The following is a 71,268-nucleotide window of genomic DNA, read 5'->3' on the forward strand; positions in this document are numbered from 1 at the left end:
GCTTGCAGAAATTTGGCAGCTAATTATTGTATTAGAATTCATTTGCTTCCATTGCAAACCAAGAGAACAGATTAAAAAAAGATGAGGCCTGGATTGAGACCACGTTAAGAACATCTCCATCTACTATGATCTAGTCCTTGTTCACATTTCAAAAGCTTTAGCCCAAGTTCTAAAACCACTCAATTTGAGGATGCCAACACAAATCTGGCAGCTATATATTGTATTATTTAAATACATTTGCTTCCATTGCAAACCAAGAGAACAGATTATAGAACAATATTTTGACTAGGTGATGTTGGAAAAAAAACATGGAGGAGCTAGAAAATAGGTCATCTAGTCAGTGTGTGATTCTTTGTAGATACAAAGTGGGAGTCGGGAAAATAACTGAGAGGAATCTTTCAAGGTGATGCCTCTTCTGAAGCTTTAGGATTGTAGTACATTCCTCTTGGCATGAACCCAGATCTATTTATGTGTGTACACTTCAAGTACAGGAAGGTGATCCAGACCCAAAGCACTTCTAGTTTTTGTGGGGCCCCATTTTGAGAGCACCACTAAGCAATCATGGGCAAAAATGACCATAACATGGCCACAACCTTACACAAGCATTGTAGGGTTGCAGGAAATGTGGATTGGATATGGTACTAACCTTAAACAGCATTTTTCTTTTTCTTTTTTTTTTTTTTTTGTTTTTAATTTTTTTATAATTTCAGGCCCAGCCCAGTGGGCCTGTTCTAAGCCTGACATATTAAAGCCTGAACCGAGCCGATTTGATTAGTCAACTTGTCTTACTCAAGCCCGACCTAGCTTCACCCCTTAATAACTAAATGAAATTCTTATTCTACCCACAAGGCCAAACCATTTTCAGTTTGACATTGAATGGTAAAGAGTGATAGTGAAAAGAAGGGAAAAAGATGGGTCAAATCAACCTTAGGTTAGCCAGATGTTTTGGGTGACAGACAATCGTTTAAGTCTTGGCCTGATCCCGTTTAGAATTAAAAAGGCATGTAACCTGTCCAAGGCTCATTAAGCCCGTTTCCAGGAAGGCTGATTAAAGTTAGTCTGACCAAATATTAACAGTACCATGCTATACAATATAAGCTTCATTGGCTAAATGGATCGGTCATTGTGCAAGGGTGAAATTGGTCAAACCCAATTAGACCCGATCAAACCTGTCTGATTAACATCCCTAGTGACACGGTGACGCTCAAAATCGATCACGCTTTAAGATTGTGTTTGCTATGCATTATTGGAATTGATTTTGGGTCTATGATTATAGATCAATGCGTTTTGGGACAAGAAAAATAGACCTTGGTGCAAAACCGAAGCAACAGGACCAACCAAATTGCTTGATTGAAACAGAAGATCAAACACAATTCAGAACCCAAAATGATAAAATATCGATATAAAACCGTTAAGAAAATGAAAATTGGATAATAGAGAAGAACCAAATTTTTGTATTACCTTTTTCTATACACGGACTGAAACCGTACCGAACAATACGAAAGACCATTAAAAGAAAACCAAATAAAAGTTGGGCCGAACTGGACCAAAGACAAACCTTGGCGAAATGGTTTGGTTTAGGTTAAAATCGGACCAAACCGATCACAGGAGGGACTTGGGAGATCCTCATAAGGTAATGTCTCATTAATTCCACAAAATTAATCACATTCATCTCATCGCTCTCTCGATGTGGCGGGAAGTCTCTGGGAGCTGAGACAACGTTCAAAGGCATTTCAGCGAACAAGCTGCACCCGCAAAGTTTCTTACGATTCTGCCGAACTAGGGATAGCAAATCTGTCCGGAATCAGCTATGGAAGAACTCATATGGCAATCAGACACGAATTCAATGCTTTCAACGAAAATCGGTCAAGTGATGAATATGCTGCTCACTTCTCGACCTCGAAAGCTTGAGGTCGCCATCACTCGTCTTGGGTCGACTTTGCAGAGAAGTTCCGGTGGTTCGTATTGATTTTTTTTTTATTTTCAGTTTCATTTATTCTTAATATTATTCTTTATGTAGTTTTGCTTCAATTGAATGCCGCAGTTTCTTTGGAGGAATCACTCAGCTTTCTTCGAACATACATCAGGGATGCCGTTGATAAAAAGGAGTCGCTGGATCAGATTCTCGTTCCCATGATTGAAAATGTAAGAAACTCAGAAACCTTATTAGATTATTATTCTAGTTAGAATGATACAAGTTATATTAATGAAGTTCCAAAAGATGTTCAGTCGGTCAACTCCCGTATCTGATCAAGCTTGGTATGCGGCAAATTGCCGTGGAAGTTAGTTGCTAGAACTTAGAAGCACCACTATTGCATGTTCGGAAGTTTTTTTTTTTTTTTTTTAAATGGGGGGTTGGGGTGGTGTTTGAATACTATGCTCAGAATTATTGTTGCCTCCAAATGAAGAATTAGTTGGGTTGAAATGCACTCCATTTTCACTTAAACTTATTAGCACAACTAGAAGTATTTATTTTTGAGAGAAAACAAGACTAAATTAGTCCGAGTACTAGTTTGGATAGTTGAAGACTTGAAGTTGGTTTCCAAATGCAATCCAACACTTCTCTTGCTATCTTATTATCTCTTCTAAAGTAGGTAAATTGTACCACAGACTCTACGGCAGTCTTGGCTGGTTTTAAAATTCAATCATTGGGGGAATGGGCTGAAGGAAACAATATGTACTCTAAAAAATTTGAGGATAGGTTAGTTTATTTTGAATACAACACACCCTTTAGTGTTGAGGATTGATGGGAATTGGGGGTGGGGGGGGGAGGTACAAATTAGAAGAAATTTATCAAGAAAGATCGAGAAACTAAGAATCATAGTTGTCAAGGTGTTTAGGTGTCTTGGACGTCTTTTCGCCTTGTTGGTGTCGAGTTGCTTCCAGGCACCTTCCAGCGCCTTATGAGTTACGTCTCCTAGACGCCATGACAACTATGCTACGGATACTTCAAGAATTAGAAAGATCTCACTATCAGCAAGGAAGCAGTTTGACAGCATAAAACAACAATAAGTACTCAAGTATAGCGAAGGATAGAGATATTTTGCAGGAATCCACAATTTCCCTAGTCAAAAATGCAAAATCCATCTTCATTTATTATCGTTAAGCCCCTTTATGTGGACCCTACTGTAAGTACTACTATTGTGACTCCATCTCGGATGTGGGAAACTTCATTGAATGATTAATCCTGTTCATAAATAAATGAGAGCATCCACCTAATGAAACAATTTGACTTGAATTTGTAATGAAATTAAACTTCTAATAATAGAAACCTTACGTCACAAAATGATTCCACTGACATGCTACTGCATCAACGGTTTTGAGTCACTGATAAAACACATGGCTCTTCTGTATGAGGAGGCTCGAACTTACTTTTTGAGAAAACCTGCGAATTTGTGAGCGTGAGTAAATTCATATATGCTCTTCTGGAGTTTGAAAGATGCTTTATTGAAGTTCTTGAGAGGGTTTTCAATGCAGACCAGTTGATGGAGGATCTGCTTGTGGTGGGAAAGAAGAGAATAACGAGAGAAGAGAGAGAATAATGGAATGGAAAATCAGGGGGGGGGGAGAGAGTGCACAACTCGCTTTTAAAAAACAAAACAACTCAATTCCATAATTCCAAATCCTGGTTGAGGTCTAGCCTCTTACAATTTAACTAACCTAAGCTTTTTACTTGACTCAAAACATTTAAATAAGAAAATAAATAAGGGAGAAAGAACGCTATCTGACAGCGTATACCTGCACCCACACACAGAGGGTACAAAAAAGACCACGCTGCCCCACGCTGAAGATGCTTGTGTGTGCCCTCCCATTGGCTGGGCCTGCTGGCTTGTACCTGCACTGTCAGGTAGCGTTCTACTGCTCAAGAAATAGTAACTTAAACAGATAAAGAACCCCTTCCACATGTAGACTATTTAGAAAGAGTCCTAAACTTACTCAAATAACCTTATCTTCTCCAAACTAAGTCCCAAATAGGTTAAATTTTATAGATAACTTCCTACTAATAGCTGAAGGCCCCTGCTACTAATACTAACTACCTAATTAAAATACTAACTTCCTACTAATAGCTAAGGACCTAAAATTTGGGCCTTATCATTGAGCTCATTACAAATAAGGACACTTAAAACAAAAGCCCATAACCATATACTATTGAAACAAGCCCAAAATAAAAGATCAAACCACATCCATTGGCGGTGATCATGTTCTTGCATTAGTTATTTTGATTCAGATTGTAATCATGTAATTACTTTTTTTGAATGTTAAGGGATTCCTTTGTTCTTGTTCATTTTATGTTGAGTTAGATTCATATTCTATTTATCTAACCTTTTTATCTTTAGGGCAGCTTGATTCAGGCAGACCTCTAACCCACCCCCCACCCAAAAAAAAAAAAAAAAGGTGATCAGGAGAACATGTCTCTGTAGTCTGTACTTAAATTACTAGTCCAGTTCCCTCATCCCCTACACACGTAGAATGCATATACTGTTTAACTAAGTACAAGTGATAACCATTGATGATGTTCAATTTGAATAATTTTCTACATATTTTTATTTTAATCTTTTCCAGTCATTGAAGTGCAAAGACTCGAACCACTGCAGCCAAGCTATGATACTTCTTAACTGGCTTTTTCAAGATGAACCTCTTTTTCAAGCTCTTGCAAGTAGTTTCGGGGAAATTATCGTGAAAATGGAGGATCATTATATTGCCCTTGGCTGGTGTACCATGATGCATGGACTTGTAGACTATGAAATTAGTATGAATAAATTTTCAAATTCTGGTAATGTGGCATTACTATCTTTTTTCTCTTTCTCTTGGAAATCTTTATATTTTGTGTAAATGGCCAGGGTAAAATCATGCTTTCTCCATCTCCCAACCTATTGCATTTTCAGATGCAAATGAAATAATTTTTATTTCATTTAATTCCTTCCTTAGATGCAATAATTTCTTTTCGTGCCTTAAGTGCTTCACTGGATGTATTTTTCTTGTTAAATGTTGTTACTGTTTAAATTAGTTGTTTACTTTAATGGACAATTGCTGCTATGATAATGGAGTTCTCTTGGCTTGCTAATTGTTGGCATGCATAATTTTCTTTGTACAGTGAAATGAGGTTAGAAGTTATCTGCAATACTGTTCCTCTAAGGACACACTATAGCGTTAGGGTGTATCTTGACTCTTAGATGCAAGTGTTTGCATTTGGACTGGGCAAGGGAGGGGGCTTATCATTGTTTCAAGACCCTAATGCCTCCTACTTCATCTATTCTCTCTTGTTTCTCTTTTTAGTTGCATTTTAAATTACAATGGCTAAAAGAGAAAGTAAAAAAGGAATCTTCTTAAGTTTCCGAAGTCTAGTAATTTATAACACGATTGGAACATGTTTTTCTTGGGAACAAATAATGAGCCCATCTCCAAAGCAAGCTTTTGCTAAATCCCTTCTTGGAATTATGTCTGTGCTTACAGAGAGTAAGAGCCTTTGGAGACAGTTGTATACATTGTTGTGGCTCCTACTTAACAGCTCAAGCTTTTGGGATAAGTGGTTTTAACATGGTATCTAAGAGGTTGGGTGTTTGATCTTTGGTGTGTGCCAGGGGTTTGTGTTGTGTTGTTGACATGTTGTGCCCCTATGCTTTGTACCCTCGGTGCTATGTGATGGTGTCACATGCAGAATCGTCTGTGTGTATGTGGGTCTTCACATGCGCCCGGGGGGGGGTCAATATACATTGTTGTGGCCCTTAACAGCTAGAGCTTTTAGGATTTGCAGTTTTAAGTTGTAACAGAGACCATATTGGATGAGGTTTTCATTACTAGGTACTCAAACTAATAGAAGATTCCTTTGTTGATTGAGTTGAAAATTTTTCCTTGAATCTTAGGGATACGGGAAAGGTGTAATATTCTATTGAAGATTCTTTGCCCATCTATGCCACGTCTTTCATCCATTTTATGTACTGAAAGGTATGTTTTCTCCCTCCTTATGTTGAACAAAACTGATAATGTTCATGTACATATATTTTTATGTAGACGGAAAGTAAAAGTTATTTATTTGTCATTCTGGTGATTATTATATCTTCCCACCTAATCCAGCTGTTTGTTTTGGGGGGGGGGGGTTTGCAGTTCTTGTTTCTTGTGGAATATATATTGAGATAATATCTACAATTATTGCTTCTTTTCAGGAGGTCCTCATCAGGAATTTTTTATGTTTAATAAGGGAACTAAGTGCCAAACTTAAAATGGGGAAAAGGTTCTCTGAGCAGTGAGGGTTGAATGGAATCTTCCACACCATCCCACATGAGCACATTATTGACCATTGAATCTCTCTCTGCATCTCAGACGTTGAATCCATCTGCTGTTGCAACACCATTCTCTCCACCGCCGCTCCACAAATACTATCTCTCCCCTGATGGAGAATCACTCTACTCTTCCTACCCAGATTCCGGTGACTCTTCTCCCCAGTCATGCGAGATCAACCTTGAGAAACCCTCTTGGGACAGGCCTCCCAATTATGAGGTGAAGAAATGCAGCTGTTTTCTGCATCTCAGCTGCTATAGGCACATTGTACTCAAATGGAACATCCTTTACTGGCCTATTCACCACCACCACTGGTGACCGTGATATTACCCCCACGTTCCACTGCTGCTGCAGTGGTGGCGATTCCTTTGGAGATTGTAGGGAGAGTGAGCAATGATGGTGGACTGTACCAAAAAAAAGAAAAAAGAAAAAAGAAAAAAAAAAAAGTAATGATGATTGAGATAGTGTGGTTGCAACAATGGACAGATTGAATGGCTGAGATACAAAGAGAGAGAGATTCGACGGCCAATAAGGAGCTGGCATGAGAAATTCCATTCTACCCTGGCAGCTCAAAGAACCTTTTTCCTTTAACATATACATGAATAATTTGGATATTTTTGTGTTTGTATGTGAGGAAGGTAATTGAGCAATAGTTGTTTCTTGAACTCTTTAGTATATATATTTTTGTTGTTTGTTTTCTTCTCAATGTAGATCTTTTCATTTTAAATTCAAAACTCTATATTAACATAGATAAAGAATTGAAACAGTGCTTAAGTGCCACCAACATTCAAAACTTTGATATTGGTGGTAATTTCTTCACCAGGAGTGATGGAAATTCTGAAAATAACTTGTAGTTTTTTTTTTTTTAAATAAATGAAAAAATTTGAATATTGGGAAATATTAGAAAATAACTTGAATTTTGAATTTGAATTGGGTTTATTTCACTAGCAAGTTTTATTTTAGCCAAGCTAAGGTTGGTTACATGGAATAGTTTTAACATTTCAAATTCAAAATCCAAGGTTATTTTGATTAGCATAGTTATCAAGGTGCCAAAGTGAGCCGAGGCACTAGCCGAGAGCCTTGGATCCTAGGAAATTATTTGAGCCTTATTGGTCAAGAAGTGCATAAAAATGGGTTTAGTTTAGGAAATTTCAGGTTAAGTACTCTCCTCTCAAAGTTTTGTCGATACTCAGTCTGCTTAATTGTAATATGACGTATACTAAAGTGGAGACATGAAGCATTCACCAATCGATCATGATCATTCAACATTCATCAAAACAAGCATTAAATGATTAAGGAAGTATTTGCTTTTCCAATTACCATTATTTTTGGGCCTAGTTATATCCGTTTTTAATTTTGACCTCTTATTTTTCCAATTTTAACCCCCTTTGAGGATATAATAAGCTGCAATAAGGTGCACCATAAAAGCATACAACCATAGTTTGACATTCCAAAATCCATTATTAGTACACTTAGGAAAGTCCAACTCGTTATAGACATGCTTGCAATATGTGCTCTAAGTGTTGAATGTAAATTTCTGGTTTTTGTTGGCGTAGAGAGTCTTCTAGATCTTCAAAGAGAGAGTTAAAATCTAGCAATTGGTATTCCTTACCCACAGAATTTTCTTCTTTATTTTCCTATTAGCTCTCTTAACTTCGGCTTTTCTTTCCTTGTGCTTTGTCTTTTTTCCTTATGTTTTATTTTGGTTTTTGGGAAAGACCTCTTTTTTTTTTTTCCTCTTTTGGTGACTACCATTTTTTTTTTTTTTTTTAATCTCAAATCAATTATTAAAGGATGTAGCTCTGCTTGATTCTGCAACTGTATATAAATCTTATCCACGATAGGTTTTATGTTTTTTTATTAGATATCAATGAATTTGTAGGTTCTATATTCTGGATGTGGACCTTTTTGTGGCTTATTCCCCCCTCTCCCAACAGAATTTTTTGTGCTTAAAGTCTTCCTGAATTTAAGAAGTTGGTGTGACATTAATTCATATCTTATGTTTAAGTTATTCCATTTGGATTTTTTGTTCAACATTTCAACAGCTAATGTTTGGGTACTTTTCTCTATAGCGGCATTCAGGATGGATTTGAGTTGCCAACCCGCCTTTCAGTAGCTGCTGCTGATTGCATTTTAGTTCTGACTATAGCATTAACGAAAAAAGCACTTATTTCTGAGGTTTCAAGCAGTGGGAAAAAATTAGCTGGTTCAGCAGATCGACTGATTACTCCTGTACATTCTACTGGTGGTGAGAAGAGAGCGAAAGCAGTTGGGAGATATCCCCAAGTCTCAGAAAACATGGAGTTGGAGTTTTTGCTTTGGGATCATTTGGATGAGCTCATTATTCTTGTGCAAAGACTCCAGGCTGTATGTTCTCATCTACGTCTGATATTATATATTTTTGGAATCTTTCGGTCTGTTTGCATTCTGTGCTGTAATAACTATCTCATCAAAATGGAACGATCAAATTCTAATTGATGGATCTTTGCTGGATGATTATGTTTTTAAGTATCTGTACTCACATTTTTATGACAACTCTATACATTGAAGCACTCATTTTCTCTCTTCTATGGAGCTTACAGTCTGTGAATTTCACACTGGAGATGAAGTTGAAGATTTTATTATAGTTGGAAACTACAGAAAAATCGAATCACACTTTAATCAACAATCTGATTTATATTTTACTAAATTCCTTAATGAGAATCTGGGTTAGACCTACCGGTTCATAATGTGTAGAGAGCCTCAAGGAATGGAACTTTAAAGCCTCTAGTGAGAAAACTTGGAAGATAAAGGTTTCTAGCTGCAAGAAGAAAGTAAAATATCGAAAATTCTCTTAAACTCAGTAATTGTATTGTGTCTACAGGGGAACTCTTAGGGTCTTATTTATAGATGGAAGTCAGGGAACCATTACCCCTTCATTCACTAATTTTCTATTCGAAACTAAGAATGAAAAATTAGGAATAAATCAAAAGAAACAAAACTAAATACTTCAGGTTGTTGCTGCATGTGTCAAATTCCTAGCTTGCTTATCTTCTTAAACTGAATCAAATCCATTCATTTCCTCCCAAAATTGAATCAGAGCTCCACCAAAGGCAAAAGTGACTTTGTCACACTTGACTTGGTTTGGAATCAAAATAAGAGGAATGGAAGAAGAAAGGCAGATGTGAAGTTGCTACTGACTGTATGTCAGAGCAGGACTTAGCCTTGCTAGATCTTCTCGAACTGGTTGATTAGGAAACTGACTTGGATAGCTAGGTAAACCAATATCAACACCTGTGATGCTGACTTGGGTGTCAGAGATCTAAACTAAGAAGAACTTATCGATAGATGCCAGATGATGCCTGGACAGTTACGGTGCCATGTCTGTTCTGTAATGCTATAAGGAACTTTTAAGTTTTGTTGTGTGTTTGAGCAGTGTTACCTTTGTTCGAGGAGCCTCTGGTCATGGTTTCTTCTTGTTGAAGAGTTTTAACATATACATATTGTTTCTTCATAAACAGATGTCTTAAATTGGAACAGGCTGATTAGAGACTAAAAAATATATGATTTATTTTTAAGTTTTGTTGTGAGAGAATTGTGGTCCATCATCCCGATTTCTTGCGAAATCGAGAGACAAAACCTGGGCTCGAAATGGTATTGGACCAGGTTTCAATGGGTTTCGATGTGTTTCGATTCAAACCTGGTTTAACCCATGCTTTAAAGTCACATGTCTCCCACAAAACCTGTCTGTTTTGACACAGATGTCGAATATCTCGCTGGAAACTTTGAGGTAGGTTTGTTTCAAAATGCCCCTTGGGTTCAGAACATTTCACTAAGCAACACCCAGGAACAACACTGATTTATGCCTAATGTCATTCAAGTAAATATTTACTTGAGATATTATTCATAAATAAGCAAACACCCCCAAATGAATCCAATAAAAATAGTTAAAAAATCAATTCTAAAAGATAAAAAATCAACCCCCCAGTTGTTCAAGAACAAAAACTGAATTTTCAGTTGTAAGGGCGATTTTCAACTTTCAAATGCTAGGGTTTTTCTCAAATCTAGAAATTCCATAAATCTTGTCACTATAGAACATCACTAAAAACAAAAAAAGTGGAAAAATAATATTTTTTTTTAATTACTAAAAATTTATTTTCATTTAGAGCGATTTACATTTGCGCCCAACAAATAAGGTTTGACTAGAACATAACTCCTTCAATGTATCATGTATGCTTGTTTTTCCATTATAATGTATGTTTTGATTGTTTCAATAGCTAAACTTATAAGGTTAAACATCATTCAACGTACGCTAACAAACTTGGGTCAAAACCACAAGTAGCATTTGAGGCTCTTTTTTTTTTTTTTTTTTAATGAAACTATTTCATGGATTAGGTTTAAGATGTCAAAAATAAGCAGTACATAAAAAACAGGACAAAAATCCACTTTTGGGCCTTGAAGCCAAGGTTTCAAGTTGGCCTAGAAAAAATACCAGGTTAACTAGGTTGAAACCTGCAATATTTGGCTGAAACCGAGATTTCGATCCTTGGAGAGAATCAACTGTGCTGGTATTACAGGATTGCTACCTCTGGAGCTTGTGATAATTATTGGTTTCATGAACTGTTAAAGCCTTTGGAAGTTGTACAGTTCTAATGTATTTCATATTTTTGTTGTTTGCATACTGCTTCGTCATGCAGTGGAGCAGAAAAGGTCGGCCTTTACATGCCAAAGGATTGGAGGGAGTGCTGAAGTGGTTGCAGGAGATAAAGGGGCATTATACTTTGGTTCAAGAAGAGGCAGGTCTTATAATCAATACTTTCTCTTAATGTGTTCAGATTTGTTGTTATGTGTATTTAATTAATCTTTAGGATTTTTTGTCCTGGAAACATTGAAAGCAGGTGCCAAAACTGTGAAGACTGGAGTATTGCTGCTCTCTTCTTGTTGGAAGCATTATGGTCTGCTTTTACAATTACAGGACCGTAGAGTTTCTCAGAATTATGGGGAATTGTTGAACCAGTACATATCTGGAATCCAGGTAAAACTTAGTATGATTACTTTCATGAAAATTCTTATTGTAATTTTTTTTTTTTTTTTTTTTTGGGTGTGGGTGAATAATAAATTCATTACTAAGGAGAAAGAACAAGGCAGAATATACAAGCCCGAGGGCAAAAAGGAAAACACTATAGACTTAAGGGGGCAATAGGCCCCTCGGGGGGATAGAGAAGAGAGACAGAGGCCCCAGGAGACGACAATGAGCCTGTTTCTAGGGGGTATTACTGTATTTACCATTGAAGTGAATATTGAGTGTGGATTTGATGGATACTTTTTTATTTTAAAAATATGTTACCACAAGCGTACAGTATATTGTAGCCAACGGGTCGATCACAAGGAGATTAGTCACTCTATCTTACCTAAGCGAGAGTGAACAAGGGATGGTTGATTTTAGATTATGGTCCTAGAAAATGCATCTAAACGAAAGAAAACGACCTACACATTCAGTATCTAAATTAAACAGTTCTAACGCCGGATTACTTTCATTAGAGAAGTAAAATAAATGCTGAAAATAACAACTAAAAAAAAATCTGCAAATAATAAAGCTAAACTAACAAATAAAGAACTGAAATAGAAAGCAAGTAAGTAAAGAAAAATTCTCAATACATCGGCCGAATTTCCGGGAGAGGCACTACTATAGGTATCACCTTCAATTATAGCACATATGTAAATAAGAACACAAGGAAAATAAATAAAAGAAAAGCATAAAAATCCTAATTCCACTACTTGTATTTAAATAAAAATCTTAATTCTACTAATAAACTTTGTCATACCTTGATTATATGTAAGCTGAATTGAAACTTGGTTGATTTGGTGTGATGGTACTGGAACAGAATTATTGATGAAGAACTTGAAAACTCTTGATTTTTGTCACTTGAACCAATTCTTTCCTAGAACTAGAAAGTTTGAAAGCTAGAAGTATGGATTGCACTAATTAAATTAAATAAACTATGAACTAGATTAACAAAGTAAACTAATAATTAAACAAACTAACAATTAAAAACTGAATTGCATTATCATTAACCACTTGAATAAAAACTTGAAGAAACATAAAGAGAGAGAGGAGAGAACTAAGCATAAACTAGAAAATAAACCGAGGGGAATTATCATTCTAGGAGGGGGAGGAAGGGGCTTTTATAGGGCTTTGGTCTTGCCTCCTTCCTTTTACAAGTCTTCTTTAAGAAAAGAAAGAAAATAAAATAAAATTCAATTTTGGTAAAATTCCTCATTTTCAGAGATATTGTGTGAGGAAAGAGAGAATCTGTTTCCAAAATTAACAGATTCTATTCCTTCCCTGCAGTATTGACCCATATCTTGCAATCTTGACTATATTAGAAAGGAATCTCTGCATAGCATCTTCAAGATCTTGTGAGATGGCAAGGAGAGAATAATCTTCAGGATTTTGTAGGAGAGAGGATGTGGAACCAATGAGTGGGGCTGCCTTTGGACAAGTTAGTTCAAGTTTGGACCGGTTCTTGGTTCACTTGAAGCACTTTCTCCTGTAGACTTGGAAACTGGAAAAAAAACAAGAAAAGCAGAAGTAGTACTATCCAAATTGGGGCAAAATGTACACTTATATCCCTAGGATTTCACACATTATTGTGCTCATCAAATTCCCCCATACTTGACTTTTGCTCGTCCTCGAGCAAAACAAATAAAATAAAGAAACGAAAGAAAAAGCCTAACTCACTTGTGTCTTGTGGGTGTTTGTAGTGAATATCCACCCAAAATTCAAATTAACTTGAAAAATTACAATTTAAAGCTTCCAATAACTACAAAACACACACCCTCTTTTAATTAGAGCACATCAACCGAGGAACCCCCACACTTGAACTTTAATACTCCATCTAGATTTATGAACAAACACACATCTCAAATAGGGACGACTCTTATATCTTTTAAAGCATGACCTATCCTAAGGCAAACCACATTGTAAGATAGAGACCATGAATTAGGGTTTTGGAGCGTTAACCAATCATAAACAACAAGGCATAATGGTATATTTTCTCTTTTCTTTTCTTTTCTTTCTTTCTGTTTTTTTTTTAGCATTTTTTTTTCGTTCTTTAGTAGAGAACTCATTCTACTCCACTACATATGGCCTGAATAACATGGTGGAGCAAACACCAGAAACCCAAGTTACTAAATAGATTCGCTTTATGCATATGTCAACAAAGATAGTGATGCTAAGTTCTTTTCGGAAATGTTCCTTCCTAAGAGGTTCGATCAAAACACCCCACTTCATGAGGCGTAGTGTTCTATCTAGCTCCTAGAAATTCTATACTTACTTTCTACTTTTTTTTTTTTTCACTTTCTTTGCATATCTATATCATATATTTTTTTACCATGCCAAGAGTATGGTCTCAACTCCTAACCTAAGAACAAAGACACCAACTAACAAATGGTCCTACACCTTAAGACAAGTATCTCTAAATCATTCAAGGGAGGTCCCACTTCAAGACATATACTCATTACCATCCTCTCAATAGGAATTATAGTACCAAGATGGGTCCTAGATCTCAATTTTATTTTTCTGTAGGTGTGTATAAAGCACAGGAAAGCTCTAAAACGTAACCTCAAGTTCTATACGGTCAAACCCTCCCCCATACTTAAATTCGGCAATGTCCTCAATGCAGAAAAAGAAAGAAATAATGAGACAAAAGAACAAGAAGGACACAGGAGAGGAAATTACCAAATGAGATCAAATATCATCATAAAGAGGCTCATGGAGAACCATGACCTCTGCATCATGCATTGAAGGTAGTTCAAGGAATGGCTTTAGACGGTGCCCATTGACTTTAAAAATTTCCCGGGTGGATGGATTCATGATCTCTATGGCACCATAGGAGAATACAGTTTGCATAAGGTAAGGACCTTCCCACCGAGAACGAAGTTTTCCTGGAAAGATATGCAATCTAGAATTGTATAACAAAATTTTATCACCAGGTATAAAAGATTTCCTAACAAGGTGCCTATTATGGAAAGCTTTAGTCTTTTCCTTGAAAAGTTTTGCACTATCATTGCCATCATTTCGCAATTCCTCCAATTTAGATAGTTGGAGACTTCTATGAGCTCCCGTGGTAGACAAATCAAAATTGAATTTCTTAATCGCCCAAAAGGCACAATGCTCTAACTCAATAGGATGGTGGCAAGCTTTCCCGTTTACTAAACAGTATGGGGATTGACCAAGTATGGTCTTGTAAGCAGTCCTATACGCCCACAAAGCATTCAATAGACGGTTAGACCAATCCTTTCGATTTGGGTTAACTGTCTTCTCTAGAAACTGCTTGATCTGTCTGTTGGACACTTCTACCTGCCCACTAGTTTGGAGGTGATATGGGGTAGCCAACTTGTGGGTAATCCCATACTTCTTCACTAAGGCCTCAAAAGGCTTATTACAAAAGTGCTTGCCTCTATCACTAATGATAGCTCTAGGGGTACCAAATCGGGAAAATAAGTTTTCCCTTTGACCACCTTGTGGTCATTGGTCTTACAAGCACAAGCCTTAATCTATTTGGACACATAGTCCACAGCCAACAAAATATATTCATATCCACATGACTTAGGGAAGGGGCCCATAAAATCTATTCCCCAAACATCAAAAACCTCCACGACGATTGGGTTGAGAGGCATCATATTTCTTCCACTAATTTTTCCCAAAGACTGACAAGAAAGACAAGCCTTACAATAAGCAAAGGCATCCTTGAAAAGACTGGGGCTAATAAAATCCACATTACAATACTTTGGCTGCAGTCTTAGTAGGCCCAAAATGGCCTCCACAAGCCTGATCATGGCAAAAGGAAAGAATAGAATGGTGCTTATGATCAGGGATACATCTTTGGATAATTTGGTCAGGGTATGACGTAAAAAGGTAAGGACCATCCCAAAAGAAATACTTAACCTGTGAGTGAAAACGGTACTTCTCTTGGGAAGACCAATGATCCAGAGTCTTGTTTCTAACTAAAAAATTTACAATATCTGCAAACCAAGGTTCACTAGATGTTGCAAAGAGTTGCTCAACGGGAAAATGCTCGTTAACTGGAGAATTCACAATCAAAGAATTGGGTAACCGGGACAAATGGTCTGCAACCAAAATTTCATTGCCTTTCTTATCCCTAATTTCTAGGTCAAATTCCTGCAAAACAAAACCATCTGATGAGACGAGCTTTGGCATCCTTTTCTGAATAAGGTATCTGATAGCTGCATGGTCAGTGTAAATAATTACATGAGAACCTATCAGATATGCACAAAACTTTTCTAATACAAATACAACGGCTAAAAATTCTTTTTTAGTTGTGGTGTAGTTCAGTTGTGCATCATTGAGAGTTCTACTAGCATAATAGATAACATGAGGAAGCTTATCAATTTTCTGCCCTAAGACGGCCCCTATAGCAAAATCAGATGCATCACACATTAATTCAAAGGGCTCAGTCCATAAGGGAGCTTGAATAATGGGGGTTGTAGTCAACACCTTCTTTAATTGTTCAAAGCACACGAGGCATTCACTAGAAAATTCGAAGGGTTGCTCTTTAGCCAAAAGATTGGCGAGAGGTCTAGCCATGTGACTGAAGTTCTTGATGAATCGACGATAGAACCTTGCATGACCCAAGAAGGAACGAACGCCCTTTACTGACTTGGGAGGTGTAAATTGGAAATTAAGTTCACCATAGCTTTATCAACCTTGATCCCTTATTTGGAAATGATATGACCTAACATATTGCCATGTGTAACCATGAAATGACATTTCTCCCAATTGAGGACTAAATTAGTCGCTTTGCATCGTTTGAGTACTAAAGAAAGATGATGCAAACAATTAGAAAATGAGGAGCCATGAATAGAAAAATCATCCATAAACACTTCCAAAAAGTGGTCCACCATAGCAGAGAAAATGCTCATCATGCATCTTTGGAATGTGGCAGGGGCATTACAAAGCCCAAAAGGCATACGCAGATAAACAGAGGTTCCATAGGGGCATGTGAAGGTGGTCTTGTGTTGGTCATCTAAGGCAATGGGAATCTGGTTATAGCCGGAATAACCATCAAGGAAACAATAATACTCATGTCCGGCTAACTGCTCTAACATTTGATCAAATAAAGGCAAAGGAAAGTGGTATTTCCAAGTTGCCGCATTTAACTTCTTGTAGTCAATGCACACACGCCATCCTGTTTGGACACAGGTAGGGATCAAGTCATTTTCAGCATTTTGGACTACTGTGACCTCTGACTTCTTTGGCACCTCGTGCACTGGACTTACCCACTCGCTATCAAAAGTAGGGTAGATGATACCATGATCCAAGCAGTTTAGGATCTCTTTCTTGATAGCTTCTTGCATCACAGGATTAGCCCTTCTTTGTGGTTCCGTAAAAGGTTTTGAATCCTCCATGAGGTGAATATGATGTTGAACGATTGAGGGACTAATTCCTTTAATGTCTGTCATGGTCCAACCTAAGGCTTCCTTGTTTTTTTTTTAAACTTTGATCAACTCTTCCTCTTGACTTGAAGTTAAATCTGAGGCGATAATAACTGGTAGAGTTTGATCTTCTCCTAAGAAGGCATACCTTAAGTTAGAGGGCAACTCTTTAAAATCAAGCTTAGGGGGCTCAACAATTGAGGGTTTAGGAAGAGAATTTGACAGAGGACCAGTGGACTCCATGGGTGTATGAAGGCTCCAAACCTTGGAGAATAAATTTTCAGTGTCATCCTCTAATTCTTCTACACACTCTTGGAACTCTGAATCAAAGTCAATGTCAAAAGTTTTAACAATATCATCAGAAAAATCCTCAAGCATATTGACCTCTTCATCAATTGTGGGTTGTTTGCCTAACCTATACATGTTGAACTCCATAGTGTGGTTGCCAAAAGATATCCTTAGTAGACCATTCTGGCAATTGATTAATGCATTGCTGGTAGCTAGGAATGGTCTTCCAAGAATGATAGGGATCTCATTCCTAGTGGTGAAGGGTTTAATGTCCGAAACAATAAAATCAACTGGGAAAATAAATTTTCCTATCTTAAGTAGGACATCTTTGACCATCTCTTTCGGAATCTTGACAGAACGGTCGGTCAACTAGAGAGTGGTCCATGTGGCTTTGAAATCTCCTAATCCAAGTTGCTGATAAACATGATAAGGTAGAAGGTTCACACTTGCACCAAGGTCAAGTAGGGCATAATCAATACGAGTGTTGCCAAACACAAGCGATGGTGGGACACCCGGGATCCTTATACTTGGCTGCTATAGGTTGTGTGATCATTGAACTGATATTAGCTGCCAAGAACACCTTTTTGGGCACACTTGTGGTGCGCTTGTGAGTGCATAAGTCTTTGAGGACTTTGGCATAGGCTTGGATTTGAGTTATGGCATCCAAAAGAGGGATGTTAACCTCTACTTTCTTGAAGACTTCTAAAATTTTTTCCATTGAAGCTGTCTTCTTCTTATTCATCAAACAGTTAGGATAGGGGACAGGAGGAATATAAACATTGTTAGAAGTTCTCTCATTAATAGAATCATTTTTGGTAACTTCTACCAAATCATCCTTAATTTCTTCATGTCCATCTGGCGAACCTGGAATGGGAGGCACAGTAGTAGCATCGATAGTCGGAGGGTCTACAGAAAGGTTAGATGATGAAGGAGTGGTACCATTCTGTAGATACTCTTGGCCACTCCGTAGGGCATATACCGCATTACACTGGTTGGAGGGCCCTTAGTGTTGTTGACTCTGTACAAAATTGAGATGAACAGATAGCCCTTGTGGAGTCAGCACCTGATGTTTAGGATTTGGCTCTGACTAGGCAATTTTCCTTTCTCCTTCTTATGCATGTGACAAGTGAGTTGCCTCTCCACATTATTGTGGCTTGTCATGAGAAGGGCCATGCTTTTCTCTAGCTCGCTAATTCTAGCCGCCTCTCTAGTGGATGTAAAACCCGGGGGTTGTTGATAAGGTGCTTGGAGAGGGGGCTTAGCAAAATTTGACTAAGGGCCTAGATTAGGCCGAGGGAAAGAATGAGGTGGTGATGCAAAATTGGGCCTTTGGGGACTAGGCTGCCCTTGGTTGTGAAAGTTGGATGGGCCTCCTTGATTCCCTTGGTTCCATGAAAAATTAAGGTGATTTCTCCACCCTGGATTGTAAGTGTTGCTAATCGGGTTGTTCGGGTAAAGAGCATTAACACTTTCATTGCCCCTAGAACTATTGGGGCATTCTTCCATTACATGTCCAGGGGAGTGACACTAATTGCACATAGAGACCTGATTTTGGACTTGGTGGACTGGGGCATGTGCTTTAGGGACAAGGGCTTCTATTCTCTTAATGAGGCTATCTAAATGGGTCTCCTTGGCTACTATCCCATCGACATAATACCCTTTACCTCCTATAGTTCTCTCACTTTCTTGAGTAGACTCCCATTCTCTTGTCTTTTTTAGTTAGGTCAACCAAAAAGTTCCAAGCTTCATTTTCGTCCGCATAAGCTGTGAAGCTTGTAGTACACATAGACTCTAACATCTGCTTGGTATGATAGTCTATCCCTTCATAAATTATTTGGCAAAGATGTCATTTGTCAATATCATGGTGGGGACACTCTTGGAGAAGGTCTTTGAACCTTTCCATGAGTCTAGAAAATGACTCTTGAGGTTTTTGTCGGAATTGCATGATCTCGCTCTTGAGTTTGTTCGTTTTATGCAAGGGAATTTTTTTTCTTAAGAACACTACCGTAAACTGATACCATGTGATAATGGAATTAGTTAGCAGCCCATATAGCCATCTTTTTGTTCCATCCTTGAGCAAAAAGGTAATGCATCTAAGTTTAACAGCATCATCACTAAGTTGTTCCCCGTGGCAGCTGGTAATATAATGCAAAAAGGTTGGGCTGCCCTGATTAGATAGAATCTATTGGGCTGCCCCGGTTAGATAGAATCTATCCTTTAAAGTAGGCTTAGGTTGTTCTGCCATTCTTAAAATAGGTACTCTTACTAAACGATTGGTAGAATCATTGGTCCACACACTCATGCACTAACCACCTAAGGTAAAATTGTGGTATCTGAAAAAAATTAATTAATTACAACTAAAATAGAGGGTGAAAGTTGGTCAATTGATATGACCCCTTAATAATTTAAAAATTGAGTCCAAAGCTATAAGGTTGCCCGTAGGTTGACAGCTAGGGATCTATATAGTCTTCGGATCCACCTACAAATGAATCCTAGGGATTCTGCAGTAGAGTGGGGACTACTGTATGTTTATGTTTCCACTCTTGGTAATAGCTTGAATTTTTAGAATGAAAGAAAAAGAAAAGGAATTATTTTATGGATTTTTTTTTTTTTGATTTTTTTTGTTAGTGATTACCGGCAGGGATCCGGGGTTTCACTCTTTTTTTGTTTTTTTTTTTTAGAAAAGCACTTCGACTAACCTAAAGTAAAAAAATAAAATGACTATATCTCCCCGGCAACGGCTCCAAAAACTTGTTTTTTATTTTAAAAATATGTTACCGCAAGCGTACGGTATATTATAGCCAACGGGTCGATCACAAGGAGATTAGTCACTCTATCTTACCTATTATTAGTACGGCGAGAGTGAACAAGGGATGGTTGATTTTAGATTATAGTCTTAGAACATGCATCTAAACGAAAGAAAAAGACCTACACATTCAACATCTAAATTAAACAGTTCTAACGCCGGATTACTTTAATTAGAGAAGTAAAATAAATGCTGAACATTACAACTAAAAAAAAATCTGCAAATAATAAAGCTAAACTAAACTAACAAATAAAGAGCTGAAATAGAAAGCAAGTACGTAAAGAAAAATTCTCAATACATCGGCCAAATTTCCGGGAGAGGCACTACTGTAGGCATCACCTTCAATTATAGCACATATATAAATAAGAACACAAGGAAAAGAAATAAAAGAAAAGCATAAAAATCCTAATTCCACTACTTGTATTTAATAAAAATCTTAATTCTACTAATAAACTTTGTCATACCTTGATTATATGTAAGCTGAATTGAAACTTGATTGATTTGGAGTGATGGTACTGGAACAGAATTATTGATGAAGAACTTGCTCTCTTGAACTTGAAAACTCTTAATTCTTGTCACTTGAACCAATTTTTTCCTAGAACTAGAAAGTTTGAAAGCTAGAAGTATGGATTGTACTAATTAAATTAAATAAACTATGAACTAGATTAACAAAGTAAACTAATAATTAAACAAACTAACAATTAAAACCTGAATTGCATTATCATTAACCACTTGAATAAAAACTTGAAGAAACATAAGGAGAGAGAGGAGAGAACTAAGCATAAACTAGAAAATAAACCAAGGGGAATTATCATTCTAGGAGGGGGAGGAAGGGGCTTTTATAGGGCTTTGGTCTTGCCTCCTTCCTTTTGCAAGTCTTCTTTAAGAAAAGAAAGAAAATAAAATAAAATTCAATCTTGGTAAAAATCCTCATTCTCAGAGATATTGTGTGAGGAAAGAGAGAATCTGTTTCCAAAATTAACAGATTCTATTCCTTCCCTGCAATATTGACCCATATCTTGCAATTTTGACTATATTAGAAAGGAATCTCTGCATAGCATCTTCAAGATCTTGTGAGGTGGCAAGGAGAGAATAATCTTCAAGATTTTGTAGGAGAGAGGATGTGGAACCAATGAGTGGGGCTGCCTTTGGACAAGTTAGTTCAAGTTTGGACCGGTTATTTGTTCTCTTTAAGCACTTTCTCTTGTAGACTTGGAAACTGGAAAAAAGAAAAAAGAAAAACAGAAGTAGTATTATCTAAAGTGGGGCAAAATGTACACTTATATCCTTAAGATTTCACACATTATTGTGCTCATCAGATCTGACTCACATCCCTTACCCATTCTCATATTGTCATATCTGGCACTGGTACATGGGATAGAATGATGGTTCCTGGTACTATATGCATTTTCTATTAGGTTGGTTTAGGATTATTTCTGGTTAAATAATCAAGGTAAATATGAAAGAATAAAAACAGTAGAAGCACCTGCAGATTTCAATCCATTTAATGCAGATCAAAAGAAGGATCAGATGTGGTGGGCTTAAGAGAGGGAACAAGAGATGAAGAAAGAGAAGATAATGGGTTGTTCCGGGGCTGCAAACAGCACCCGTGAACAGTAATGAGAGAGATAAAAAAGGATGTTAACTAAATGGAAACTGACCTAAACATTAAGACACAAAATAGTTAACTAAAATGGACTCTTTCTAGACTAAATTAAAAGCATATAGGACCCACACAATATTGTCTGTATACTTAATACCGTTTACCCCCTTAATTCCTAACTTTTGGACTAAAAGGAGGCCCATTACATTAATAAACCCAAAAATAAAAAGGCCTAAAGCCCATAGAATTGAACCATGGTTTAAAATATAATCTTACGAGGCCTGATTGGACACCATTAACTGCACTGGCATGATACCAAGAAAAATCTTGAGGATTTTCACTAGTCATAATCAATAGCTCCAAAGTAATCTTCGGTTGAATTTCGTCATCTTGTCATTTGGTTATCTTTGGTTGAATTTTGTCATCTTGTCATTAGTTTGGAATTTAGATAAGACACGCATATAAACTGAACTAAGAACCAAAGGGCAATATTACCTTATTAGACTCTAATTGGGATGAAAATTAATTACTAAAGACTAAAGTAGTCAGTAAAAGAAGACGTGGACTGCCTTAGATGGCTCACATGACCATGCTGAGACATTCCATTTTGAATAAAGATCAAAAGAGAGTTTTGCCCCCATCTGGATGAAACACCCAAGCAAATAAATGGAACAGAAATTAACTACACTATGTTGACTCAATGTTGGGCCCTTGTATGATCCCAAATTAGAAGATCATCAATTGGCCTTAATTCTCATAGTCCTGGGCTTCGTTGAAGGTTGATATCTCTCCAATAATGCTGAAGCAGCTTTGTCATCAAATATTTAAACTCTTTCAGAATTTCGCTATATAATTTTGTGAAATGACTCGCTCAATCTTGTGTATGCAATGTACCTTGGTATTGCTTCTTGTATTTCTTCCTAGTTTCTTACCCAAAAGAATTTCACAGCTTTACATGGATGAATACACGGAGGAGAATTTGAAGAATCAAGATGGTGGTGTAGAGACAAGAAAGTTTTTCCTGAATTGCATATCCCTTCTTTTGGGACGCCTTGACAGCAAGCGATTTGAAATTACAATGTCAGAATATGGATTGCCGATATCAAGTCTCCTTTTCTCACAGGTTGGTATATTAAGGTTCAATAACAAACTGATTTAGTTGGTAGTCTGGAGAAACATGTAAATGAGTGCTACTTATAAAGAGTTTAGCTTAAGAAGCCCAAGAACCCACCTGCACTCGTCTCTGTGGTCCTTGAAAAGCTTAAAATTTTAAACCCAAAGTCAACATGTACAAAGAGAGGTGTTCAAAAAGGTTTTGTAAGTAAACCCTTTGTAGTGCTAGTTTCCATACATTTAACTGGCAACCTCCTGCTTAATGCTTCTAAACTAACTTTAAGATTTAGGATTACTCATACAGAAACCCCCTCATCCATATGAGACATTTGCACTGTCTCCTGATCTTGGAGAAGTCTTCAGATATGTGCCTTCCAAATACCCCAAGAAATTGTGGAAGGATTAATCTTTCCTCAAAAAGTTCTGCGTGTTCAATTCATGAACATATTCATTACAGCTATTGGTGTTAGCCAAAGCAGATTGAAATTGATAGGAAAAGCCACCAAACAATATGCACAATATGGCAGTGAATGGAAAAATGAGTTGCTTTCTTCGTCCATGCTGCAAGGAATATTGTTTTGTGATTTGAATAACTTGATGAATGAGGTGGTCAGATGTAAGATATTGTCTAACACCACCATCCAAATGAAATGCCAACTCTATGAGGGGCATTCTACCTAGGGACACAACCATGAGTCTGCCTGATGGGTTTCTAACACAGCCATTTTGGAGTTCTATCAGCAATTTGCTTGTGTAGGTGTGGACCCGGTATTTTCTTTGTTCGAATTCAGATTTGGTTTACACCCATATGTACTGGCCACCGTATTTTTACCTTACCTGTTTTGATTGTGGTTTGGCCCCCTCCCCATTAAGTCTTGGGAAGAAAAAAAAAAAAATGGCATCATCCCTTTCAAGTTATTGTTCAAATCCGACACTCTTCCTCATATTCATTTGTTGATGCTTCTTTGGAATCCCATCATAAGAGAGGTACACTCCTCAGTCTCCCTATTTCTGTGATTCATTCTAAACCTTCAGCTCCACACAGTTATCAGATTTTTGTATTACAAGCTCATGGCCAACCACTTTGCAAACCAAAAACGAGGGTAAGAACGAAATCCTTGGCAGCATCAACCTGTAAAACTGAGACTAAATGATGAGATACCATCATGGATGTCCAGAATTACCTGTTTGGCCAGCAATTAAGTGGCTTGACCCATGCATCCCTCTACCTTGGTGCATTTGTAGCCCAGTTTGCGGAGGCATGGTGGAACTACACGATTGTCACTTGTTGCTGCTAGATCCAGTAATTTCATTCCGTCATTTGATTTGTTTGGCATAATGCCCATGCCTTTGTTCTTAGAGAAGTCAGATCTCTGTGGCTTCCCGGAAAAAAGCGTCTCTTTAAATCTAAATTCTGTAGTTTCCGTCAGGGATGTTCATCTCATCTTAAATTTGTATTTTTCTTTTGGATGAATACATCTTGAATTTGTATTTGTTTGTGCAATTGTGGAATATCAAAAGTATATCCCTCCATAATGACCACCTTTTGTTACTCTTGAAGCTTCAATCCACCGATGAAGATGTAATAGAGGGGTCTGTGTGCATCTTAAGGGAAATCATCTTAAAAGCAAAGTATTCTTCTTCAACACAGAGCAGTCTTCCTGACACACAGCATATGGAAGCAGTGCTAACCTTACTGCTGAACCTTCTGGATGAGAGAGATAGCCCAGCTAGAGCTGTTGTTTTGCTCACTGCAGAATGCTGCACCATGTATTCTTTCTACGATCTTAATGAAATATCTCTTTGCATCAATGTTCATATTCCTATCATTTCATAGTGGCGTTCAAACTTGACGTATGCAAATGTTTCACCAGAAATAGAGATGGTCAGTGCCTTAAAGACGTGTTAAAGCGCATTGCTTCTAAAAATCTCTCACAGAGGAGGAATGCTCTTAATGTTATTTCAGAACTTGTTCGCATGTCTTTGGAGTCAGAGGACCTGCTTTCTCCTCAGATGTGGTAAATTAATCTGTGACATGGTTATAGTTTCTTTATATTCTACTACTTTTTGTATGTTATGCTGTTTTACTCTTTGTGCTTCTATTTGAATCATTCACGAGGATGATGCTGCAGGCAAGATATTGCAGAACACTTGCTGGAGTGTCTTGGTGATGAAGAGTTAATGATTCATGTAGAAGCATCAAATTTATTTCCAAAGATAGGTTTGTCTTCAGAATTCTGACCTTCATGATATTTCTTTTGACCAATTATTCATTTGGTTTTTAGTCTTTTCCTTTTAACTTATTAAGTGGAACTACTGTAAGATCCAAATTCAATTTTAAGTGGATGCAGAGCAGTGTGGGTCTCAGATTTGATGTGCTTCATTTTGTGCCATATTACGTTCTGAAAAGCACTCACAAAAATTATAAAATTTCCCTATTTTGCTTTAGCAAAAGGCTAATATTGCCTTATATTTCAAACAAACAATATCATATTGGTGAATCTATGGTTCAAGTATGGCATATATGAAGCAACATGCTAGTGGGGCACTTTTTTAAAGGTAAAGTAACTCTTAGGTACAGACTTGCATATTATTTTTTGAGGCACTTTCTTAGTTAGGTTTCTGAACTTATGGTAGAAGATTGCTGGATGGGATGAGGAGACTGGGGGAAGGTCGGCAACCTGGTCAGTCTACTTGAGGTCCGTGCCCACAGGCTTGAGGGGGAGCCCTTCTCTTGGGCGAAATGGTGCCTAAATTTTGAAAGAATGTCTAGATTAGTTTGTGGTTCATGAATTTTTGTTATATGTGCCCCTACACATGCATACCCACTTACATTTCCCCAAATGTTGACAACATCTTTACATGCATTGATTAGAATTATAGAAATTTCAAAAGATGCATACAATGCAGACTAAAATTACAGATCATATTAGGAAAGAAAGAGTGATGGAGTTTCAACAGTATTGCTTTATGAGGTACACAATCATCATACTGGGGCTATTTTCACCTGGGAAAGAATTAGTTTCAGGTTATATATAAATATTTATTTATTTACTCATAATATTTTGGCTTATGATAAATTACGGATTTTTCAAAAGCATTTTTGGAGAAAACAATAGAAAGTCTTAGGCCAATAAATAGAAAACCCTATTTACCCTATTATTTACCCTATTCTTGCAGTTCTTTTAATCAGTGTAGTTCTTGCAACACCTGGTGTGTGGTATCCATGTTCTGATTATTTCATATATTTGTTATTACTCTTATAGGGTCATCTTCCTTTCAAATATCTCTAAATAAACTTTATACTTTTTTCTTTCCCCGGAAATATTCAGCCTACTGCTTTGACTGATTAATCCCTTCTTCACAGATCCTTTTCTTGTTCTGCCCACATTGGTTCGCCTTGTTTACTCACCAGATGAAAGAGTCCAATCGTCTGCTAGTAATGCAGTAGCTGCAGTGCTCAAGTATCATAACCAGAATGTGAGAGTGATAGTTATGCTGCTTGACTGCCTCAGGTTTTATTCGACCTTACTTGCAACTTACCATTGATGAAGACTACAATAAATGAGGCAGTACTCACATTACTTTCAGCATGATTACAACTTGACAGTTGCCAGAAGGCTGCTTATGGATATGTGCATCTTCATTTGCTTCTTGTGGACATGCTATTCTGCTTATATTGTGCAATCTCATATTTTATATCACGTCATGTTTTGGTTACTTATAAAATGAACATGATTGTGTAAATTCTAGTGATTATAATTTTGGTGGAATTTTATTTTTGTTTCGACTTTATTTCAAGCAAACTCTTTAGGTTTCTTATTACTGTAAGAGGTCTATGATTGATCTTTTTCTGCAAACTGAAGGTATTGTTCTTTTTGTTCCTTTTATAATCATTTGGTATATTCTATAAGCCTAAGATTACTAGGTTTGGATATTCGATGAAACCAGAATTGCAGTGACAGATTTAGAAATTAGATTATAAGAGAAATTTGATAACTGAGAAAATTCAGATGGGCTTAAAAATCTGGTTGAAGGTCAAAGTATGGCCAAGAGTAATTTCTCAAAATCTGATTGAAATCAGAATGGTCAGATCTGTAGTTTGGATTAGTCCTATTGGCAATAGGATTCTAGAATTTAGGGTTTCAGCACAACAGTGAGATCAGAAATTTAAAGATCCAATTTCATAGTCAACAAAAGAGCATGGTAATGATTAGATACTAGATTTAATAAGTGACTATAAATCTGTAGTAACAAACAAAGTCTGATATTCAAAACATGTAGTTAGAAGAATCCCACTTGAAGTAGGACTCCAAGAAATCAACACCATAATAAAATTTTGAAACCTTGGGGTATGTTTAGAATACTGTATGGTTGCCAACTCTGAAGTTTAATCTAAAAATCTGAGATGTAAACAATGAGAAACATAATTTTTCACTTTTCAGCAACTAAAACATGAAGAATAACTGAACAGAAAACCAGAAATTGCTAACCTGACTGAATCAGTGATAGATGGACTAGAAGAATGGAGGAATAGAACAAGGACATGAACCAAGCATCCCACCTGGAACTAGGCTAACATCCCATTAGCCAACCTTAACATCTCACCGAGGGTTGTTGCATTGCATAACAGAGTATTCTGAATCCCACAAAATATAGAGGCAGCAAAAGCCAACTCTGAAGTTTAATCTAAAAATCTGAGATTTAAACAATGAGAAACATAATTTTTCACTTTTCAGCAACTAAAACATGAAGAATAACTGAACAGAAAACCAGAAATTACTAACCTGACTGAATCAGTGATAGATGGACTAGAAGAATGGAGGAATGGAACAGGGATATGAACCAAGCATCCCACCTGGAACTAGGCTAACATCCCATTAGCCAACCTTAACATCTCACCAAGGGTTGTTGCATCGCATAACAGAGTATTCTGAATCCCACAAAATATAGAGGCAGCAAAAGCCAATTTTATTCAATTACAAACTCATATGGAGCTGTATGGGTCTTACATCAATATATAGGAACTAAAAGTGCACTCATAATAGGAAAGGAAAGTGTACTTGAAATAGGGAAGAAAGAAATAGGAAACTCTATCCTTAATAGGAATAGATGTCCTTTATAACAAAAAAATTTCCTTAACTAATTCGAATACAAAACTCTATTCAAAGTAGGAATTGCAGTTCTATTCAGGCGAGACTCTATCCTATACTTAACCACCGAGTAAATAACAATTACTTAATGAAATAAAACAACTCAAACTAACCTCATAAAGTAAATCCAGTTTCCCTATCTCCTACCCATAATTTAGGTTCATTAAGGTGACCTATTACAAAGAAAACTCATTGGATTAAAGGCACAAACATGTATAGAACCCAACCCAAGGCTTATTTCCATTAAAATATTCTCAATTCTGTGTTTTACCTGTGCATCATTAGTTGCTTCTCATTTCTTTTTTTTTTTTTGGGGGGGGGGGGGGGGGGGGGGGGTGGGGTGTTGAAGCATGTCCAAATTTCTAAAATTTTTTTTGTGGTTGTTCACTTGCTGTGTTGAGCACTTTTAAAACAAAATTGCCCTTGAAATGGATATTCTTGGATGTCTGAGCCTTTGAGGAATTTTTAGATGAGCTCCAGCTGTGAATTATACTGAAATAAACCATTAATCAGCCTCATATTTTTTCTTTTTTCATTTTGTAGCAACCTCTGTCAGAGTCTAAATCTTTCAAAAGCTCCAGGGGAAATGGAAGGTGCGTCTAACTATACCATGGTGTTTCAACGGATCATGATCCACATCCTCCGGTTTCATGGCTAGAGTTTTTGTTCTACATCTCAAACCAGATTTTCTTCCCTTTCTTTTTATTTATTTATTTTTTTTGGGGGGGGGGGGGGGGGGGGGTTGCAGTAGTGATGGTGTGAAATGCAATATCTTGATGCTTGGTATAAATGTCAAAGAGTTTATGGATTATGGATTTATTATTTGTTACTATTTATAGACCTCTATATATATGTTTAAGTATTATTTGTTGTGAATAGTTTTCTCTAGAAGACGTTTCTTAATGTTTTAATTAATCATTTAATAATTCACTAACATGTTTCTGTTGAGGTATCTAGGTTCACTTTTTGTCCATTCTCTTTCGTGTTGTGTAATTATTCTCTCCAGGGGGTGGTGTTTCTTTCATGGTGTGTGTTGGAAGTGGTCTTATTTTCGCCAGTTCTCCTTCTTGGATCTTGTTGCGACTTCTCCTTTGTAAATTTTTATTTCATTCTTCTTGGTGCCGACCCCATTTAGTTGGGATAAGGCTGCGTTGTGTTGTTATCTTCTTGGTGTCAATTGGGGAAAAAAAATTGTTATGTTGCTTTCCAGCATATGCTCACCTTTTGAAATAATGTTATTATAGGATCAAAGTTGGATACTGATCGAGTGCTCAGGCTGATCCCAGAATGGTCAAAAAGTGTAAGATCATTTCTATTACTGTCACCTTTTTATATGAAAGTCCAGTTGTTTCTTCTGGTGACAAATTCATATATCTACTAGCAAAAGACTCTTGAAATTACTAGTATACTGTGAAAGTTTCATATCCTGCGAAGATGTTGATGAATACAACTTTTTTTTTTTGAATCTGTGATTGTTACCCTTCTTCATGGCTTTTGATGCTTATCAATCTAGCTATGATTTTGAAGGCACTGGAAGTCTTGAACTGTGGATGGTTTTGGGGAGTTATATTTAGGTTTGGCCTTTTATTTTTTTGGGTTTCATGTAATAAGCCTAATTTGTAAGCCCATAAAGGGGGGATAAATTTAGTACACGGGATTAGTAGTTAACTGTTTGAATTAGATTAGAATACCTAATAGCTGGATAAGAGTTTTGTTTTGAGTTTCTTTACTTTATTGAGTGTATTAGCCATGAAGAGTGTTGTCTTCCCTTTTCCCAAAAGTCTTAGCAAAGGAAGAAGGTTTTCACTTACACTTTTGGTCTTACGACTTTGCGGAGACCTGTGTTTTTGGTAAACAGTCGCCCGGGCCTGGTCACTGCAACCCCCTTTGTGAGGAGGCACCCCTTCTCCCGAAGTTACGGGGCTATTTTGCCGAGTTTCTTAGAGAGAGTTGTCTCACACCCCTAGGTATTCTCTACCTACCCACCTGTGTCGGTTTCGGGTTCAACCAGTCTTGAGGAATGTTAGGCATGCTGTAGACTTTCCATCTCTTGTGAGGGAGGAAGAGGCAGCTAGCTGGAAGAATGCTCTGGTTGGCCTTTTCATTTTTTGTCGGAAATCTTTTGAATTTGTCAAGACTTTTATGCTGAGACAATGACATATTTCAAGTATTGTGGATGTGGACCTATTGAAGAACGGTTTCTTTTATCCTTCACTTTAACTTAGAAGAGGACAAGAATTGTGTCCTAGTATGTGGCCCATGGTATGTGCAAAGGAAACCCATGGTTCTCAGACCTTGGGGTTTAGAATCTTGTTTAAAGAAGATTGATTTTAGCATTGTTCTTGTTTGCGTAGTGTTGCCAATTTACCTTTTCAATATTGGTCGGACAAAGGGCTGAGTATTGTTGTAAGTGTCTTGGAAAAACCTTTATCCACTGATTATAGAACTGACAAAACTTCTATGCACTAATAGTAGAACAAAAACCAAGGAATGATTGGCTTATGCATGACTATGTGTGGAACTGTCGGTAGAGGATGATGTTGTGACTTCCAGAGAACTCCTCATTATACGAAATGTAAGGTTTTTGGTCATTCTTCTATGCAATGTGAGCCCAATGCTAAAGTTAGTGGAGACCAAAAGATTCAACTGATCAGAATGTTGGTGGGATGTCGGAAGGTGGTGTTGCTCCTCCATGCATGGTGGTGGATGGTGAATCGCTGCCGGTAGGGGTTTCTTGTCAAATTCAAATTTCAAATTTCAAAATTGGGACTTGGTATGGAAGGTGATTCGGTTATTAATGACAAAGATCATGGGTGTGGGGATATGTTTACTAAGAAAGTGGTTTCCTATTGTGTAATGGGGGATATTGGAGATAAGATTCAGAAGGGAATCAATTTGCAATCTGGCAGGTTTTAGAGAAGAAAGGAGTGTCAAGTAAATACGCGGATATTATTAAAGACATGTATGGTGATGTGGTGACTAGTGTGAGATCAGTGAGAGGCTAGGGTACTCAGTTCCAAATTACTATCGGACTACATCAAGGATCCGCATTGAGCCCCTACCTATTTATTCTTATCATGGATGATTTAACAAGGGATATTCAAGGAGAGATCCCGTGGTGTATGCTTTTTGCAGATGATATTGTTCTGGTCGGTAAAACTGTGGCAGAAATTAACGATAAGTTGGAACTATGGAGATATACTTTGGAATCAAGAGGTCTTAAAATAAGTAGAACGAAGATGGAATATATGATGTGTAACTTTAGTCGATTGAGGATCGATGGTGAGGAAGTAAAAATTGAGGGGAGATAGATCCCGCAAAGTGACTGCTTCAGATATTTGGGCTCTACCTTAAACAAGAAAGGTGAGATAGATGATGTTTCCCACAGAATTAAAGTCGGATGGATGAAATGGAGAGGGGCGTTTGGAGTGTTATGTGATCGACGGATCCCTCTAAAGCTTAAGGGAAAATTCTACAGGACTGTCATAAGACCAGCTATGATGTATGGTGCACAATGTTGGGCACTCAAGAAGCGTAATGTAGATAAGTTGAATGTGGCGGAGATGAGGATGTTGAGATGGATGTATGGCAAAACCTTGAGAGATAGGATAAGAAATGACCAGGTTAGAACTGATTTAGGAATTGCCCCAATTCAAGATAAGCTCAGAGAATGTCGGTTACGATGGTTTGAGCATGTACAAAGGAGGCCTTTGGATGCCCCTGTACGGAGGAGTGACCAGATGTAGATGGATGGAGCTAAAAGGGCTAGGGGCAGGCAAAAATGACCATTGATGAGTTAGTAAGAAGAGACTTGCAAAAGTTAAGTCTCCACCCAAGTATGGTATCAAACAGAGCTACTTGGAGGGCTGTGATCCGGGTTCCCGATTCGTGAGTGGGATGTCCAAAAGTTTTTTTTTTTTGTTTTTGCCTTTGGATCCATGTTGCCGACCCCATTCAGTTGGGATAAGGCTGAGTTGTGTTGTTGTGTTGTGATGGGATTACTAAAGAGATAATGATGATTTCTTGGGATAGAATAAGGTGGAAGGGGGGGAGTTGGTTTAGGAAGGAAAATTTCTAGGAAATTATTTTATTACAGATAAGAACCAATTGGAAGAGATGGTTGCTGAAGGAATGCATGCTGAGTTGGAGGAGCTGAATCATGATATATGAAATCCTGCTACTACTTGGAAATGGACCAAATTTTGGAGGCTGGTTTAGGGGTAAAATTGAATGCTAAGGGGGTGGGTATTGTTGGTAATTCTGTAGAATCTGGGAGTGGTTATGGGAATCAATCGTTGGTGGAGACTGCAGTTCATGCTGATGGATGGATTAGTTTGGAGAAATTTCAGGAATCGGATGATGTTATGGCAAGGAGGCATCTGGACATGATGAAAGATGGTTCGAATATGGAGAGTTGCCCAGCTGGAGACTCTATGTATGCATATAATACTTTGAGTGAGCGTTAATTTTTAATGCCAAGCCATGAAATTAAGGTTTTGTGAGCATCAATGAGCTCTTGATACTCTTTTCCTTAGCAGATTCCAACATTCACACTTGTTGAAGGCGATTGATGCATTCTGTTCAATGCTTCCTCTTAACGTAGAGGACACAAAATATGCACTCACTTGTGTGGCCAACCTTCAAACCATTGTTCAAATATCTTTAATTTTCATGTTTCATTATTTGAAGATGATTGAGCTTTTAGATTTAGATTACTGCATATTTCTGTGGATCATGCTCATTCAGGGGTGTTCAGTTCTATCATTATGAACCTGAGCTTTTAGGCCCTGGACCTCTGATGCCTGAACAACCATGTGGGATGGCTCTGGCCCGTTTTAATATTGTCACTCGACTCACTCCTGTTTTTAGTTGAGCTTCAAAAAGGGAAAAACACCTAGGCACATTGAACTTTCCAATATGCAGAATCCACAAGGGGGAAATGGCTGATTGGAATTGGTCATCATGTTGGCTGTCACCTCGAGAAATTTGATCTATAATGGAGGCAAACATCATCTCCTTTGTCCTGTATCCGTTCACAAGTGGATATGGGAACAATATTAGAGCTGAGATAGATAGCTCTCTCAAGGAGTCTTCCTTGTTGGCGGACCCTTGGTGATTGAGGGTGGAGATGCATATTCCTTTGCTTGGTGATGACTCTATGCTGACTGAGGCAGTGAGGGGATGACTTCAATTAAGAGGCCATCCTCCAAACAATCAAATGGCTCGAGCTAATGACAGGATTTACCAACTTGCAGTGTTTGTGCATAAATAAATTACTTTTACATCTGTAAAACTTGGAGTATCTTTAAACTTATATTATAACATTCTTCCTCAATGCTGTTGCATGATTGGTTAACAAAAGCACATTTCCTTCCACTAATTAATAAAACTGATGCCCACTAATTTTTATTTTTGTATCTGTAGGTTCAAAATTGGAACATTATGATTGAACCATTGGTAGACAAGATGTTTGCCGATCCATCGAATGCAATAATAATCCGATTTCTGAGTTGCATAAGTGAGCACCTGGCAGATGCTGCTGATATAGTTTTGGTCCATGTCCTCTCATATATGAAAAGACAGAAAGAGTGAGTATATTGTATTTTATACAATTTCTTACTCATGTAGTTGTAGTTTAGTCAAATAGTTTATTTTTATTCTGTGATTCAGTACTGTTTATTGTTTCTTTTAAGAACACATAGATAGATTGGCTCAAGGAATTAGTTAAGGATAAAATAATATTATAGGGGAGATCTATATGGACATGTTGGAAGAGATAGAAGAGTTTATGAAAGAATTCATAGAGGAATATATCTTATGAGCCATATATATCTGATGAGCCATACTATGTGTAATAATATCAGAACTACATTAAACCAAGGACTGAAATGAGGGAAAGAGAAAGGAGAGGAAGAAGATGGAAGAGATCGAGAGAGTGGAGAGAAGGCTGTGCGATAGATTGTATCTTCTATTGTGACCAGCCACACTTATTTATAATAATAGGAATACACTCTTAGTAGTTAATCTACTTGAGTCAAAGACCTATTACATATTAGGAGTGAGACCCTTCTTAGCTAAGCCTAAAGTCTAATTACGATAGGAAAGATAAAAATAAAACATAAACCAACTATAAAATTTAGACACGATCCTATGATACAAGGTCCATGGACCCCTAAGTCGATACACGCTACACTGAGAAATTATGGGAGAGGATAATTGAAACCTTCCTTGGACAAGAAACTAATATTTTAGATAACTAATTTGGTTTTATGCCAAGAAGATCAATTTATTTTGTTAGGGGAGACTAGTGGTAAGATTTAGAGAATGTGAAAAGGATCTCCATATGGTTGTTATTGACTTAGAGAAATCTTATGATAGAGTCCCTAGAGTGTTATTTAGCAAGTGTTTCGAGTAATTACATAGACATAGTTCACGATATGTATAATGGTGGTGACTAGTGTATGACTTTGCGGGAGTGGAAGGTTGTGAATTCCAAATTACATTGGATTGCATCAAGGATCAGTTCTAAGCCCCGTATTTTTTTGTGCTAGTCATATATAAGCTTATTAGAGACATTCAAAGATTATGTCCCGTAGTGTATGGTTTTTCTGATGATATTCTTTCGGTGTATGAAACAAAATCAGGTATAATGCAAATTTGGAATTATGGAGATCAACCTTAAAATAAAAAAGTTTAAATATAAGTAGAACACAAACAGAGTATATGGTGTAACCTTAGTAACACTAGAATTGAAAATGGGTTTTAAAAATTGATGAAAAGGAGATGAAGAGGAGTAGTGCTTCTGGAGTGTTGTGTGAAACTTTTAGGGGCGACAAAAGGGTTAGGAATGACTAATTGTACAGAGACTGTCATTTCATGTGATCAATGCCTTAGCTGGAGATTGATGTTGTGGTACACACTACGGTACACACTACACATGTCCAAACTACTCCAGCATTTGTCGTACCTGTGATCTGTCACCTGAACTTTGACAGCTGTTGTGAGTAAGCCCAATGGGTTCAATCTCAATGGGTGCAAGAGTTAGCGTTATCATATTGTTTCACACTAGGGTGCTCCAAATTAATCCTCATTTCATCTTAAATTTGTAACAGTTCCACCAAGGTTTTTACTGGGCAAGTGGGCATTCATCTATTTTGTTTCTTTTCTGAGTTTTCAGTTTCCTTGTTCCAGTTTGTCTTCTTCTTGTTAAAATAGCGATCCGACCAGAATTTCTAACCAATCAGAATGGTCTTTAAGTGAGCTATTAAATTTCTCAGTTGCTGGTTCATTGTTCCTGGCTTCCAGCCCTGAGATTCTGGCTTTTATTGAGGTTTTCTAAACCCTAATCTCTTCAGGTGCCAGAAATCCCATTTGCTTGATTGGTTCTTGCACTTGCTACTTTTTTAGTATTTAAAAGTTCTTATGTTTCCACTACAGGAATATTGTTCTGTATTTAACATATTTTGATGATATAAATCAAGCAATTGTACATGGAAGTTGTTCAGCCAAATCTTTTTCTTGATACCTCAGACGAATTTAAAAACCTAAGTGCTTGACAGAGAGACAAAGTAGCAAAGCAATAAAACTGAATACTTTGTTATTTGCAGAGAATAAGATAAATAAGTTTTTCCCACCTACATCCTCTCAGAACCTTGTCCAGTCTGTAGGACTGTTGTACTACTACTACCGGCTATGATGTATGGGGTAGAATGTTGGATAGTTAAGAAGTGTCATATAGAGAAGCTATGTGTAGTACAGATAAAGATGTTAAAATGGATGTGCGGCAGAACTAGGACGGATAAAGTAAGGAATGAACGTATTAGAGCTGATTTGGGAGTTGCCTCGATCAATGACAAACTCCGAGAAAGTCTTTTGAAGTGGTATGACCATGTTCAACGGAGGCCTGAGGATGCCTTAGTAAGGAGGAGTGATCTGATTCCGATTTAAGGAGCTAAAAGAGCTAGGGGCAGGCCTAAAATGACCATAGGAGAAGTTGTGAGGAATGAAATGCATAGTCTTGGGCTTGTTCCAAGTATGACCTCGTATAGAGCCTATTGGAGGGCAATGATCCATGTAGCTGACCTCATTTAGTTGAGATTCTCCTAGCTTTATGGGTTATGCCTCTTTCCTCTTATCTTCATTCATCATTCATCATTTTTCATTTTTCATCTCTTCTTCTCTTCATCTCTTCATTACCCCTATTTTGTTTGGACCTCAGCTGCTCTGCGAGTAGAGTGAATGAACATAAATCAACATATGAATAAATATATGAGAGGAAGCTTTTTGAACCACATTCTTCTTATTGTTCTTTCCCTTCTTTCCTTTGTTGTGACAAGGGGTGTGTGGTTATTCTCCTTTGTTTTGTATGGATACATGTAGCCGATCTCATTAAGTTGGGATAAGGCTGAGTTTGTTGTTGTTGTTGTACTTTGCTTCTTTAGTTAGGTACCCCTAGGTTCTTGTGTAAACATCTCCTTGTAAAGGTCCTTTTGGAGAGGATAGAATGGGACAAAATAATGTTTGTCTTTAATGTGAGGTTCTCACATGAGAGCCCATAGGGATCTGATCCCGTCATATTTCCTCCTTCCCCCCCCCCCCCCCCCAAAAAAAAAAAACCTCTCTTTACACTATGTTCATCTCAAAGTACTGTTTACAGCTCCATAATAGTACCGTGTCTCTTCTCCTCCTTTTCATTCTCTTCCATCTCTCCAATTTCTTCATCCCTATCTCTATCCTCTGCTTCTATCTTTCTTCCTCACTTCTAATTATGTTTCTTACCCTCATCTAGTCTTTACTTTTCTATTTCTGCAAGTTCATGTCTGCAGGAACACATGGTTAACAAAGTAGCATCAGCTCTTTTATCACACATGCAACATGTCTGAAGCTGCGTTACCCAAAAAAAAAAAAAATGTCTGAAGCTGATTTGCTAATTTAATTTCTGTTTCAGTTCTAATACTTATTCCTGCTCTTTCTTTCCTTGTCAAGTGCCAATTTTGAAATTGAGAATGTTACTCATTCACTTTATTCTTCAAAGTTCACCCATTAATGCCAACTGTTCGATAATATTCTCCTTATAGTTAGCCCACTATACATGTACATTATTCCAACTAAACTTATAGACCTGAAATACACAGGGTAAGGTTACCAGTTTTCTATAAATAGGCCAATAGATGTTGCATTCACAAAACTTTTTTCACCTTCCCTTCAAAACTTCTCTCATATCAGATTTTAAGGACACTGGGCCCATTCTTTCAATCTTTCTTCTATCTAGATCTCACTGATTGGGCATATGATTTCCTTCTCAAGAATTCTTTCTAGTCACTCTTTTAGGATGGATTTGAGAGATTGTGTGGAGCTTTTCATACCAAGCACCATTATCTCATTTCTTCTCTTGCCTTGATAATTCAAAATGTAAAGACTTTATTTTGATTTCTGACATGCATTTTTACTACACAGAAATTTCTCGTTGAATGGTGAGTGTGCAATCTAACAAGTCTATTTAATGTCAACAAAATCTCTCCAAATCATCTATGAATCATATCTCACCTTTGAAGACATTGTAATTTGTAACTTGATTCTTATTCTGGACATGCATGTTGTCTGTAAAGAAAGTTTGATGTGGGGACTTTTATTTCTTTGGTAGCTTCCTGTTGTTTTTAATCTGGTAACTCTTCTGCCTTTTTTTTTTTTTTTTTTTTTTTTTGAAGCAGGATAGATGAAGAAATTTTAACTGGATGGAAAAGTGGGACCTATACAGAAGATGAATCTGTTAAATTGCAGCATCCTCTGTTTGACCGCCTTTGCCCATTACTAATAATCAGGATACTTCCATTGAGAGTTTTTAATGATCTCAATTCTTCTGCTATGTATGGTCAACTTCTCAATCAGATAACTGTGAATGGTACGTCTTTATATCACATCCCTGGCCCAGACACACATAAACCCTTTCCTTTTAGACCTTAGATTTTCTGTTATGACATGGTGGGCTATGAAGGCTGCAGTGTCATGGTTATCTGCCAGATGGAAGATGATGTAGCAGATCCAGTCCAGCCAAATTATTTGACCCTCTGGATTAGCCGCATGTACATTTCCTCTATCAAAGGCAGCTCCATGGACTATCTTGTGTTGCACATTTTCTCTATGAAATGATAACTTTTGAATGTTCATGAGTTTGCCCACAAAGTGGTTTTTCCTGCTATGTGGCATCGATTGAGGGCTGCAATTGTCAGAGGAAAAGGAGGGATAACTCTGAACATGTGGACAAGTTTGTGCTGCCAACTTAGCTACCACATGTAAAAGTGTACTATTAAAATATTTTGGAATGCTTGATTCAGTTTGAAGTTTTATTGTTCATTTACTTGAACTGCAGCCATCTTGTAATCGCTGGAATTTGCTTCTCTTATTTTGTGCTTTTCTTTTTAAGAATAAAATATCTGAAAGATAGTGTCATTAGAAAGGAAGAGAAAGTATAGGTATTGCAACCAAAAAAATAGATACATTTTCTATAAAAGCATGACAATTGTAAAATATAAAAGCGAGAGAGAGAGAGCTCTCTCTCAAAAAGCATACAAACTCCTGAGAAACTTCCGCCATCAAACTGCAAGTCAAAAAGGAAACACCAAGAATAAACCCAAATGGAGGCCATTAAACTCCTTACACCAGAAGAGTGGTGGTTTCTCTCCTAAAAGCAGGGTGTTGACAGAGCAAGACCTAACCAAAACATCAAATACTTTCTAATACAAAAATATTTTAGAATGTTCTTAAGAATATATGCTCCGAGGCTATTTGAAGACCAAGAAAAGAAGAAGAAGAAGAAGAAGAAGAAGAAGAAGAGAGAAGAGATGGACACATCAATTCATTGTTGGGGCCATCATGACTTTTGTCCTATTATGTTTTTTTTTTCTTTTATTTGCTTGGTTTTCAAACATGGGCTGAATAAAATGTCTTCCCCCCCCCCCCCGGCAATTAACAGTAGTTATTCAAACTGCAATTAAGATCCAATCTTAGTTAGTAAATAGTGTCTTGCATTTTTGCATGATTAACTGCTGCTGTTAGTTTGCTTTTGCAGTTTTCTAGGGAAGTTATTGTTTATATGCAGATTGCAGAAAGTGAGGCCGTTAATGTTTTTCTTCTGCATTTGATGTCTCCAGGCATAAGAGATTTTAATATTCAAAGCAACGAGTGTTTAGCTGCTTTCTTGGTAAACAGGTATGTCCACAGTCATAAAATTTTTTATCTTCAACCACTGAGCAGCAGACCAGCAGTATAATTTTTTGTTTTGTTCCATTATTTATTTATTTTTCCAATTTGAGCAGGGCTTTCCACAAGTTTGAATTTGAAGATGTTCGAAAACTAGCAGCTGAGCTGTGTGGGCGTATCCATCCCCAAGTGTGTAAAATGACTTTGCAGGAACTGATAAATTGCAATAACATCTTTATTGACATATCTTTGATAAAAATAATTGGATTTTTTCTTTCATAAGCATTAAATTAGACAGACTGTAATCGATACATGGGTGCATCTGTGGTGGTAGTTCCCTGCCTGTTGTCCTCAATTTTATTTTTTGAATTATATAAGTATACCTTGTCTTGCTTGGTTCCCCATGATTGGAGCACTTGCAATAGTGGCAACCTCTGACAACTACAAGCCTACCACTGCTACATATACTGTACAATGTAACAGTGTGTGATCTATACCCCAGAATGACCCTTTGGTCTTGTTCATGGCCATAGTGTTTAATATTTTTGGTGGAAAAATGGGACCCTTCTGGATCAGTTTTGGGTGTACTTGTGGGTCTTAGGAGATTATTTTCTTGAAATCACAGTTGAATCTCTTTTATTATAGCAATTGTCCTTCCTTAAAACATGTGCTTTATGCTCTTTTACTTAGTGGGCATACTTCCCTTTCCAGGCCTTGAATTCAATGAATTGTGGGCAATCCTTTCCTAACTTATTTAATCTGGATTGCGTTGAACTTTGTAAGGTGTGGTTGGTGTCATTTCGGTTTATATGTTCTCTTCTTAGTCTTGGTTTTGGAGTTAAATTGTGAGTGGTGTTTTAGGTATTAGATGAATGTTTTTCTTGATGTTGGTGGATCCAAGTTGTAAGCTGTTTTTGTCATTAGAAATATATCCCTCACCCCCACGGTTTGAGTAGTCTGTTCACAGCTCAAACCGTGGGCAGAATTCATCTCCTCTCTCTTTCCCTCGACTTCTCTCTCTAATCTTCTTCTTCTTCTTCTCTATTGCGTCTGGTTGTTAATGCTTTGATATTGTCACATGGTATCAGAGCATTAAGATCCAGTGGTTACCATATTCTTTCTATCTTGAGAGTCCACTTTGGATTTCTCCATTGGGGTCCACGGAAACCAATGCTGTATTTGTTTTTCTGAAACCCTTGTTGAGAAGATAATGAAGAACTAGGGTTTCCTGCTGCCATGAAGATCCAACTACACCTTAACAAGCTTCAAACAAGAAGAAGTTTCTCATCAGGATGCTCCTGCTCCTTGTCAATGAACATCACGTCTGTTTCTTTCTGAACATATATCAACCATCGAACTGTTTCTGCTTTGTGTGATGCAGGTGCTCTTTCCAATTATTTTATCCCAGCTAGAGAATGCTATAGTTTCTCGTGATTTACTAAAGATGAAGGCTTGCTTGTTTTCAGTTTGCACTTCCTTAGTGGTAAAGATCTTGTTTGCTCTAAATGTATTCTCTATTCCAATTTCACGCATTTGAGTTCTCTTTGGTCATCTATCAAGTCCATTCAGTTATCTCTTATTCCATTCATGCCACACTTAATTTTAAAGGGCTCTTACATTTTATAGGTATGGGGCTGGGATTCAACTCTACATACTCTTATGTGGAAGATAAGAAAAATTCTGGAAATGGTGCTGATATGGCCTTCTCTGGACGGGGATGAAGGTAAGCCGCTGATCCCACACTGCCACAGATTGTCTATGACCACTTGTATTGATACTGCATAGCAATTTCTATTCATCTCAGTTTCCAAAGCACAACACGGGTGCATTGATTGTCTGGCACTGATGATATGTGCGGAACTACAAGCTCCAATGTCATCCAAGGACTCCATTTGGAACAACAGTAGCATTGAAGAGGAGACTTCATCTGGTTAGTTCATAATTTTCTTACTATGAAAATGACGTGGGAATATTTAATGTTCGAGTTCTGTATTTCATTAATCATCTGAGCTCTCCTTGGCAACCTACAATGCAGGGGGTGCTGGCAATTTTTTCCTCACTTATGTGATCCAGGGATTAGTAAATGATAACTGTGAGTTTGGTCCTCGGACCAAATTGGATGGTGACAGTGGCTTGGTCGGCAATACATCAGATCATGTTCCTCTTTCGTTTCGACTATGCATGGCAAATGTCGTCATAAGTGCTTGCCAGAAGATCTCAAGTGCGAGCAAGAAACCGTTTGCTCAGAGAATTGTCCCCATTCTCATTCACTCAGTTGAGGTATATTAGACTGAGGGGATTAACTTCTATTGCCTTATGTCAAATATTTTAAGCCCTGGAGTTTATCAATTTCCCTATCATCCCATTTTATTTTCCTCAAGTGTTAAAATAATGCAGGAGATGACAAATTCAGATATAAGAGCAGCATGCCTCCAGGTTCTGTTCTCAGCTGTGTACCATCTCAAGTCTGCTCTTCTTCCTTACTCACCTTATCTACTCAAGCTTTCTATAAAAGCTCTTGAAAAAGGATCAATGAAGGTATTGACATATGGTACATGTTGCATATGATGAGAAAATCAACCACCAAATCCATTTTCTGTTACCATTATTTGTACTTTTAAATGGGGAACTACATAAAATCTTGCAAAGAATCTTTCCCTTTTGCTTGAAGTTTTCCATATGACCAAATGCGTGTGAAACATTACACAAAATGGTAAAGCTGACACAAAGGGAACTTTTTCTTTGGTTCAAAATAATGCACGATAGGAAACTATCATTAGATCTATCCTGCCAGGGATTCCTTTCTGGATTTTTATTTTTTTGGTTATTCCAGATGCTAGCCTTGTGACTTGGATGTCTTCTGTTGCTCATCAGGAAAGGATGGCTGGTGCAAAGCTAATGGCTTCGCTTATGGCAAGTGAAGATGTAATTGTGGAGAGTATATCAGGGGGCCTACTGGAGGCAAGATCAGTGCTTTCTAGTGTTTCTTCAAGTGATCCTTCCCTGGAATTACGACAAATGTGTTGGAAGTTGCTGACATGTATTACTTCTCCTGTGGGAAATTTTCAAGACTTGTCAATATAGCTATGTGCAGGTTGTAATCTTTCTGAATGCACAGGCTATTTTAATGTGTATATAGAATGTATAGATATATTTTTTGTTTGTTTCCAAATTTCGTTCAAGTAAATCTCATCAAGAGATTGCAATGGGGCAGATTCAGGTTGGTTTTTGCATGATTCTACTCTTTAACCCAAAATTCCCAGAGGCTGGTAACCATCCCTGACCTGTCACAGGTTTGGAAAATGACGAACCTAAACGACCTAAATTACAAAAAACAACTTGTCAGCATACACCTACTCTCATCTTGAAACATGGTGAGGTAGAATAAAATGTATTAAAACCTCACCATACCTATTTAAATAATGGGTAACGGAAGATGTGATATGATAGAGGACTCTACGCTCATCTCAGAGTGAAGTTTCAGCCTCATACAAGTATGTGGTGCTTCTCACAGCAGGATAAAAGCCCCCGGGCCCCCATCCTAACAAGTTTTTTTTTTTTTGTGGGGGGGGGGGGGGGGGGGGAGGGGTGGGGTGTGATGTGGGTTAGAAAGAGCATTAACTTTGTTGAATGGACTATCACTAAACAACACAAATTAAAAAAAATCAAGAGAAGATATGTTCACTGAATTAGCATTGATTGTCCGAAGGCATAAACCAGCTTGACCATGATCACCCTGGATTACATTTGCAGCCTGATGGCTTTTTATTTTTTTATTTGTATTTAGTATGATTTTTCAGGGTGGTATTCTCCTTAACATGTATACCAGAAGCTTAGTCTTCTTCATAGGGGAAGTGAGTTTGTGAAGGAGTGTGACCATTAAGCCCTACATCTACGCATGTGGTTTGTTGTTGTTGCACTCCACTCGTGGTCCTCTTTAGATCGAGATTGTGAATAATACCTTTGTGGATTAATGAAATCATGCTATGTGCTTTTCAAGGAGGGGTGTATTCTTGTTTTCTTTTTCTTCTTTAATTTGCAAGTATTAGTGGAGTCGTGGCCACTTGCATAAAAATCGGGTCATTTTTTTTCCTTAAATCCATTTTGTGGGAAATTGAAGTTAAGGGAAATGAAATTTTAAAACCAAAAAAAAAGAAAAAAGAAAAAAATATATATATATATATATATATATTTATATATATACTTTTTTTTTAATAGAAAAATATTTATAATCATTAAACATCAAATCATTTCAAATTTAATAATTAAATTTTACTTTACTTTTGCTTCTAAATCTCTTGCACTGGAAAAGTAAAATAAAAAGGTAAGCAGTTTATACAATCATGATGGAAAATGATTAATTGGAAGGAGAATTAAAAAAAAAAAAAAAAAAAAAAAAAGTACAGTGATACTGGAAGGCGGGAAAATGATGCCCCTCTCATGAAACCCAAAAAACCACCCCTGTTGATGCCCATGTGTGCCCCCTCATTGGCCTCCGCACTGGAGCAAGGACTGTAGGGAAATGAAGGGCGCTGCCTGGTCATGTAGCCGTTGCATCAGCAGGACCAATGAGAGTGCATGCAAGGGCATTTGCCTAGATGGAATTTTTGATTTCATAGGAGGTGGCATGGTAACTTCATGTGCTCCGTCCATGTCTGAGCTATCATAATAATTGTTGAGTAAACAAGATAAATTCTATAATATAAATAATTTTAGACATTTCAAATGTAACAAATCTGGTTTTTTTTTTTTTTTTTTTTTTTTTTTTATTATTATTATTATCTAAACATCAGAGGGAGGCATCATCTCGACTGTTCTCTTGTTTGAAAGACACAATTCCTCAAAGCGAGGATGACTGGAGACCAGTAGCTAGCTAGCTTTGGCACATTCTTCAGCAGCTTAGAACGGTTGATCCATCATACATGTTAATGTAAACTCAAAACGTCGAGCCATTGAAACCGACATATGGTCGCTTCACAAGAGAAGAAAATGTATAAATTGTTTAGCAGTGGAGCATAAATATGGTAACTTAAAACAATCAAGTAAAATGTGGGAGAGACTAACAACGTAAAAGAATTTCTCCCACACTGCCAATGATTAAGAAGCTGTATGACATCTATTTACACAATAGACAAAAGAGCACACGAAATTCATTTAGACGATATAGCTCACTCCTTCCATTCATAAACATGACCAGTGTTTCTACAAAAGTTACAGTATAAGTATTACCAGCCAGTGAAATTGTGAAAATGCGGGTTCGAGTCTTAAAAATGGCCACTTTGTGGCAGAATGCCAGAGGTTAAAACCTCTCCATTCCACTCCTCCCAGAATCCTGTGGAGGAGAGGGCTTGCCCCTGGGTTGACAGACCTTTTAAATATTAAAAATAATTACTAGTTTATCAAGATAAATGGGCATGAAAATTTATTATCATTCCTAATTTCCACAATAATATGGCTAGTAATGTTTAGGGGACAAAGGAGAGTCATGTTCATGTATAAATGCAAACACTTTTCTTGGGTTTAAAACTTTCTCCAACACCATTAAAGATAAGCATTCCATAATTCCATGACCATTACATGATAGCAGAGTATAAGTTGAGAAAACATGCATATATGGTGACATATTCCGTCAATGGATATTTTGTGTCAAAACCCGTAAATATAAGATGGGGCATTTGGGCCCCAAGTTGATTTATAAATATCTTACCGAAAGGAAAAACTAACAAAAGAATTGGAAGAAAGTGATCTCACTTACTTGAACATCGTAGAACTTGATATAGAACCGGGAGCTATCTACAGAGAGCTTAGTTTCAAGAATTTCTGCAATGGTTGCACTCAGTTTTCCATTAACACTTGGACTGAGCCCCCCAATGGATATCAATTCTCCATATGCTGCTGGCTCTTCAGTGCCAGCAAATGCAACAGGCACTCCACCATTCAGCAGAATCATCACATACTAAATTATCATCACCCAGAAAAAGTTCAAAATGTGGGTCATTATCACAATGACAAAATGAATAACTCGTGTGAAAAAGAAACATTAACGGATCATAATAAACATCCATGAAATAGTCTAGCACAGAGTGAGAAGTTAGAACTATGACACCAAGAGACACCATACTTAACCAGGAGAAAAGAACAGTTCACATCCTTATGGGAAGTGAAACCGACTGAGCTTGCACAACAAAGGCAAAGTGTAAACATACTCACGATCACCCAAACACATCAATGAGAAATTGAAGATATGGGAAGATGAAAGAGGGAAATCTACTCAGAAATATTACTCATTTAAGAGTAATCTTCACACGGTGTTCCTCAGATATTACTCTAATTGCAATCAATTTGTTTCCCATTTCAAGTTTTATCACTTTGAGGGTAGATGTTAGAACAAAACCTACAGCAGTACCCATGAGAAACTTCCTCTATAATGATTGAAAACTGGCAATAACTTCCATCAAAAAGGAATTTGATTAAGACAGAACTTTCAAAAGTATCAAGTGAAAAAACCAAATCCAGTTTCTTCCTTAATCCCACAATTCTTCTACTCCCTACCCTGCAAGTCTCTTATATGCATTGAATCTGTGTCAAGAGTAATTTTTGTCGGCTACCTGCATCCTCCTACATCTAGTCCCTACCCTGTAATTTTTGTTGGCTAACTCATTTTTGGACTCCTAACTCCCAAGACCATCTCAGTTCCCTATTTAGTTTTACCCAGAGGAGATTTACATTATAATTCTTTCAAGAATTGTCTTCTTTTGTTGAATGTTGTGCTCCGAAACATACTACAATAGCAATCCCATTCAAGTCTAGTCTTGTTGACATAGAAGCTGATAGTTCTAGTCAACAAACTAGAACAGCTAGAAGAACCTCATTACACTTAACAAACACGATAAAAACTAAACTGAACAAAAATCTTCCACAGAGAATATTTATCAAACACGTGATACTCAGAATCATGACATTGCAAAAGTAAAGCAAAACAGAGCTTGCAAAGACGAATTAATAATATTAGAACAAAATTGATTTCTAGGTTTTCTTTAAATTTGGTTTCCTTACAGATTCAGGCTTGCCAATGATCTTTGCAACAGCTTTGGTTGCATCTTTGAGGATGTCTGAAGCCACTACACCATCCACAGGAACATTGGTGAACAGATTTAAGGTGGGCATTCTGGGTCCTTCACTGCTCTGGCAGCAAACTTTGAAGGATAAGGAGATTCAGAAGGGAACAAGAAGATTTGATGACTCTCCTGAGTCTTTGACGGAAATTAACAGAAAAAACTTGAAGGAAGAATATACGTGGGGACGCTTCTCTTTTCAACCCGTTTTGGGGATAAGGAGATTCATTGCCACTGAAACGTGTGCTCCTCAATTGAAAGAGATGGTGCGGGTCTCGGGCTAAACCCGCTCCATCTATAAAAGGGTTCGCTCTCTTTCTTGTTTCACATTGTAAGTTTGTAACCATATGATGACTTAGAAGATCTTGGTGAGAGCGTAAGAGCTCCCAATCGAATTAGGACCGAGTGTCCTGAGGCCACAGTAAATGGGCATCAGATCCCGGGGGTGAAGGAAAGACATACGGAAAAGAGGGGGATTACATACCCTCTCTTTCTTCAGGGAGTGTAAACGTTGACAATGTTTGGATAAACGTTGACCCCTTGATAACCACCTTCCTTAGGGCTCCCACCTTCTTCAGATTGAAAATAGCTTGTGGGGACCATAGGGGTTGTTATTCCACTCCGAAGGATGTGGGGACACTCTTTGTTATCCCAGAAAGAAAAACAAAAAAAAAGACTCCTTGATGACCCATGACATTTGTGGGCCTAGACCGATAGGGATCTACAAAAGAGAGTGTGGCAAGAATGCGAAGGTGTAAATCAGTGTTAATTAATTATTGTTTAATTAGGTACATGTGTCCTTGCTGAAAGCAAAGTGCTTAAAAACTCATAACTAATGTTTAGTTCATACAGCTGGAAAGGGATGGTCTTTATAGTTTTCAATTCATTTGCAGTCAAGTTGATAATAAATCATGCCATCTTACACTTTCTTTCTTTAATTCCACTTAACTTATACTTACTGATATTCCCTTACCTTAAACCTTGTTTCTGGTTCCTAAAAGAAAAATGAACTTTTAACTCTCCCTCTCCCTTGATGTTTTTAAATAATCAAACTATCTTTCTTTTTTTTCCTTTTTTCTCACTTATTGGCGAGATGATGACATGTATCACTTTGCTTCCATAATGGCCTTTCATGCAGCCATTAAGAGTGTATGGAGGGATGTTTATGGAAACAAAATGACACATCATCAACTAATCATACGTGAAATGAAAACATATAGGTAAAGATTTAGGTATTGATTTCTTATCGATTATGCATGATAACAATACTAGACCAAGAACCCTAGATTTTAAGTGACAAAATGAACTTTTGATCATCCAGACCGGTTTTGATGTTAATCATCTATATTGATATTGGTGGTAGTGATGGACACTAGTGCCAATCTATTTTACTAAAAAACCATGTGTGTATATGATCTAGACTCAAAAGGAAAATTTTGCTCTCTCCTATATCTTAAAGTAACATATCGAAAGGTGATAAAAATGGTTAGAAATACTAATGCTATTGACTGGGGTACGTTAGCACTTGTGTGTCAATCTCCTTTTTATTCACATAACATGACCATGATGCCGTCATCCAATGTAGTACACTATTTTGTCACACATTATTGGTGCGTTTCTCTATGCCATTTGTTTTTTCTCTTTTTTTTTTTTTTTTCTTGGTCTCTTAACATCATCATATGATGAATCCAATGAAAATGATACCATTAATTGTTCAACCATTGAAATTTCATTTCATTGGTGCTCCCACATATGGGGAAGCACCCCCACTTGGATAGAGAATCCAGCCTTGGAAAGAAACCCTCTACCTTGATAAGAATACACCAAAAATTAATAAAAAAATTCTATCCACTCAAAAAATTATAATTGTCCACCAACTAAAGAGCGAGTGGGACTCAGAGATGACTGCAAGCCTCCAATTCTAGAGTCTAAACCACACAAAAACTCTCATCTAATTAAAAGTTTAATATTATTATAAAAAAATAAGAAATAATTTATATTTGCCACCCTATTTGCCACCACGAGACTCTTGTCACTTGACAAACTTTGATTACGAAAGCTTGTGGCCTTAACGTGTCTTAATTCTCTACCATAAGTTAAATCATTTTCTTATTTATTTATTTTATGGGCAAGTGGTAGCAGAACGGACGTGTTGCAATATTATTTTCCCGTTTTTCTTATATTAATCGCACATTTGGCATAAAGTCAATCTGAGTGTTTAATTCTACAAAAAAATAAATAAATAAATAAATAAATAAAATATGAGACTTTAATTAATTTTTATCGTTATTAATCCCATCTTTTGTGGTGAAAAGTTTATGAAGACTCTGCTTCTTCTACAATCCTTCTTCTTCTGACTCTTTTTCTTTTTCTTCTCTCTCTCTCCATTACTTCCCGATTCTTGCGTACTTTTCCTCTCTTCTATCCCGTCCTCCGCCGCAAAGTCATAGTACCCCCTTTCCCTACTCTGTCTCTCCCACTCCTCACAAAACGCCATTAAGGTAAATTTCAATGGGGCAACAGCTCCATTAAAGTAATCTTAAACGAGGTTGTTGGATGCGGAGAGGGATGCTTTCTGTGATATGCATAGGGTAATTTTTCCTATATTTTGTAGGCTCCAATAGAAACTTGGATCCACTTAATTTCTATAAAAGTTTTCAACAAGTTGGATTCATTACCAGTGCTTCAAGATCAGAAAAATAGAAAACCAAAATCTCACTACAGTGATGAAACCCATATAAAAAAGAAGCAGAAAATTAAGGTAAATTCAATTAAAAGCTGTTGTAGTAGGGGAAAAACTCAATTGATGAAGCGAGGGGAGAGAGAAGCAGAAGGAGAGAGAAGGCAGCTGAGTTCATGATGAAAGGGAGATAGAGAAGGCGGGATGGGGATAGAGATGGGAGAGATAGTTTAGGTAAATAGTTCAACGATTGAGATGAGATGGGATTAAATCAACGTTTGATAATTAAAAAACGCACTAGCAAATTATTTATACAAACATATTGCGACCTTTTTCCCTTATTTTATTTGATAAAATGAATAAATCCTTCTGAAGTTTCAATACTATCAGATGAAAACCAGGTTGGGCATGTGGGGATGAACAGATGAAGGCTGGGCTGTGGGCTGTAGGCTGTAGGGGAATTCATGAGTGTTCTCTCCGATCGTTGGATAAGAGAGAGAGAGAGAGAGAGAGAGTGTGTGGGGTAGTTTCTTAAGCCCCAAGTCTACCTCCTCTGCCATTCCCTGCTGCGACATGAGCTACCATGTTCTTCTCTTCATCCGCATGAGTGTTCTCTCTGATCGTTGATTGGCCAGGTGTTCCCCTCTAGATTTCTCATCATGGAGTTCATGCAAGCTTCTTGGATTATTCCTTTAAATATTTGCTCTGCCGTGTTCTTCTCTTCATAAGCATGAGTGTTCTCTCCGATTGTTGATTGGCCAAGCATTCCCCTTTGGTTTTCTCATCATGCAGTTCATGCAAGCTTCTTGGATCATTCCTTTAGATCTTTGCTCTTTACATCATTATAGTTTATCTGTGAGCTCGGTGGAAGTTGGCTTTGTGGGCGATTCTCATCTGATGGCGTTTAGCATGATTATCATCTTTCATTTCTTTCTCTGGTTCAACCAATGCATGTTCTGTCAACTTGGGTTGCTCTGGCTCCTAAGGCGACGCATGCGAAAGGCTCACCTTTAATTTGTTGTTCGAGTGACCCTTTGGCGGTTTTTGTGGCAACCTTCCTCCTATTTAAGACCTTTGTTCTCTGCAATGGATTTACTTTTGCTCTTATCTTGGTTGTGAGTACTCTCTAAACCCCAATATGGACAACTCCTCTCTAACAACTTCTTCTCCTACTCTTGCCTTTGATCCTGCTGCACTTGCCATAGCTGAGCATCTTGCCTCCGATATGTCAAAACTTGACCTCCCGATGCGCGACATTAGCACTGTTAATATCTTGGAGCATAAGGTCCATTTGGCTATGCATAACCTTCGCTTCTCCCTTGTCGGTTGGGTGAGTGACAACGCAGTGGTTAATGTTCCAGAACTTTGTTCTATGTTCGCCAAGTCTTGGCAACCCCGATCTGTCACGGTAGATGAGATTCATCTTGTAGAGGGTGATGTTGATCGCTTCATCGTGAAGTTTAACACTGCTAGGGACATACACGTTATACTTTTCTCTCAACCATGGGTCTATAATGGCCGGTTAGTTATGCTGCAACCATGGAATCCCACCTAACCAGGTGTTATTCTCACATGCTATTTTTTGGGTGCATGCAAACAAGCTTCCATGGATGTTCTTTGATTATGATATTCTTGCTGATATTTTCTCTAAGGCTGGTTAATGGCTTGACATAGAATGCCCATCTGGAACTCTGAGCTCTGCATACTCTCCTGCTGCATGCATCCTCATACCTCTAGCTCAAGATATGGCACGATCTACACTGGTGAATGTAGGGAAACCTGATAAGATGGATGTAACCTTTGTATATGAATATAAACTGATCATTATGTGTACGAATTGCTTGCGAGTTAGCCACAAGGGATTAGATTGCCCATTCAAACCGATTGCTGCTTTTCTAAGTGCACTTGCAGTCTTTAAGCAGAATGCAGAGTCCACTCTTATCCCAAAGGTGGCCATTCCTCCTCGACGAATTAATCTCCTAACTGAGGTATGCAAAGTCTATGATGATATCTTCATGCTTACTAATTCAACTGGTCTGGCTGCAGACAACTCCAATACAGGGGCACCTCTGCCTAGATCTAATGTCTCAGACTCTCAACGGCAGAAATTGGAAATCCTGCAGTCGTTTATTCAACTTGTCGGGGTGTACAATCTCACTCTCCCGAAGCAACCAACAGGTTCACCATTCTACTTTGTGGCTGCTATTTCACAGTCCTCCGGATCGAGTTCCAAGGACCAGTATCCCATGCATATTCCTCTCACTCTAATGACTCCTAAGTGGTCATCTATGATTCGCCTGCAAGCCCCAGGTCCTTACTGTCCTCCAACATTAACAATGACTTCTGGCCCCATCTTTGCAACCCCTATTCAAGCCATTGGACACTTCATGTAATACTATCCCAGGCCCGATTTTCATACAATGGATGGCAATGCCCCCAGAGGCTCTGTCAATGGAAGTTTTGACCTGAACCTTTCTCTGCCAACCCTACCACAGAATACCCCTTCGATCACTATGGTGCCTCCCCCTCCCCCAACATTCTGGTAGTGCCAATCCTTCTTCTGGACAGATGGGAACTGAACCAATGCCGATGGACGTTCAAACTACATCTGGTGGCCCTCTTGTTGTGAGCTCTGTCACTCCGACCCCTACTCGATACTATAAGCATCGCTTATCACTGTGAGATGTAACTGCTAGGCCTTCAAGTGAGTGCATTGAAATTTATAAGAAAGGGAGAAATGATGCAGGCTCTTCACATTATTCTGAGGTTGTTGTGGCTGGCCATACTAAGCCACCGCCACAGCCATGGGCCTTATGTCGCTTAACTGCCGAGGGTTGGGTCGAACCTCGGTAAGGAGGAAAATCCGCACTCTGGTAGGTAATAACAACCACTTTTATTGTTCCTTTTTGAAACTAAAACCATTCAGGTGAATCTTCACTCTCTATGCCGGGAACTCAACTTTGATCACTTCCTGTGTGCATCGGCAGAAAATAGTAGTGGTGGCATTATCTTATTTTGGCTTAACAACATTCAGGTTACTCTTCTTTGGCAATCATCTTGGTGTTTTCACAGTCATATTCAATTTCCATCTATTTGTTTCCAGAGCTCATGTATGTTTATTTACTTAAGTTGTCAGTCTCAGACGAAGTCCCTACAATGGCAAACATTACAACATATTTCAAGTTTCACCACAAGACCATTGCTTGTGGGTGGGGATTGGAAATCCTACTTAAAGCCTGACGACAAGAGTGGAGGGAGACTGATTAGAAGATCACAGCTCAAGGACATGTAGAAGTTTTTTGTCACAACTGCTCTCTTAGATCTACAGTGCACTGGAGCCCCATTTACCTAGGACAATCATCAGCAGAATGAGCATAGAATTGTTGTGCAGCTTGATAGATTCATCTGTTTAGTTGATCGGGTAGAATATTTTCCAAATGTTTATGTTAAGCATATTGTATTTTCCAATCACAAGGTGATTCTCCTCCATACCTTTTTGTACCCTCTTAGTGGAAGACGTCTCTTTCGCTTTGAGGCTTGTTGGGTCTTAGAATCTATTTTCGATGCTCTAATGCAAGCTGAATGGTTTAGTGTTTATTCTGGATCTCCTTCCTTTATATTCCATTAAAAACTCACACACATTAAGCATAAACTCAGAATATGGAATAAATCGATTGTGGGTAACATACATCAATGAGAAGCTAACCTCAGGCAGATTCTAGGCATGCTTTATGACCAACATATATCTGAATGTGACGAACATTGGTACGCAACAGAAAGCTATTGCAGTGCCCTTCTCAAATGTACCATTGCCTAATAAGAAATGCTTTGGCATCAAAAGTCTCGCTTGAATTGGATACAATTCGGTGATAGGAATACTAAATTCTTTCACCTCACTACAATAAGAAGAAAAGCTAAGAACTTCATCAGAAGTTTAAATTTTCATGGACTTGCTTTAACCACTCATGAGGAACTCAGGCCAGCCATCACAAATCATTTCAAAGCCATTTACTCTACTATCAATCCAATACTTCCTAGTCATTATTTTGACGGGATCCGCGGAAGAATAAAAAAAGCCGATAACAACAATTTGTTGCGACCTTTTACCACTGATGTGTTCAACACTGTTAAGCATATGGCCCCGTCCAAATCTCCGGATCCCGACGGATTTCAGGGTCTATTTTATCAAAAAACTTGGCATATCATTGGAGCAGATGTCACTCATACAGTTCTGTCATTTTTTCAAACAGGTACATTTTCAGATCTCTCAATCAAACTTATATTGCCCTAATTCCTAAAGTAGATCACCCTACTGCTATTGGAGAATTCCGGCCCATAAGTTTGTGCTACTTCATATATAAAATCATTGCTAGGCTTTTAGTTACTCGGTTGCAACCAATCTTGAATAAAATCATTTCCTTTAACCAAAATGGTTTCATCAAGGGGTGAAATATCCATGACAACATTCTAATTTGTCATGAATTATTGCATTGTATCAAACCAAGAGGCGTGGAAGAAATGGACTGATGTCCATTAAGATTGACATAAACAAAGCCTACGATAGATTGGGATGGGGTTTTCTAGAGCAGGCTCTGTTGGCCTATGGATTTGATTCTTAGTGGGTCAATTGGATCATGTTTTGTGTCCGGACTCCGCAGTTGGCGGTTCTCTTCAATGGCTCTCCTCTAGATTTTTTCCAACCAACCAGGGGTCTCAGACAGGGTGATCCATTATCATCGTATTTGTTTGTGTTATGTGTGGAGGTTCTCTCTACCCATCTTACCACTGCAATGACTAATAATCAAATTCAAGGTATTAAAATCTCCAGGGGCTGCGATGCAATATCTCATATGGCCTTCGTCGATGATCTCATTCTATTTGCTCAAGCTAATTCTCAAGAATTGCATGCTTTTTCATACATTTTAAATGAATATTATCAATACTCTGGGCAACTTCTCAATATTTCCAAAACTCGAGTTCAATTTAGTCCCAATGTGAGCTTTGTTATCAAGTGACGTATTGAGAAACGTCTTCAAATCATTCCTACAAATCGAGTGGACATTTATCTTGGCCACCCCTTTGTAGGGAAAAAGCTCACCAAGGCTGATTGCTAGAGTCTTATCGATTGTGTTTCTCAGAGATTGCAGAATTGAAAATCCAAATTTTTTAGCATAGCTGGTAAGCATACCTTAATCCAATCAGTTCTCTCAGCCATTCCTTTGCATTATATGTCTTGCTTCTAGCTTCCGATGAGTATTTTAACCCAGCTTGATTCATTGAGTCAAAAATTCTTTTGGTCGAATGGGGAATTGAATCATACTCCTACTGTCAGCTGGGTAGATATCTGCCAACCGAAGCGTTGTGGGGGTCTTAGTCTAAAGATTTCTCATATGATGAACTAAGCATTATTGGTAAGAAGAGGGTGGCTACTGCTGACCCCCCAAATATCATTATGGAGTCAGTTGATGAAACGACGATATTTTTCCCTCTACAATTTTCTATAGGCGTACTGCCCTACCTCCGCTTCTTGGGGTTGGAAATCGGTTTACAGTAGTAGAGATTTACTGAAGCAAGGGCTCTTTATACAAGTTGGCTCTGGAATATCTATTAACCCTTGGATAGATTTTTGGATTCCCAACTGTCCCCCTGCTGCTGCCCCATTTCCTCTTCCTCGCTCCACCCCCCTTACAGTGGCTGCCTTATTGATGCCAAATGGCACAACTTGGAATTCCTCAGCGATCTCATTTTGGTGGCCTCCTGATATTGCATGGCACATCCTATCAATTCCCCTTCCTCACACTCCAACCCCTGACCACTTTATATGGTTGGGCACTTCCTCAGGTGATTTCATAGTTTCCTCGGCTTATAGAATCACTCTTGGCCCATTGTGCCATTCCCCTGATCCAACGTGGTTAAAATTATGGCATACATACACAATTCCAAAAATCCAATTCTTCTCTTGAAAGGTTGCTAAGGGGAAGCTCCCTACTCCTGCTCTTCTTAATCAGCGAGGTATTATGGTCAATAACATCTGTCCGTGGTGCTCCTGGTCAGGCTTAGATGCCCATTATATTTTCATGAGTTGCCCATTTGCTGCTCGGGTATGGAGTATGGCTGGATTAAGTACTATTGCTGGATGGAGCGATGTTATGCAGAACCTAATGGCTCTTTTCAAATCAATGCACAAATCAAAGTATAGTCAGCTCAAGGTATCGCTCATTCTCAATTTGCTTTGGAATGTTTGGACAAAACACTTAAACCATAGCTTCTGTTCTACGCTCACGACGCCCTACGCCCTCCTCAAACACGCTTCTGAAATGGCTACTGCATCTCTCAATAGTTGCTTCTTTCCTCCTCGCCTGCCTATTTCCGTTGCTTGGTTGCTGCCACCCCAAGAATACATTAAAATTAACATCGATGGTGCATCCAAAGGGAACCCGGGTCAAACTGGAGTCGGTGGTGTTTTTCATGATCACAATGGAACATTCCGCTTTGCCTTCTCCCTTGGGATTGGGTGGAACTATGCGTGTGTTGCTGAAGCTTTACCTCTTTACTATGCTCTTCGGATTGCAGTTTCTCTACGACTGCATTCCTTATGGATTGAGGGGAATAATGCTGCGGTCATCAATATCATGACAAATAGGTTCCACTCCATACCTTGGTGAATCAGGCACATTATTGCTGACTGTCGAGCCATGCTGCCTCATTTTGCAAATATTGCTTGTCATCATATCCACAGAGAAGGTAATACGGTCGCTGATATTCTCTCTAGCCGAGGAACTGATCTACAAGAGCCTCAATTATGGACTTCTTCTCCTCCTTATTTTGTTACATCTTTTTTGAATGTAGATGCTTCTTGTACTACTTTTATTCGTATTAAATAAATCCTTCCTTTATCAAAAAAAAAAAAAAAAAAGTCAAATGAAAACCACAGGTATCGCCGCCACACCAACCAAACCAAAGTCCACAAAGGGTTTGCCTCCTTTTTCCCAGTCCTTAATTTAGCCACGTAAGCAATCTTACAGCTTGTTCTAGAAGACCCATTAAAACGATTCTTATGTATCCATGTCGTACCTTCTGCCATGTGTGCATATATTTTGCTAAAAAAAGAGAAGTCTAGACTCTAGACTCTAGAATATTGTGGGCCTCTCACTTGGATTTTTTTTTTTTTTTAGGAGTGGGCCTCTCACTTGGATATAAAAGGTGGTGTTTGGATAACAAGAAGAAGATAACCGTAGCAAAGTCAATTTTGGTTGAATCCTAAAGGCTTCGTTTGTTTGCAAGGGGAATTTAAAGGGAAGGAAAGTGATTTTTTCATACTTAAAAAAGAAATGTTTATAATCATTACCCCAAGTGATTCAATGTGATTATATAAATTACTTGATTTTTTTTAAACATATATGATAATAATATATTTTATATGTAATTTTTATTTTACATGTTATAGCAAAGGTTTTGGATGTAAAGTAAAGTAAAATTTTATAACCAAATATGGAATGATTTGAAATAATAATATGGTCACATGGGGTAATAATTACATATATTTATTTTTTAAGTATGAAAATTTCACTTTCTTCTCTTTAATTCCTCCTTGCAACCAAACATAGTGAAAACGAAACGTGAATCCTATTTAAAGAATTTTTGTGGATGGTTTTGGATCAGTTTACTGTTTAGGTATTCCGTGGGAAAGGGTCAGAATTGGAATGAATCTATTGGGACACGCAAGACCTTTTTGACCTTTTCGAACACTTTCTCTATCTCTCATACTCGTTTCCAATTGGGTATGTGTGAATTAAGCAGACTACAAACAATTATTAAAAAATGGGCGAGTGGTAGCAAGACGTACGTATTGCAATCTTATTTTCACTTTTTTTTAATATTAACCGTCTATTTAAGTTTAGATTAATCTAAACCATCTGTTAGTTTTTTCTATTGTAACTGATTCCTAGTTTTTAGGGTGGAGAGATGACGGATGTGGTTACTTAACTTGTTTAATATTTTTTTATATAAATAAATAAATAAAAAATAAAAATCCAATATAAGCGGACTCCTCCTTCGATTTTGTTGGAAAATCTCAATTCTCTCTCTCTCCCTCTCTCTCTCCTTGTTTTTTCTTCAACGTTGTTCCTTCTTTTTACAGGTGTCATCATCATCATCATCTTTCTCTCTCTCTCAAAATAGGATGAGATAAGGAAAAAATCAACATAACCATTTCCAGGCACTGAGCATATAAGAGACTTGGCCACACATATCCAAATACCATGTTTACATATTAATCATCAGGGAAGAGATTTGGACAGTAAAATTTGCATGTATGGCAAAAGACAAATTTGAATTTATAAAGTAAACAAAGTTGTTGAATATCTAGGATTTTATTATTACTTATTGGGTAGATATTATTAACCTATGAGAATTTACCATGGATGCAAATCTTCACTGAAATTGATAAAGAAAACTTCAACTAGACTGAAGAGCGGTGAAAAAGGAAGAAGAAAAAATGAACAACCTTGAAGAAGAAGCAAGGAGAGAGAGAAAGAGAGGATCGAGATTTCTAAACGGAATGAAAGGAGGAGTCCACTTATATTGGGATTTTTATTATTTATTTATTTAAATATTAATAATATTAAACAGAGTTGTAACTGTTTACAACTCTGTTAGCAGGATTAACATATTTAACACGTGTCAATCATATCACTTACGTGAACATTCATCGAGCTCCGAACGTTCCTCATTCCTATTTTTCTGCACGTACCACAACCATTTTACCTTAAAAAATTATAAAAAAATGAAACAAATATATAAACCAGTTAAAAGGTTGTTAAAAACTTAAAACACCTAAAATAGTCTTAATCCACCGGTCAACATTATCTCGTACTTGTAGACCACCAGCTTTTCACCATTTTTCTGCTCTTTCTATCTATACATATAACCCTGTTTCTTATAAAATTGCACCCCAACCCCAATATTCTAGATTCCTTACATCCCTACCCCCAACTTTTTCAGCTAAAAGGCAAAGGTTGTCTTAACTTTTTTAAGTCATTCTTTATGAGGCTAAGCCTGTTCACACAAATTTCTATCTATATTGTGAAAAAAACGAGTGGAAACTGGGAAGGATGGTGAATAGTGAACATGTCTCTAACTAATAAATAAGAATCTCATGGAATATATTTAGGGTCCGTTTGATAATGTTTCAAGAAACGTGTTTTTGCCGTTTCTGTTTCCAGAAACAGCAGAAACGTAGTAAAAAGCGTTTGATAAAACTATTTCGTTTCACTTATTTTCAGAAATAGAAATATAAATTTTTACTTATTTATGGTTCAAGAAACGACCTAGGCGAAACAAGTTGTCGTTTCTGGAAACGACTTGTGGCCATTCTTTCATTGGTTACTATCGACTTCTAAAAACATGACTTATCAAACACCTTTAATTCCGTTTCTGTTTCTAGAAACGAAAATTTATTTTTCTACTGTTTCTTGAAACAGAAACGGCAGAAACGTTATCAAACGGGCCCTTAATTTACGTGACTTGTTTCTTCCTGTGTATGTGGAATGTAATTATTCTTTTACTCTACGTAATGTGCAATCGAATCAAACTTTTAACCCAATTCAATCTCACATGACATCAATCAAACCACTGGTCCACCTGGGTTAGTCTATAAATCTACCTTGAACCTTATGCGATGGGCCGATGCTAAACTCCCAATTCCTCCATGGGAAAAGATCGTCTCCAACACCAACGAGCATTCAACGATCCGTCCAAGAGTTGAGATTGTTTAGGCACATATCCCCAAGTGTTGGGATGCGTGACCAAACCACCCTATCCTTGGATCCGGATCATTGAAGGCTCATTGGAGCGTCAATCGTTGGAGACGATCCAGGTCCCAATTCCATGATCTGTCACAGCAAGAATCTATTCTAAGACGATCAAAATGAGATGGATATAGAATATGCTAAGCATAGGGGCACAGTTACAAATACCAAAAATAATTAAGAATAGTAGTTAATATTAAGAAAGGTAGATATAGAGAGGCCCGTTTATTTGTCCGCCTGTCTCTCAAACCAGAAAGTCGTCTCTCTCTCTCTCTGTTTCTTTGTGGGTTTGGTTCGCAAGACGGCTCAGATGTTGCAGTTATTCTTCGCCGTAGCCTTTTCGGCGGTGCCTTTGACGCTTTACGTTCCACCGATTCGAAGCTTGAATCTCTTCGTGGAGACGATAGAGACTCTTCTGAGACAAAGCACAGAGTACACCGTTAGGCTTTATCCTCGAATTCGGCTCGCTTGTTCCAGGATCCTGGCTTATGTGCTTCGTATCAGAAATTTGATACCCTAAATTGATATCAATTGATCATTATTGGATTCAGATCTTATTGTTTTTCTTCTTCTACCCTTTTCTATACTTTGTAAAGTTTGCAGTTTTGGGGAAAAAAGGTTTATCCCTGTTTAGATTTTAGGATTTTAATTGTTTGATTTGTAAATGGAGGTTATTCTTCCCAGGCAAAGTAATATATCGATTTCCGTTTGATAGTATCCTTCTTCTTTTCTATTCACCTATCTTCCTTCTCCTTTTCTTCTTCTCTTATCAGTTTTTCTTTTAATCTGGGTCTCTGGTTCTGGGAATTGGAGATGCTGTGAGTCTAACTTAATTCTTTGTGATATTGTGAGCTTTCGTTTTCTCTGGAAAATTTGGATTCTTTATGGATTCCCTTTTTTTTTGGCCGAAGAATCTTTATGGATTCTGTCTGGATATAAGTTCCGTACCATTCTTATTTCTTGATTCAATTATGCATATTCTCTCTCTCTCTCTCTCTGATTTTAAACTCGGACTCGGGGTCATCCAGCCAATTCTGGAATCGTTTTGTAGGAGTGGGGATACGGTGTTTCATTGGGGGTGGAGAGGTCATTTTTCCTAACCTTGTGTTTTTGGGTGAGCGATAGATATTTAGTTATTATTATTATTATTTTTTTTTTTTAAATCATGCTCGAATCTCAAAAACCCTAGAGGCGATTGTTTTGAAACATCCATATCCATGTACACTCATCTCAGTCGAGGTTGCATTTGGAAGTCATCCAAAAAACCTTTTTTATGTTTTTTCATTCTCTTGAAATGAAAAACTGAATAAAACCTTTGGTGTCAATTTAGTGTTTTTCGATATTTTTGATACAACAAAGAAAAAAAAACTAGAAACGTAAATTATTAAAACAGTAAAACTTTGTTCTGTCATTTCGATTTCGTTCTAAATACAAAAAAAAAGTCAACAATTAGGGTACTCGCTCCTGAAACAGGTTCCCCAAAGACCATTGTTCTTGTTTTGAAATAGCATTTTGGCACATATACTAAAAATTGTCTTTGACACAAAACATCATTTCTGAATTTAGTTTTTGGAACAGTGCACTCTCTCTTATACTTGTGAATTGTGATCCCAAGTCTCCTTTGGGTTTTGGTTTGGTTTTCTAATTTTGTGTTTGTTGATGTGATGAAGAGATGGATAAGATGGTTTTTTAACTGTGTTTGTTGAGGAATGGGTTGTAGCATCTTTCCTTCATTTTCCTTTCCTGTTTTGTCTTCAGTTTTGATTGTTAAGATTATGATAAGATGAATATAGGTTTTTTACTTGAATTGGTGGGGAATTTAAGATAGAGATATGTGTGTGAGACAAGTAATAGGACAAGATTAAGCACTTGTACCAAAATTGATTTAACTTCTAAAACCGGATTGTATTGGATTGGACCAAAGAACTGGTTAACTAGAAGTAAACCAATATTTTAATGGACCAGCTGATTGGACTTTTTTTGACCTTGGATCCTGGCTTTTCTTATATGCATTTGATCCAAGTTTAGCATTTAACATTTGTTAAACGGATCAGGTTCACGTACAAGCATGTTCTCGTATGTCTTTGGTCCATGGATTTAGAATATCTTAAATGAAGAAAGAGAAAATTGATTCTAAATCCACAGGTTAGGGACATTCTCGTATATTCTCGTATGTGAACCTGATCCGCTCTCCAACCTAGAGGGTATCTATAGGTTGCAGGTAAAATACTGGGTTTGCCCTGAAACCATCAATAAAGGTTAGAATCGACCTTTCTGAATTCTTAAAATGTGGCATTCATTTGTATTTTCTGAACCCAATTTTAACCAAGCAGTTTTTCAAGTGATTATATGCCACAAAAAGGGAATCCCAATAAAATTACAAAAAGAAAAAAATGCCACTTAAAATAAAACAACTACTTGCATGAAATGTATAACACTTTTGTGTTTCCGACACAAAAACTTGAGAAGAGCCGAAACTCTACCACTCAGATCTTTGCTGGATTACAGGGAGAGGGGGAGAACAGTCATCACTCGAGAGCAAGTGGGTTAGGTGTGACCCAAGAGAATTGTGATTGTGTGGAATAAGGGACCATCCACAAGCAGCAGATGGACTGTCTGCAAGCAAAAGGGATTTTGCCAACCCAGATAATTGAAATGCCAAAGTTACGGTTATCTTTCCTTCACTTAAGCTGGATTAGTGGTCTTGTTCACACCAAGAATGACGCTGCAATATGATAAATTTTGATATTGAAAACCACACACAGCTAAAATAAAGCTCAACATCATATAAAGAGATCACAAAAGAACGAAGTTTTTTCTGATTTGCAACAATAGTATGTGATTCCTATGGAATATAGCCACAGTTCAGGAATACAAGTCCATTCCAAGAAGAAATATGCTATTAGCAAACAATAGTGAGTGTCAGTACTAGAAAAGAAATAGAACCAGTATAACTAGCAACCCTAGGTAAAACAAGTTGATACACTCTATATCACAGACACATTGTTTGGAAAGAAAAGCTTACAGAGATGATAAAATGGTGGTACTCTGCACCACAAAAATAGCACCCCAGCTTAAAGGCCATGGATAGACTTTTCATATAGACTTCATTTTCACATGTACTAGTCCTCTCCTCCCCCTCCCCTTCCCTTGCTTTCTTTCTCCTTGGTTTTGCCGGTTTTGCTTTTTCATCTTTTTTCCCTGGCAACATTGTGACCTCACATGAGAAACAGGTAAACACCCAAGTTTGGTTTCTGTTTAGAACTGAAGATGGATCGTCAAATATTCATACACCTTGTCTTATCTCATCTATTTGCTTAAAATCTTAGATCCCCACCCCTGGATTTACGCCTTTCACAATCCTCTACTCTTAATCAAACTAATCTCACTTGTCTCCCTGTCAGAACCCTAGTAGAGGGACATGACCTCCAGTTTCAAATGCCACCGGATTTGTATGCATCAAGAGAATAAAAGGATAAATAAAATCTAACATTTTCTTGTTATTATCCTTATGTTTTATAGGTTTATCTCTCTTATATGTAATTTCTGTGTTGTTGTTCTAGACAAATGTTCTCTAGGTTGTGGACCTACTAGAGAGTATTTCTAGACCACAGGAAAAATACTGGTTGTGCCCTGAAACCATCAATAATGGCTTGGTTCGGCCTTTTCTGAGTTCTTAGTATGTGACATCATGTGTACTCTAACTTTCATCCAGAAACGCCAAGGTTGCTCCATTATGACCTAGTGGTTGTGGATTCAAGTTAGGAAATAGCTTCTCCGTAAAGCTGGGGTAAAACTGTATATTTCATGTTTCGTATAGCGGGTAACAAGAAGTATGTAGTTCTAAACAGGAAAACTTGAGAAGAGCCCTATCAATACTACCCAGATCTTTTGTCTTTCAATGCATGAAACAGAGATTTGATCTTTAAACTATGAACCTCTGTAACAACTAAAAAGGCCTTCTACCAACAAAAAAAACAACTAAAAAGGTCTACCAGGTTCCACGATTTAGGTTTTCACGTGACGGGGTTTTCTTCATAAAAACAGCCCAAATGAAGGCAGCAACCATTCTGGGACCTCTAGACTTTAAAATTGATGCTTTGAGCTAATCATAGTCTTGTGACTCCTCTTCAACAATCAAGAAATTGAAGTAATAATTCAGATAGGAAAATTTGATGAAGAGGGAAGCAATCTCCTATTCAGGTGAGGAAAAACAAAATCTCTTACACCAAACAGGATTATTGTGAGCCTATTTGATGATTTCTTGAACAGAGTTAGGAATTCAACATTGATAAAATCTTTTGTCATTGTAAGAACTGAAAGCTATCCACGATGAAGAAAACACAATGTAACAAAAGAAAGAACAATCAAATAACCACAATGCAAAGTTATAGGTGGTTCGACAAGGTGGCTACGTCCACAGTGAGATGAGAGCGGCTTCACTAGTAATGGAGAAAGGGTTACAAGCTTTCTTCCTCTAGTGTCTCTATTTACAAAGAATACCAATGAACCCTAATGACCATCCATCGCTTCAAATTTTAAAAACATAAAGGCATATGGGCGATCCACAACCCAATCAATAAAATACAAGACATGGATCCTCAATATGTCATATCACACCAGTCAATGCAAAAGGGGGCTTGGTCGGCAATCCCAAATTCAACTTTGATAAGAGGCCCGGTGTTGCTGAACCCACACATAGCGCCACTCTTTTTCCTTGTTCTTCCCCTCAGCACCAGTCATTACATTCTTGCCTAGCTCTTTCCCTATTGTTTCTCCACTTCCGTTTCACACTTGTAAAACTAGATGGTTTATCAACGAAAAAACATCATGTGACCACACACCCACAAGCTTCCTTGTTACCTAGCCTATCATCAGAATCTAGTTAGATTGCTTTTCATTAGACATCATCATCTCCATTTTTAACTGATGAAGATTAACATTGATTTGGAAGATAAAACAGAGGGTGAAATTTTGTAAGACTATGATACCACTGTAAAATACTTTTTTTCATCAATCAGATGATATGGATTATGAAATTAATGAGACTTCAATAATAATTGTAACTGGAGATCAGATTTGCCCTTTGATTTTTAGTGAGAATCAATTTAAAGGAAGGCTACTTGAGGAGCATTACATAATCCATCAATCTTTCAAAGGTAGAGAAAATTGGGTTGTAATGACTTGCCCAAAAAAAAAAAAAAAAAATCCTAAATAACATGATTTACAAAAATAATTCAGAAGAAAATTATAGCAAAATAAATATGAACATTATATAGAAGATTACATTCAAAGTGATAAATGCAAAAAATTTGAAACAATTACTAAAAAATTAAAAAAACTAATCAAGTACAACTAAAACAGTATAGGGAGAAAATTTAAAACTGAGACCAAATCCCAGAGGTCCATGAAAATTCATAACTTAATAAAGAAATACATATTAATATGGCTAAACCATGTAAAATTGAAATCTTAAAAAAAAAAAATGGATAATAAGATTTATAAATGATGAGAACAAAATGTTCCTAGAAAAATTACCTACGAAAATGAAGGGTGGCGGTGGGAGGGGTGGGGGGGGAGGGGAGAGAGCATGAAAGAGCGCTCATTCTTTGATTAAAAACAGAACACTAAAAAGCAAATGGAGAATATTCATGCTGAAACCATACCTGATTTTATTTTCAAATTTTTATATAAAAAAAATTTTGCCTACTTCCATAAAATTTTTCAATTGTTTGGATGGGAAGAGGATAACGCATCACATGTAATGGACTTGTTCCAATAATTCTGGTTCCTAGTACATTTTTCTTCTGAAAATTCAAAGCAAAAAAAGCAAAGAAGATCAAGAACCAATTATTTCCCTACACAAGAAATTGAAGGGGGAAAAGGGGAAGGGGGAGAGAGAGAGAGAGAGAGAGGATCGACCTGAAGAAGATAAGAAGTGTAATTTTCTTTCCACATTCGTTTGATATTATCTTCAAATAAAGAGGCTTGAACCCAGGAAGGAGGTCAGTAGGCTTGAAGGGTCAGTAGAATCTGTCCAAGAGGATTCCAAATCTATCACAAGACATCAACTCCATAGGAAGAGATAGATAAGGACAACCTGAAATTTTCAGTCCACCACGCAATGCGAGGTTTCCAAGCCCATCGGGTAATGCTCTCAAAGATCGACAGTTATAAATAGACAGCCATTTCAGTGCAGTGAGGTGCCGAATCCCTTTCGGCAGGGACAATAAATTGTAGCAATCCTGAATCTCAATCTCTTCAAGCGATGAGAGACTTCCCAAACCATCCGGTAATGTCTTCAGACCTCCACATTTCGAAATTCCCAGCATTTTTAGTGAAGTGAGGTGCTGAATCCCTTCTGGCATAGACGATAAAGTGGAGCAATCCTGAATCTCAAGCTTTTGAAGTGATGAGAGACTTCCCAAGCCATCCGGTAATGTCTTTAGACATGGACAATTCAAAATTCCTAGCGTTCTTAGCGCAGTGAGGTGTTGAATCCCTTTTGGTAGAGACGACAGATTAGGGAAATCACCAATGTGAAGCTCTTTAAGCAATGTGAGGCTTCCCAAGCCTTCAGGCAATGTATGGAGGTCGTTACACCCCCGAATCGACAACACTTTCAGTGCAGTAAGGCATTGAATCCCTTCTGGAAGTAGCGATAAATTAGAGCAATCCCAGATCTCAAGCTTTTCGAGGGATGAGAGACTTCCCAAGCCCTGTGGTAACGTTTTTAGACCCAGACAATTATCAATTCTCAGCATTTCTAATGCAGTGAGTTGCTGGATCCCCTCTGGTAGAGATGATAAATTGGAGCAATTTCGAATCTCAAGCACTTGAAGCAATGCAAGGTTTCCCATGCCATGAGGTAATGTCGTCAAACCTGGACACTTGTCAATATATAGCCATTTCAGTGAAATGAGGTGTTGAATCCCTTCTGGTAGAGATGTCAACTCTCCACAAGCTAAAATTTCAAACTTAGAAAGTGACTTGAGATTCTCAAAGAAGTAGTCTGGCAATGTCACCAAACTTGGACAGTCTTCAATGTGCAGCTCATCTAGTGTTGCAGGAGCCGGGCAATCAGGCAGAGACACCAACCTTTCAAGACGTTCGATTTTCAATTTTCGGAGAGAGGTGAGATGTTGTATTCCCCCGACTGCAAGCATCGGTATTGTTGTTAGCTTATGGCACCAAGACAAGTCCAATTCAGTGAGACATGGAAACATCGACGGTAGCAAATGCAAATGATTATTATTTTGTGCTTCTTCTCCTTCCTCTTCCTCTTCCTCTTCTATTACAACTGAGATTGTCCACCTCTCCAGATTTGACATAGACCGGAGAACAAGTTTTTCTAGCATTGGAAATAGTACTCCCTTATTATTATTATTGCCTCTCACTGTCACCACCACTTTATTGCATATGGACTCCAAGGCATGTAACAAATATAGAGTGAGATGCTTAAGGCAAGGGCATTCACCAATCAGTGGCAAACATTTGAGATTAGAACATCGATATATGGTAAGTTCCACTAGATTTGGGAGCAAGGAAGAAGAGTGTATCATCCAACGTGGCATCTTGAAGCCTCCGTAATATTCAATTATCAAAGCCTTAAGATTTGGGTGCGGCTGGAGATTCCCCAACACTTGTTCTTCCTCTTCTTGTAATAGTACCCTATTACTACATCCAATCGAGCCGACATCATTCCTCCAATTCAAATTCAAATATTGAAGCTCCGACTTCTCCTTCAAATTTGCTTCCTCAGCATCTCTGCTATCTCTCACATTTCCAAGCCTATAAATGACTAATTTCCCCCCAAGTTGCTTTAGGCCATGCAACTCCTCCAGCCCACCACCCATTTTTTTACTTCTGTTGTCTGGGTTTTCACCCACAATGAAAAACCCCAAAGTTTGAAGAGAAGCCAACTGCCCCAACCCATGTGGCATGTAGAACATAGATCCATTAGCATCAAACTCAAGATGTCTAAGGCTAACCATTTTTTTCATATCTCTGGGCCACTCTTTAAATTCCTTACAATCTTCAAGTCTTAATGTTTGCAGATTATATAACCTACAAATAGAATTAGGGAGTGCTTCAAAATCATTGCGAGAGAGGTCGAGGTACCTTAATTGTTTTAGGTCACCTATGGAACTCGGTACATCTCTGATTCCTAAACCTCTTAACTTTAACAAGCGCAAGCATCGGAAACTTGAGATGAATCCAATGTTGCTAAATCCCAACCCATAACTATCACGTTGCAAGCAAAGAGTCCGTAACTTTTGGGCATTGTTGTCAATGGATATCACATCATGCGCATTTCCATGAAACACCATATGTCTGACTCCCTCAGGTATAGATATTAATATTGTACTACTACCACCAATACTACTATTTCCTCTGGACTCTTCTACATATACCTCCGACCATTCCCTCCCTGCAACCCATCGTGCAAGACTATGCATCAGGTCATGCATTTTGCATGACACAATGTTGCCAAGCTTATCATCTTCTCTTACCTCTTGAAAGAATGATCTCAATAATAATTCCCTGAAATATCCATACCCAATGTCTTCTAATGACCTCCGGTGACTTCCTCCAATAGGTGGTGGGGGTGGTTTGATGAGCCCATGTGCCATCCATTGATGGATCAAATCATCAACATCTATTTCATGATCTTGTGGGAACATTGAACAATAGGCAAAGCACTGCTTCAAATGGGATGGCAACTGGTTGTAGCTTATCCTTAAGGCAGGTAAGATTTCTTGTTCTTGTTCCCCTAGAGTCCAAATTTCGGTATTTAGGACATCCAACCAATCCTTTTTGTTTCTATTAAAGCACAACAAACTTCCTAGTGCCTTTGCAGCCAAAGGAACTCCTCTACATTTTTTCACTATGACCTGTCCAATCTCTACTAGCTCACGATCATTTTCCTCTTCCTCCTTTCCTTTCCCAAATGCTCGTTCAATGAATAATGATTCACAATCATTTTCATTTAGTCCTTTCAAAGGGTAAACGGATTTAATTGGATGCATGATTGATGCAACCTTTTCGCTACGTGTGGTTACCAATATCATGCTTCCGCTTGCCTCACAAGTTAAAAGTTTTCTCAAGTTCTCCCATTTACCAGAATGTTCATTCCAGACATCATCTAGGACAACAAGATATCTCTTTCCAGAGAGTTTTTCCAGGAGTTTTGACTTTACTTGATTTTCCCCCAAGTCATCACATTTTTTATTGGTTAGGGATTCTAGAATTTTCTTTGCAAGGTGCACAACATTAAAATCAAAGGAGACACACACCCACATTCTCAACTCAAAATGACTCTCCACCCTTTCATCATTATACACATACTGAGCAAGTGTTGTCTTCCCTAAACCCCCAATCCCAATTATGGATATGACCATCACATTATTAATGCCACCACTGTCTGAAGTTAACAATTGTACTAGATCTTCTTTATCCTTTTCTCTACCCAAGACCTCAGATTTGATAACGAAAGGGTCAGTATGCCCCCTATAATCATCACCGATGTTCGTATCTTCACGGTGATTTGCAAATTGAGATTGAGCAACCACACCATCCTTTTGAATATGATCCAACATATCTATAATATCCTTTATTTTATGAGCCATTGTCGCACGAAGAAAAAGTGGATTTGAACTTGAAAACCATCTGCGTACCTGTTTTACTACCATACTCTTTGGAAGCTCCACTTTCTGTCGCAATAGTTCCGTTGCAAATTCATCGAACACGTCTTCAGCATCGTAAGCTACATCTTTAAGTTTTCTCAACCAATCTTTGACCGCATGATTCATTGCACCCTTCGTCTCCGCGTCCAATAATATGGCATTGATTGCCGATAAAGAGCCCTCGAGCTTCCTCAGTTCCTTTTTCACTCGTGATGCTAGTTCAATCTCTGAGACAAGGAGAGAGCCCAAATCCTGTAAGATTTTGGCTGCAAGACTAGAAAGGATTCCTTCTGCCATCCTTTCTTGAATATCGAGAGCTGAAAACAGAAGGCAGTATGAGAACGCAAGAGAGTAAAGGAGGACTAGAAATTATACGAAGAGATTGCTTTCGCAACAGGAAATTTATAGGAAGAGAGCTCACAAAGTCACAATGGGCAGTTACCAATTTCTATTGCTCCCTCTTGGGCGGAGGTGGGAGCGGTTCACGCGGAGGCATCTGTCGCAATTGAGACTTCAGACTAAACGACAAACTAAGCAGAAGCGCATAGACTCAAAAGAAGGGAGAGGGGCAGAAGCTTCCTCTTCTATTCAGTAAGGGAAGTCATCTACTCTGCCAAGCCAAGAATCGAAGTCTGCGGCGTACAAGTCAACGACTGCAGCTTTCAACTCAATAGACTACAGCTTATTAGAACTCAACGACTTTCTCAACTAGAAGACTTGAGACTTGACACCTGAGACCGGAGACTTTGAGAGAGTTTTTACCGACAAAAAACTTTTGAGAGAAAAAGTCTAACAAGATTTTTACTACGTTATATTAAGGGTCAGCTAGAGAAAACTCGCATATGGAACTGCTCATTTTTTTGATACAAGGGTTTTGCTCATGTTGAGTGCTTGTTGGAGATCTATCTACGAAACAGATTTAAAATAGGATAAATAGTTAAAAGATGAGAATGAATCTATTGTTCGTATGATCACTTGACCGTAAGAATTTATGATCAATACCTATCATTTTTTTCTTTGATATATTTCTCTTTATCCTTCTAATGATAGAAAATGAAACAATTGTTGATCACTAACTTATACGATCAAGTGATAATACAAGTAATAGATTCTATCTTGTGAAAATCCGATTTTTTCCTCAGGCTTTACCTAAGAAAAAAGGTTTTACTGAGTCCACGGTGATCCATTCACGTGGTCCAACGTGACTAAAGTCAATAACGAAGAAAAACTTTGTCTTTTATATATATATATATAGGCATTACATCTTATCTCGCTCAATAGAAAATCATTTTTTTTTTTCACAAAATCGATGAAACCCTCATTCAACTTTGATGGAAAGAAGAAATGGGGTTCTCTGTATGCACGAACTTCATCACCAATTCTTGACTTTTATCCCACAGATTCATCCCACCTTCTCACTGTTGCTTCAACAAAGTAGATATGTAACTAAGAGGTGACACATAATAGTTATGTTAAGGAATTAGTTACGATTCAAATTTTAAATTTTGTTGTTTGACTTATTCAACAACAAACTTTATCTTTATGAAACTTTACAAGTTAGAGTGAACTTAATCGCTACTGCTCTGTTGTTTATGATCTATTTTGAATATGTAATGGAGTTTTTGGTTCTTCGGATTGATTTAATACATACTGTAAGTGACATGTTCTGCTAAATTTTACATTTTTTATAGATTGGTGAGTCATCCATAGATGATTTGAGTGAAAACAAACAACGGATAAGAGTTGAAAATTCAAAATTTCATACTGCATCTCTCTATTTGCCATTAGCAATTAAAACAAGAACGAATAATTTCTGTAAAATCTACCATGGAAGAAAACACTCAATAGCGATTAGTAGAATAAACATCAACACGATTCTTAAATTGAGAAAAACAGCTCAAAAGAGGGATGGAGAGACGAACATTTCATTCCTTTCAGATATTCAAGTGTCAACCAAACATTAGATCTAATGTATCTTTACGTGTCAATTTCTTGTGCCGCATTACATGATGTATAGCACACCCCGCATTATATACCATGGACCCTAGGACAAATCCCCATATGGCAAGTAGTGCTTCCGCAGGACCAATGAGCGATAGTGGGTATGTCAAGACTCAAACCCACAACCAGCCGACTCGAGCGATAATGGATTGAGGACATTTTCACCACTAGGCTACCAACCCCATTGGTAATGCTGAGTCACTTTCGATGAAAAACTTTTTAAAATCAGCCTAGAGACAATTAATTAAAAGGTGTCAAAATTCAAAATACATTTATAGAAGTCTCATTTTAATACCCATACTTGATAGAACCTATAGATAAACATAGCCTTCCCACTTATTTAAACATAATCGATAAGAGTCCCAGGGTTTTAAAACCAAGAATTGAGATATGAATTGGATCCAGACCGATTTCGATTCCATACCGTTTTAAATTAGTTGGAATCAACTAGGAATTAATTAGAATAAACCAGAATCTACCTGAACCCTGGATATCTCTTAGGGATCAATTGGAATCATAATCGTGCTCCTCTGATTTGTCCAATCTGTAGACCCACATACACAGACGCACCTCCTTCCCATCCCCAAAATAATAATAAAAATAAAAAAACAATGCTCTCTGTCCAGAGTGGAGGATGCACTAGCACCCCCATTGCTCTATGTCTCTCTCCTTCATAGATTCAGTGACCTTTTTACCTGAAGAGATAGAATGAAAGCCGGAGTTGCTGACACACCCTCTGTTCCCGGACAAAGAACACTTCCCTTAAAAAGGGAAAGAATTTGCTGCGAGACTGTGTAGTCTTTGGACAAACCCGTCCTTTCTCCCTCGTTCATTTGTATCCTCATTATCTTTTTTCCACATAATGTGGCCTGAACACAGCAGGAAGACAATACTAAAAGAGAATTAGATGGGCTCATGGATTTAGGTATTGGTATTAGACCGATCATCACATCGATATTAGGGATAAAAATGTATAAAAAAAAAAAAAAAGTAAGAGTAAAAATGATCAATCCAAATCAATATGATCAATCCTGGATCGATATTGTATCAATATCAACTAAGATCAAAACCAATAACTAAATCCATGAATGGGCAAATA

General features: G+C 37.6%; 5 protein-coding genes across 8 annotated transcripts; 3 read left to right on the forward strand and 2 right to left on the reverse strand.

Annotated features, from left to right (window-relative positions):
* The first annotated feature begins 1,669 nt into the window (after positions 1–1,669).
* Positions 1,670–42,111, forward strand: LOC122089182. Of its 2 annotated transcripts, XM_042658702.1 has the most exons (24): positions 1,670–1,958; positions 2,045–2,145; positions 4,564–4,774; positions 5,865–5,946; positions 8,352–8,646; positions 10,956–11,058; positions 11,157–11,293; positions 22,363–22,536; positions 24,088–24,296; positions 24,401–24,544; positions 24,659–24,747; positions 25,894–26,041; positions 28,223–28,272; positions 28,924–28,979; positions 33,104–33,267; positions 37,390–37,580; positions 38,830–38,887; positions 38,995–39,067; positions 40,260–40,361; positions 40,505–40,601; positions 40,683–40,808; positions 40,914–41,158; positions 41,276–41,416; positions 41,753–42,111. In XM_042658702.1, exons 1-24 carry the CDS (start codon positions 1,811–1,813, stop codon positions 41,960–41,962), a joined length of 3,354 nt encoding a protein of 1,117 aa, XP_042514636.1. In that variant the 5' UTR covers positions 1,670–1,810; the 3' UTR covers positions 41,963–42,111. The 2 variants fall into 2 exon arrangements, with proteins under 2 accessions (XP_042514636.1, XP_042514637.1); XM_042658703.1 differs by lacking the exon at positions 41,753–42,111 and having other exon boundaries at positions 41,260–41,389.
* A 1,442-nt stretch (positions 42,112–43,553) lies between these two features.
* On the reverse strand, positions 43,554–46,396 carry LOC122089183 (macrophage migration inhibitory factor homolog). Its single transcript, XM_042658704.1, has 3 exons — positions 45,935–46,396; positions 44,634–44,834; positions 43,554–43,850 (listed from the first exon to the last, which is right to left on the reverse strand). Exons 1-3 carry the CDS (start codon positions 46,043–46,045, stop codon positions 43,815–43,817), a joined length of 348 nt encoding a protein of 115 aa, XP_042514638.1. The 5' UTR covers positions 46,046–46,396; the 3' UTR covers positions 43,554–43,814.
* A 3,555-nt stretch (positions 46,397–49,951) lies between these two features.
* On the forward strand, positions 49,952–52,212 carry LOC122088232. The gene is made up of 2 exons (XM_042657423.1): positions 49,952–51,707; positions 51,803–52,212. Exon 1 carries the CDS (start codon positions 50,419–50,421, stop codon positions 51,064–51,066), a length of 648 nt encoding a protein of 215 aa, XP_042513357.1. The 5' UTR covers positions 49,952–50,418; the 3' UTR covers positions 51,067–51,707; positions 51,803–52,212.
* A 6,492-nt stretch (positions 52,213–58,704) lies between these two features.
* LOC122090055 lies at positions 58,705–59,199 on the forward strand. Its single transcript, XM_042659892.1, has one exon. The coding sequence runs from the start codon at positions 58,793–58,795 to the stop codon at positions 59,000–59,002; it is 210 nt and encodes a 69-aa protein (XP_042515826.1). The 5' UTR covers positions 58,705–58,792; the 3' UTR covers positions 59,003–59,199.
* Positions 59,200–61,196: 1,997 nt separating this feature from the next.
* Positions 61,197–68,790, reverse strand: LOC122088517 (putative disease resistance protein RGA3). Of its 3 annotated transcripts, none has more exons than XM_042657808.1 (3): positions 68,590–68,790; positions 64,405–68,485; positions 61,197–61,683 (listed from the first exon to the last, which is right to left on the reverse strand). In XM_042657808.1, exon 2 carries the CDS (start codon positions 68,463–68,465, stop codon positions 64,506–64,508), a length of 3,960 nt encoding a protein of 1,319 aa, XP_042513742.1. In that variant the 5' UTR covers positions 68,466–68,485; positions 68,590–68,790; the 3' UTR covers positions 61,197–61,683; positions 64,405–64,505. The 3 variants fall into 3 exon arrangements, with proteins under 3 accessions (XP_042513742.1, XP_042513741.1, XP_042513740.1); XM_042657807.1 differs by lacking the exon at positions 61,197–61,683 and adding an exon at positions 62,834–63,350 and having other exon boundaries at positions 68,611–68,790; XM_042657806.1 differs by lacking the exon at positions 61,197–61,683 and adding an exon at positions 62,834–63,350.
* Between the last annotated feature and the right edge of the window lie 2,478 nt (positions 68,791–71,268).

Source organism: Macadamia integrifolia, chromosome 9 (assembly GCF_013358625.1).
Source record: "Macadamia integrifolia cultivar HAES 741 chromosome 9, SCU_Mint_v3, whole genome shotgun sequence".
In the NCBI taxonomy this organism is placed as follows: domain Eukaryota; kingdom Viridiplantae; phylum Streptophyta; class Magnoliopsida; order Proteales; family Proteaceae; genus Macadamia; species Macadamia integrifolia.

What these genes read in the sequence shown, in the direction of transcription:
- LOC122089183 (XM_042658704.1), bottom strand. Translation starts at nt 46,045, where the DNA reads ATGCCCACCTTAAATCTGTTCACCAATGTTCCTGTGGATGGTGTAGTG. An exon ending in TCATTGGCAAGCCTGAATCT is followed by an intron (nt 44,835 to 45,934) that starts GTAAGGAAACCA and finishes ATGATAATTTAG; the next exon opens with TATGTGATGATTCTGCTGAA. An exon ending in TCAAGTTCTACGATGTTCAA is followed by an intron (nt 43,851 to 44,633) that starts GTAAGTGAGATC and finishes TCTCTTGTGAAG; the next exon opens with CGACCATATGTCGGTTTCAA.
- LOC122088232 (XM_042657423.1), top strand. Translation starts at nt 50,419, where the DNA reads ATGGCACGATCTACACTGGTGAATGTAGGGAAACCTGATAAGATGGAT.
- LOC122088517 (XM_042657808.1), bottom strand. Translation starts at nt 68,465, where the DNA reads ATGGCAGAAGGAATCCTTTCTAGTCTTGCAGCCAAAATCTTACAGGAT.
- LOC122090055 (XM_042659892.1), top strand. Translation starts at nt 58,793, where the DNA reads ATGTTGCAGTTATTCTTCGCCGTAGCCTTTTCGGCGGTGCCTTTGACG.
- LOC122089182 (XM_042658702.1), top strand. Translation starts at nt 1,811, where the DNA reads ATGGAAGAACTCATATGGCAATCAGACACGAATTCAATGCTTTCAACG. An exon ending in ATGCTGCTTGACTGCCTCAG is followed by an intron (nt 26,042 to 28,222) that starts GTTTTATTCGAC and finishes TTCATTTTGTAG; the next exon opens with CAACCTCTGTCAGAGTCTAA. An exon ending in GTGGGCGTATCCATCCCCAA is followed by an intron (nt 39,068 to 40,259) that starts GTGTGTAAAATG and finishes TGTGTGATGCAG; the next exon opens with GTGCTCTTTCCAATTATTTT.